Genomic DNA, 72,089 nt, shown 5'->3' with positions numbered 1-72,089 from the left:
CACTGAGCGCCGAATGACTTCGTTGTCTGAATAAAGTCATCCGCTAAGGACCGTGTGTTTCCTTTCCCCCTCAAAGTATTGTTCTATGCTGGCTGGCTAACGGATGACAGCCACTCCAATTCGACATTATATTGAAGGTAAGTCGGGGGAGGGGGGGGATTTTTAGCAACCGACGACTATTCAGTTACGAAACAGAGAGAGACTGCTAAGAGAAAGAGAGAGAGAGAGAGAGAGAGAGAGAGAGTGGAGGGAGGGAGAGAGAGAGACAGAGAGAGAGAGAAAGAGGAAGTGTGAGAGAGAGAGTGTGTTCGAATGTCTAGTTTAACAGAAAATTATGCATCAAACCGGATTATGCGTCTGCTGCCCCATTCCCGACGGTCTTCAACCCGGTGTACGATCATCTCGCATATTTGACCGCCTCTTGCTTGCACGCTCTAACGGATGATTCTAACCCGACAATAGCACTTCTTTGCATCAAGTATGACTCCTTTGTCACTAAGACTCCCGTACCGAAGCTGAATACAAGCTGTATTTGTAAAAACAAGCGCATTTCTACATTTGAAACCCACCGAGCAGCCATTTCCGGTGCTTCGTCACCACGATTTCTGGTTTTAACATTCAAATACGGGAAAACACAAATCTTTCTTCAACATATTATGCATTTCGAAACAAAGTTAGTCATCGCAGATGCAGTAGCTCACCTTTAATCCAGACAAAAATCAACAACTTTGTGGTAAAACGGGAAAATGCAGGCCGAATCGAGTGTTTACCACTGTTCACCAGCTTACCACTGTATAGCCGGTTATCCCCCGTGTAGATTGCCAAATTTAAAGTCTTAGGTATGACCCGGCCGGGGTTCGAACCCACGACCTCCCGATCACGGGGCGGACGCCTTACCACTAGGCCAACCGTGCCGGTAGGGCTCGAGATACAGCAGTTTTGTCGAAGTGCAAACGGAAAAAGAACAGCACCGGAGTGCTATGTAAACTATAAGTTGTTCCTTAAAAGAAGTGAACAAACAGACACATTTTCAGACACCTTTGGTGGGTCCCCCCCCCCCCCCCCCCGAATTATGTTTCGGATATATCAACGTTACAGCATTGGAGCAAACGATTGGAAGTTTTTGTGATTTCTTATTAAAAAAAATCAATAAAATCTACCGCTGCTTGACAAGGCTCGGCTGTGTGTTATATTCATTATGTTCATTGTTTAAATGCTCATGTAATAAGTTGATCTTAGTAGTGTACTTATGTTCGATTATGCTTTATGGTCGTGTGTTTGTGTTATTAGAAATGCGATGTGGTGCCAAAAGAAACATGTCCACGTGTATGTAAAATGAAGATGGACATTAAAGTTGTCTTATCTTATCTTATCTGAAAAAAACGAGTAAGAACAAATCTGTATGAACCCCAAATAATGCAACCCACCGAAAGACCAATAACTTTTACATCTATTGACCGAATTACTTCATACTTGGTGTGCATTAACTTCACCTTATGCACGACTAGTCCACAAAATGGCAAGGTTGTAGATTGAATAGATTTTTGTGCTCTTTCGAAAAAAAAGTTCCGATTTCGAGGATCGCCTGAACAGTACGAGATTTGAAGTTGAGCGGTAACCAATCATCAAGCCCTCCAGATTGTTATTTTGGGGGGTTATTTAGAGGACCTAGTATACCATAACCATCATCAGACAATCAATGACTTTAATACAACAATTTCAGGCAGAATCAAGGATCAATGACATAGATTGCCCTGACCCTCGCTGTAACTGCTGTCTTGAGATCACCGATGATCTGGGGAAGAAGGGGGTGTTTAGTATACTCGGACATTGACATAATCTAGAAGGTGAAAGTCTGGAGGGTTTAAATCAAGTAGATAAAATGGCTATCGCTCAACGTCAACTTCCCAGATAACCTCAACGTCCGTCCGTCCTTGGACACAAAAATCTAACGTTGAAGTTATATCGGAAGTTTTTTTAAGCTAGAGCTTTGAAACTTTGTACACATATGTTCAAACGTCTTTTTTTTCCCCACGCCGCAAAGCGGTTCCGTTGAATGATAGCTTGCATGTAAGCCTAACTGTAACCTTGGATAAATGAGTGTGTGCGTGTGCGTGTGTTAGTGTGTGTGTGTGTGTGCAAAACTGTTTAATGAGGTATTGCTATTTATTTTAATGAACCGGTGTTTCTTGGTTTAGACGTTATGGCTAGACTAGGTAACGCATTTCCATTCAGTAGTTTTTTTCACGAACAATAAAGTAATCTGGCCTTGTTTTGTTTGGTCTAAACTTGGCCAACAAATGATTGCAACAAATTTCAAACCCAAATTAAAGCATTAATCCCCGTGTCATTTTATTAACACTTTATATGCCAGAGAAGGCCGTTCACTTAACCTTCAGGATCATCATTTGGATTAAATATTTCTTTTACAGGGATCACGTGACCGCCGCTCAAGTAAGCGTACCCTCAAAATCGACCAGACAAAAACGGAAGAGCCGAATGAAAAATCGACAAAAAATCACAATAGGCAAAACGTTGCAACTTTTACATACGAGAAGAAAGTCAAACCAATGATCTACCCTGAACAGATTATTTTATTTAGCTACCTTGCGTATTTCGCGTGCTATGATATTCCTACTGATGCAGGTGTCGATCGCAAGAGCAGTCAAAGACTTTTTGCGTCATTTTTTAGGGGTATCACGACAAAAAAGTCTGCACTTTAGCAATGACTTGGTGGATTTCTTTGAAACTTTCAGAATATTTTACCAACATACAGCTATCTTATAAACAATTTGTGGCTTATCCTTGATTTCAAACATGATCAACTGGTGTCAGCAGCCACACATTATTTCTTTTAAAGTTAGTATTAAATAATGGCAATTTATCTTCCATGATATCTGCTCCCGACATCATATCTTTCTTTCTTTCTTTATTTGGTGTTTAACGTCGTTTTCAACCACGAAGGTTATATCGCGACGAGTCCCGACATCATATAGAATGGTTAGAAGGAAGACATGTCGCATAGGAGTGGCAGTTAAAACAGTACACAAATGATACTGATTAAATATTTACAGACAGAAACAACAACACAATTCACAAACAGTTTTGTTGATGTTGTTTTTTTACAGCCGAGGGGGGGGGGGGGGGGGGGTCCGGAACCCCTGTAACCACCTATTGTCCAGTCAGATGGGTTTTGGACCTTGAACAATTTGCTTTAAAGATGGATCTTTTTAATTCTGAACTCTAATGGTATCTATTATGTTTTCCAATATAGTTTACCATTGTAGCTTGGGGCAAATTTTTTTTTTTTTTTTTTTTTTTTTTTTTTTGCCAAGCACATCATTGTGGGGCTTTTATCGAATAACATGCATCCGTCCACTCACAATATATTTTCATTCATCCTTCAACATTTACCACTCAAAAAGTCTATAGTATTAACATTCATAATACAAATGAAAGGCATCTACGGATGTATAGATGCATAATTGACCTCACTCATTTGGAATACATTCTGACAATTCATTATAAAGACATCTTTCTGTACCGATAGAGAGAGAGAGAGAGAGAGAGAGAGAGAGAGAGAGAGAGAGAGAGAAAGAGAGAGAGAGAGTGAAAGGGGGGGGGGTCATGAGGGGGGTAATGATGGTGGAGGTAACATTTACAATTGTTTTTATTTAAAAAAATTTACTAAATATTTGTTTTGGAACTTTTTAATCAAAAATAAATATTTCTGATCTGCAGTTGCTTTTCGAATATAACTAAGAGAGGCATTGAAGCCTTGGTTTTCTTATAAATACTTATGCACATTTTAGCAACCAAAATCAGACAATTTAATTCTTAATAAGAATAAAAAATAACACCCAAACACCAAAATGAAATAAATATTTCGGAGTGAAAACTCCTTCTTCAGTAATCATGTAATGGAATCAAAACAAACGATGACGTAAAAACAGAAAGGAAATTACGTAAGAATACAAATGACGTCATTCTAAAAATAGATAAAACACGTGCAAATTTGCTATTGTTCTCTCTCTCTCTCTCTCTCTCTCTCTCTCTCTCTCTCTCTCTCTCTCTCTCTCTCTCTCTCTCTCTAAAGTAAGCAGTAAAGGTAAAACGTCATATGTTTGCAAGCACATACGTACTTGAGCACACTCACTCCCACACGCACACACACACATACTTCCAGGTGTTGAATGCGATCCAGGGAGCTAACATGTTACAAGGCTGATAAGTTTATAAACAAAAAAATATTAAGTTTGTTAAGTTTTTCAACAGAGTTGCATGCATTTTTAGATTTTTAACTCCAAACATGATTTCATGCACAGTTAACTTTATCTGTTTATCCAAGTGTACCCAAATATAAAATTCAATTTGTTTCCAAAACTCAAGCACCACTGGGCAAAAGAAAAAAAAGTGTTCTATATAGTCAATGCTATTACTACAGTGTGAACAAATATTGTCTTCCACAACTTTCATTTTACATAACATAATATTTGTGGGGTAAATATTGTGAAGTAATTTCCATTGTAATACTCGTAGCCTTGTCTCTTTAACCGATTCAAAACTCATCATCCAATCTTTCTTGTCAATTTCATAATTAAATTTCCTCCTCCAAAATCCAATTGCACCGGTTCAACAAGATTCATGCTTATTAATTCGTTTCCACGATAAGAGGGGATATCCATCAAATCAATTTCTTCCCCTCCGTGCATCATCTTATTAATAACATTTACAACAACAGCACTAACCATGTTATATTCCAAAATTCTCTGTGGGGATTTTCCTAAAACATCACAAATGAACTGATAGGAAACAAACTCTTTTCTATGTAAAACATCATATACGCTAACAAGACCCGTTCTTGCCCAATCTTCAAAATACAGTACATTTCCAGCATAAACAAAATATTGGTTATTCCATAAAAGCGGATTAAATAAGTTATCATCAATACATACATTGTTATTAAGCCAGGTTTTCAAGACAATTTTCCAAAATTTGGATTTGACAAGTTCGCTCCCTTTTAATCTTCGAAAACAGCAACATCCCAAACCAAGGGCAATATATACGATCTTCTCATCACCGACGGGCAAAACAGCCTTGACTACCGATCTCTACAATACGTTCACCATCAGTGGGAACGCGCAGCCTCTACTATCAAAGCTACTGTGATCATAACCCTCAGAATTTGTGAGGTACACATACAACGAAATCCTCAATCACTGAGAGGTACTTCAACTTAATCTGCCTCACATTAGGAGAGCAACAGCCAAACCAAGGGCAATATATACGATCTTCTCACCACCGACGGGCAAAACAGCCTTAATTACCGATCTCTACAATACGTTTACCCTCATTGGAAACGCTCAGCCTCTACTATCAAAGCTACTGTGATCATAACACTCAGATCTTGTGAGGTACACTACAAATCATACATAAATGATTATTTGTTTGTGTAGGAACAAAATAATGAGATGGGTTGAACAAACAACTACGTCACTCCCCATATCTACCTGTACCATTAGTACACATACAAATACGGAATAAACCCGTTAAAGGAACAGTGACATTTATAATCACTGAGCCTCATATAAGCCTCAATCACTGAGAGGACATTTGGGTAATCAACCACCAGTACATGCAAGTACACCCCAACAAGAGAAAGGAATAATAGTCATCTATAAATGATTATTCTCAATCAAGAAACAAGATGATGTGGATATGGGTTTGACCCAATAAACATGCCAGAACTGGGCCATTGCTGGCGTTTTGATGGCAATGCCAGTTGCCAGAACTACTGCCATCAAAGGCCCACTTATGGCCCAATGCTGGCATATTACCCGTATGCACATTGGCAAATTGATGGGCCATCACTGGCAAGCCAGCACTTTGCCAGCAAAAACCCATCATTTATTTGCTGGCTTTTTGATGGCTTGCCATCATTTTGCCAGCAATTTGCCAGCAATTTTCCAGCAAAAACCCATCATTTATTTGATGGCTTTTTGATGGCTTGCCATCATTTTGCCAGAATTTTGCCAGCAAAAACCCATCATTTATTTGATGGCTTTTTGATGGCTTGCCATCATTTTGCCAGAATTTTGCCAGAATTTTGCCAGCAAAAACCCATCATTTATTTGATGGCTTATTGATGGCTTGCCATCAAAAACCCAGCATTTTGCCAGCATTTTGCCAGCATTTTGCCAGCATTTTGCAGGTTTTTAGTTCCATATAAAAAAAACTTTTTTCCATATATTCACCCGTTAATGGCCCTTTACCTGCTGAAATTACCGGGCCAGTTGTGGCCCGGCAAAATGCCATATTTCTGTCTTTACCATTGCCAGCAAAATGCCAATAAGTTGCAGGAAATATACCAATACCACTGATTCGGATAGAATGACGGCTCTATTCATGTACTCGATCTGCACAGTCTTGTTAGCCCATAGATGGTTGTTAGAAGTCTATAAATATGCTTTGTTTTGTCATTTTTTACTGTGAATGTAATAACAATAACAAAACACAGCACATCAATGGACTTTTCAACCCATGATGGCGGCAAGACGTGCGCAAATAAAGCAAAGGGCAATGCTGTCAAGCTGTACATTAGCAATATGCATATGCGTAATTATCAAATTCATCAGTAAAATGCAATTGAAATGCTAATCACATTTGTCGTGTAACTTATCTGGCAAGTAAAGGCAGTGGTTTTGACAGAATATCGTCATCAACGCAGTTATAGCGGGCACAACAACAATACAGTAATATATATTAAAAACAAAACAAATGTAAAGCTTCCAAACAGCAACGACTCATTACCGAAACATTACAGAAACGTACGCTTTGTTTTCAGTTGCTCACTGTTTTATTTTATTTGTACAGCGTTCTAAATTTCACACTCGAGACATGATGACCAAAGGCAGGAATGTTTCTTGTTCACTTCCCAGTAAACCTCCGTAGGATTGTCTTGATTCTGTCATTTCTCTGTTCGCATCCGCAACGTTGAGATAACGCTTCTTTTCTTTGTCCTGACGTCGTAGCCTACGGTAAGCCATTGAAACTCTCAAGTCCTCCTGCCGTTCACCTCTTGAAACATGAAAGCAAACGAGTTTTGTTGGTTTTAATTCATTATTCCATATCACACACACACACACACACACACACACACACACACACACACACACACACACACACACACACACACAACCAAACAACCAAACAAACGCAAGCATACACGCAGGCATGCAAGCAAACAGCACACGCACGCACGCACGCGCGCGCGCTCACACACACACACGCGCACACACACACACACACGCTCACACACACACACACACACACACACACACACACACACATACACACACAGAGGCATTCTCACAGAGAGGACGACTTCTTGTAATCTATCATATTTTCTGAACTGACTAAAATGCCAAGCAGAAGTAAGGGGTCAACAGGAATATGTATTTTGATCTAACCTGCGAAGCTTACGTTGTCTCGGACAGCTCTCTTGCGTTTCTCTCAGGAACTGAGACCCAGGCGAGCTGCATCTTATCCAGTTGGGCAGTCAGACACTTGCACAAATCTTTGTCCTGGAGTGAATAGACACATACTCAATGTCAACATTCACAAGATTTGGTTACAAGTAAGCTTATGGTAATGCCTATGGTGCTTTTCTTTTGACAGAGACAAAACAAACTCAATCACACAAAGAAAGGAAAAAGGCACACACACACACACACACACACACACACACACACACACACACACACACACACACAACCGCGCGCGCGGGCGCACACACACACACACACACACACACACACACACACACACAACCGCGCGCGCGGGCGCACACACACACACCCACACACACACACGCGCGCGTGCGCGCGCAGATTCTTTCTTACAGAGAGGACGACTTCTTAAAGTCTATTATATTTTGCGAACTGACTCAAACGTCCAGCAGAAGAAAGTTGAAAAAAAGACCGACAACGGAGGAAAAGAACAAGAAGATACTAGATCTAACGCCGTTGCGACGACCTGCTCACACAACTGTTTGTGAAACTCACCACGCTTGCTTCTAGCCGGAGGAGATCGGACGCGTACTGAAATCGAAGAAGGTGCTTTGGAAATTCCTTGAAGTTGAATGCAAAACAAATAACCGGACATCTGCAGAACCACCGCGGGCCGGATTTAGTTGACAATGCGTCATCATCACGAGTGACGTCAAGATATTTCGACATTTGTTTGTACATTACGTCACTCCAAGTGAGAAAGTCATACCGCTGTGCTGTCGCAGATCTTCTTGCCAGCAATTATCCAGCAATGTCACACGCTTTCCTTCTTTGCCACTACTAAAGCAAACGTGTGCAAGATTGTATGTTACGCGCTTTGGAGCATGTGCAAGAACGGATTCAAACTCGAAATCGTCCCCCAAAAAACCCCAAAATGCACACACGACTTTTATTTCTCCTGCTGTTATCGTTTCTTCTCTTTACAAATTCTTCAACGCTCAGAATACTGAAAACGGCATCCCAGACGACAGTACTGTTTCCATACGCGAATTTAGCTGCCCTTGGAAAGTGGCTGGCTCAGGAGGCCTGTTAGTCTGACACTATAAGGACAGAGTTGTGAACATAGATGACAAAGATCCCGGAAAGAACAAACATGTCGCGGATGCAGACACAGAAAGACGTCATGAAGATTGCGATGCTTCAAAAGATACAGACTGTGACGATGACTGTGACGTCATTCACATATTCCGAGACGTCATTTATAGTTGTTCGGTCACTTTCGTCAAAAAGTAGATCTCTCCACAATGGCTGCTCCTGTGTTTAGGTTTATAAAGCGTGAGTACGCAAAACGTGTTTGTTCTCTCCTCTGTTGAAGCTGTGAGACATAATCGCCATTACGAGCTAGTCGTGTGACAGAGAGTTTTCTTGCACACTCGACTGCTGCTGTTTCACTCCGGCTAAAGCCGTCGTGAAACATCCACAATCTCGTGTGCAAGAAAACTCTCTGTCACACGACTAGCTCGTAATAGCGGGTATTGGCCCACTGCTGGCGTGCCAGCAAAAACCCACATATTATTGCCAGCAAATCGCCACCTATGGCCCAATGCTGGCAAACAAGCACTGGGCCATTAATGGCGTGCCAACAGTGGGCCAATTAAGGCATTTTACTGGCCGACAATATTACTGGAATGCCAGAGATGGGCCAGTGATGGCAAGCCATAACTGGGTCTTTGTTGGCAAACCATAATTGGCCCAGTGTTGGTTTTTTTTTTTATGGCCAGCTTTACCAAACTTGCCAGCAAAAAGCCAGCAGTGGCCCAGTTCTGGCATGTTTATTGGGTGAATAGTTGTCCCCTGACGAGGCTACCTTTCAGTTTCCCCCCAAAAAACTCTATAAAATCACATTTTCAAAGAAGTTGTCCTGACAGCTTGAAACTGTAAATCTTGCCGAATAGTACCATCTTTGGGAGAGGTACTTAGGGATCTCTGGACTGCCTACTGCATTTGCTGGGTTTGGCAGACCCTTGATTTTTACCCCCTATGTCTAATGGGAGCTTGAATTAGCACTATAAATGTCATATTTCTAGTAACTTTGTGTAATAAATGTAAAATAGGGTAAATTTGTGTTTGCGTCATACTTCAATTCGGTCGCCATTTTCAAGAGCCCAAAAAATAAATGTTTGCCCCATCCTACTTTGGTACACTTTTGGGATGTAAAAGTCACACCCTTAAGCAACCCAAAACAGTTGAGTTTGCATTTAAAGCAATTTGTTCACGGTTTGGCCATTTCTCACCCGAATCTGACTCGATCACTAATCCGCCCCTGAGCATCTGCAAGCATGCTTAGCATCACAGGAGCTTGTACTAAAGCGCCGGTCGATTGTTATTTACTCTGTCATCCTTACTGTATCGTTACTACTACTATTCCTGTGTCGTCGCAGGGTTTTACCTCCCAACGTACCTCTGAGAAACATTTGACACAAAATACCCATTGTTAATTGAATGCAAATCGATTATTTCTGCCAAGCACGACCTCACAAAACCTTTTTAGATATTCAGCAGAAAAGCAAATTGACAACGCGAGAAAACAAATGTGAAAGAGACACACCGACGTGTTGCAACAACAATACTCACGAAGCTGAATTGAGAATTTGAGAACGATACATGTGGGAAAATCAAGGTGCAGGCTCGACCAAAGACGCTTGCACTTCACACACACACACACTCATACACATACGCACGCACACACATACATATTCCCGCATATTTACTTTCTCAGACACACAGACTGCCTGAAAGTCATTCACTCAATTGCAAACAAACACACTTTTGCACATACACTCATACATTGTCACTAATGTATTATCCCATACACCTGTACTAATACAGCGTTATGCTGACAAACCCTGCCGAAGCAGCGTAATTGTGTTCAGCTAAGTCCACGTGGATCTTGAATGTATTATGCGTGCGTGTGGCTGTGTCCAGGTTTTGACAAGTCAGTCTGCTGTCGTACCTAGGGTAACATCGCTGGGTGTGAAAGACACAGACTCGGACCCTTGGACCGAGAACCTTGGTGAGCAAACTCGTTTTGTTATTGAATGTATAGGTCATTCTTCAGCGTATGCCATCGTTTGTAAGCCGCTTTACATTTTATAACTGTTTATTATTGTTCAGTACCTTGAAAGATTTTCTAGGTTTTGCTGATGTCATACCTGTTGTCACTGGCAGTATGGACAGTATGCTTACGTGTGCGTAAGAATAGGAATAGCTGCTCGAGTGAATTGTCTTTATTGTATTTGTTGGGGCATAGTCTTTTTTGTTCTTTAGCTTACATTAGGATCTTGATGCGATGACGTAGGCATCCGTGGGGTTTGCCGCTACTTCTTGGGAGACCGCTGCTGTGCTTGTGTTCAGACTGCCCTGTAGTCAACTTGAACTTGTCAAGTTCTGGACGTCGTCTTGATGTGATGACGCACGCAGCCGTGGGGTAGCCGACTGTCACTACTTGGGAGATCGGTGCTGGGACTGATCATGCTGTTTACCTGCTCGTCCAGACCGCCCCTGAAGTCTACCTGTAGTTCTGTGCGTCATCCTACTAGTGGAGCGGACAGCAACAGTTTGGGGATGAATTTAAGGCACCGGTTCTGTATACTCAATCCGTCGCGATATAACCTTGAATGGTTGAAAACGACGTTAAACACCAAATAAAGAAAGAATGTATACTCAATAACTGTTTATTTTCTGAAAGCTTAATGTTTATAGATTCCAATGGGACCGATCGATAAGTGTTCTATAACAATAACGGCAGTGTTTTGCACCCTTATTCCATGAATTGCAAGGGGAAAAATTGGCAAATAAAAATGTAGCCTCTTTTCTATCAATCGATGCTTTTCGTATGATATATTGTGCTAAAATGGAGAAAATCACCACAGATTCTAAAACTAAGGGAATTTGTGTAAAAAGTACTTGTCTGTATTTGACAGTTTGAACATAACTTGTCTTAATTATTGCAAATGTATGGTTCTAGGAATACCCATGCTATCATTCTACGTAGTTAAATTTACAAAAAGTGCAGAGAGTATATTTTAGTGTAATTAAGCTTTTTCAAACGAATTTTTCTGACAATAAAATAATTCCTGAAATATGGCGACAGATCTTCTTGAAAAAACAGTTAACATTGATATTGATATCACACAGGATGCACGCAAGTAGGAGAATATAATTGAAAAATGAAGACATATTGTATAGATACAAACTTGACTAAATGTAAAAATGGAGGAGTAAATAAAGGTAATCAACAAAAACAAAATAAGACAAAAACAATCAAGAAAACTTAATTTCCATATTGAACACGATCTGTGTCAATGAAACAAAACCACAAAATAATCAAACAATATCGAGAATTAGATGGGCCCCAAGTAATATATATACATACATATAACAAAATCAAGGAAAAGAAAAGCCAAACAAAGAATGTCAAGTGGCAGCCCAAATTTTCGACCTGTTGCGCCTTCCTTGAATACACTATATATATATATATAGGCTTATATATCAGGTCAAAACCAATCGTCTGTGATGTTAACTTAACATCAACAGCTTTATATACATCATTATACAGACAAACGAGTTGATATACACATGGAACAAAACCGGACTAAACTGGTGTCAACAAATGTTTACTTCTTCAAATAAGCTTTGTACACACCTTTTCATAACTTTACCCACACAACTAAGAAGTGAAATTGGTCGGAAATTTAAAAATAATTCATTTTCACCTTTTTACATTTAGTCAAGTTTTGACTAAATGTTTTAGAGGGGGGAATCGAGACGAGGGTCGTGGTGTATGTGTGTGTGTGTGAGTGTGTGTGTGTGTGTGTGTGTGTGTCTGTATGTGCGTGTGTGTGTGTAGAGCGATTCAGACTAAACTACTGGACCGATCTTTATGAAATTTGACATGAGAGTTCCTGGGTATGATATCCCCAGACATTTTTTTTCATTTTTTGGATAAATGTTTTTGATGACGTCATATCCGGCTTTTTGTAAAAGTTGAGGCGGCACTGTTACGCTCTCATTTTTCAACCAAATTGGTTGAAATTTTGGTCAAGTAATCTTCGACGAAGGCCGGACTTCGGTATTGCATTTCAGCTTGGTGGCTTAAAAATTAATTAATGACTTTGGTCATTAAAAATCTGAAAATTGTAAAAAAAATTTTTTTTAATAAAACGATCCAAATTTACGTTCATCTTATTCTCCATCATTTTCTGATTCCAAAAACATATAAATATGTTATATTTGGATTAAAAACAAGCTCTGAAAATTAAAAATATAAAAATTATGATCAAAATTAAATTTTTGTAATCAATTTAAAACCTCGCGCCCCCTAATTGGCGTAGAGGCGCGTCCCCCGGGTGGTGGATGGGGGAGCCTTCTCTACTAACTTCTGAGAGAAGGTCGCATCACTCTCAATGCCGTGAACCTAATTAGGATCTTTTTCTTGTTTCTTCTCTATTTCTGCCTCCCCAAAGTCCTTTTACTTTCCTTTTCTCACACTACGTTGCAAGCCCCTGGAGCAATTTTTTGATTAGTGCTTTTGTGAACAAGAAACACTTAACAAGTGGCTCTATCCCATCTCCCCCCTTTCCCCTATCCCATCTCCCCCCTTTCCCTCGTCGCGATATAACGTTCGTGGTTGAAAACGACGTTAAACACCAAATAAAGAAAGAAAGAATCAATTTAAAAACACTTTCATCTTATTCCTTGTCGGTTCCTGATTCCAAAAACATATAGATATGATATGTTTGGATTAAAAACACGCTCAGAAAGTTAAAACGAAGAGAGGTACAGAAAAACGTGCTATCGTTCTCAGCGCAACTACTACCCCGCTCTTCTTGTCAATTTCACTGCCTTTGCCATGAGCGGTGGCCTGACGATGCTACGAGTATACGGTCTTGCTGAAAAATTGCATTGCGTTCCGTTTCATTCTGTGAGTTCGACAGCTACTTGACTAAATGTTGTATTTTCGCCTTACGCGACTTGTTTATATATCGAAATAACATTTGCTGTCTTCCATATTACATTTACTTTGGCTTCTACAAGAGATCTATTACAGTGAGCGGTATTGCAATTATATCTGCACATGCAACCAGAACTCTATTTGACACAGAATCAGGACCCGAGGCTTTGCGTACATCAAGGTTATTCAACATAGTATGTATTTGTGCAGCATCAATAATCAGATGACCAATGGTGGTATTCTGTGCTCTAACTTTATCGTCATCATCCAATACAAATTGTTTAACAACACATTCATTGAATACTGTTGCTTTTTCCACATTGGAATAATAAACACGGCTTTTATTTTCAATGGGACGAAATTCATTTGAAGACATACCTTTGTGTGACAGAAAAGACTTTACCAATTTTCACCAATCTTTATTATCAAAACAATCTTGTGAACTCACACGATTATTCAATTCTTTTTCCTCAAAGGAATAATATCAGTTAGTAGTTTATTACGTGTTCTTCGAAAGAGATCATCAATCCAAACGGAATTCAATCATGTTGCTAATGTGTGTATCTTTTTCTTTTTATCAATCAACCGTTTAATATCCTCAGTCATCCACGGTGTATCTGCTTTTCTCACACGTATTTCTTATTGGCCTACACAGCGTAACCCTATCCATCATGGTATCAGAACATGTTTCGTCAATCGAACTGTGTGTGAGTGAGAGTGAGTGAGTGAGTGAGTGAGTGAGTGAGTGTGTGTGAGTGTGTGTGTGTGTGTGTGTGTGTGTGTGTGTGTGTGTGTGTGTGTGTGTGTGTGTGTGTGTGTGTGTTTACCTGTAGTTGTGTATGTGTACAGGTGTGTGCGAACTCCCGGAGACAAGCGATCGCTCTGTGTTGAAGTGAAATATACATGTATGTGTTCTTGAATTCAGAAGAAATTGAGAAATAGGATGCAATCGTTTTTAAGTCTGTTGGTGAAAATACATACATACATACATACACACACACACACACACACACACACACACACACACACACACACACACACATACACACATACACACACACACATACACATATACATACATACATACATACATACATACCCGCAAACACACATACATACCCGCAAACACACATACATACATACACACATACATACATACATACCCACAAACACACACACACATACACCGCAACCCTCGTCTCGATTCCCTGTCTATGTTAAAAACAATTGGCCAAAACTTGTAAAAAAATCCCATTTTGAATTTCAGGCTTAGGGGAGCATTTGTTTGGAATTGCCCTTTGACATAAATTTTGTTTGTTGACAAATCCGGTCATTTTGTTCGAAAATCCTGCGGATTATACCGTATACTGGCTTTTGAGGTCAGTGTAGACATGATGATCCCTGGTGTTTTCGTACATCTGCGGTCTGTCGTAGTTGTCCACGAGCTGGTCATCCAAAATCTCAATACATGTAGGATTACATGTAGGATCAGTGGAGCTGGCCGCGGGTTCCAGGTCTTGCTGTGTAGAAGTAGCATCCGCGATTTCGTAATTGTCGTCCGTTTCACTGGATGAACATAGCGTCGCACCGTTCTCAGTGGATCCAACATCCGCGATTTCGTAATTGTCGTCCGTTTCACTGGATGAACATAGCGTCGCACCGTTCTCAGTGGATGATCCAACCAACAACTGCAGTGGTATCCCCGCGTTTTCTGCAGTCGTGTCTCTCAGTACCAATGTGCCTAAGAAATGGTAGAAAACAAATGTAAGGATTGCTCTTTGTGACGAATGGAATTCGTGTATCGACTCCCTCTCTCATATTAATCGAGACTTCACTAGTTGCGTACACAAAACGAGGTTAAATGACCGAGACTACGTCATGACGACACTGTATACATATGACGTCAACGCTCGCGCCATTAGTCCAAACCAGCGTACAAGACAAGAATTTGTTTATCTTCATGGAAAGAAATTTAAAGAAGAGAGCAAAAGGAAACAGCGTGCATTGGTATTAATTCGTGAATATGAACTGTACATATATTCAGTTGAGGTTGCTAGGATGCAATGCTCTGACCGTTTCATTGACTCCAAGATGGCAGCAATCAACGAAGCCACGTAGATTGCACTAGCATATGTTTCACCTTCCGTGGACGGATTTCCACATTTTTGCGATCTCCAAAGGTCCACTAACCGCAGGTAAAACACGCTAATACATTTTAACATTATTGATTCACAGGAAAACACAGGTATTGTTCATTTTCCATGTGTTTGTGTCAGTCTGTGAACTCTTGTTTCTGTGTTTGTTTTAGAGAAACAAATTGAATGATATCGATGGAAATCATACTTGATAATAACAGATATTGCACGTGTGTGTTGCAGAAGGTGCAAGTGTACAGGGGTGTACAATGCTTGTGTAAATGATGTCGTGTGAACACTGTGGGAAGGGCAACGTCAGCGGTAACCACGGAAGGAACCACCAACGTCCCCAAGTGTCACCCAGATCGAGTTTATTGTGATGAGTAGACTACTTTATATTTTGTGAACATTAACACACCTTCATGTCTTCATTTGTGTAAACCGAAATACATTTTCAACGAGAAGAAGAAGTACGTTCCGCTCTTCGATGCTAAACGTCGACGCAACAAGAAGAAGAAAGACAATGTTGTTACGTGTGTGTGAAATCACACCAGCGAAATCATAATCTATAAAACTTTCATTTGAAGATTCTAAGAGAAAGGGATTGATGTCTGCAAGAATGATCATGTGCATGTTTTTGAAAGTACAGAATTATTAAATTTCTTATTACTTCTTTGCACTTGTCTCTGTTAAACACTGATCAGCCCTAGAACGAGAAGCAGACGTCACACTCTTGCTTTCAGGTTAGATAATACGTCCCCCATTTACCTGACCCAGGATTTAGCTTGGCTGTAGCAGAACGGCCGCAGACTAAAGAAAACGTATGTTTACGCTTTCCTGTCAACTGATTACTGGGACATTCAGATATCTAGTTTCAAAAGAGTTAATAAAAAAAAGTATTACCCATATTTTTTTTACCGGACACCCCCTAGCTGTGACCTTGACCTTTGATGGACCATATTTTGAGTCCCCCTCTTCTCTTCCGCTGTGACATTGAAAATGGTCAACGACCAATCACACCTTGATTTTGTTTGCACTGTACATGTATCAGCCCCTTACAGATATAATATCGAAGGGGCCATTTGGAAAGTTTTCTGACGATTTGGACCTTAAAAAGTTCAAGGGACATTCGCTGTACTGTAATTAAGAAACACCTGCAGTGATTTGCTCAAACCTGCTCCGAAACTATGCCAAATAATTAAATGAATTTTAATCAGCGAGCTGTTTCAATCGCCCAGCTCTCCTATTAGGAGTCAGGACTTCCGGTCGTCATTATTGTTTATTTAGTTTTCATAGATACCCATTCGTCAAAACAGACCAAGACCGTTGGATTGAGGAAGTCAAATCTACAGTCTAGCTTACGCAAGCAAATTCCGTGGCACACATAGTTAAAACGCTTCTCTAACCTGAAACCAAGAGCAATCTCCGCCGGTACTAAGCCAAAGTTTGGATTCTTTTGGCGTTACAGATACAGATACAGAAACAAACGTAATGTCGGTTGGAGATGATGAAGGTCTGCAATGCCTACCAAACACAGCATTCAGATTTGCACATAGAACGCCTAAACACTAATTATAAGACCTTCCTCGTGTATATTGTCATCTATTTAACTCCCACAACGAACTATGTGGCTGTCAGCTCAATTTCAAATCTGCATATCTAAGAATAGCGCATGAAATACTCAGGGTCGAAAAGTTAGGTCGAAATCTATAACTCGCTCGAAGAACGTCACAATGAGTCGGGGATGCCCACTCAAAACACAGCCGTTTTCAATTTTGAGTAACTCAGCGCTCAAACGTTTATTTTAAGGTATTCCTGGTGTTTGGTCACATAATTACAACCCCCAAACCTGAACTTGGGGGAAATGTGAGTAAGTTTTCGTGTTAGGTTTTTTTTTTTTTTTTTTTTTTCTTTTTTTTCTTTCTTTTTTTTTTTCTTTTTCTTTTTCTTTTTTTTTTTTTTTTTTTTTTTTGGTTGATTCTTTTGCCTCCGAAGACGTCTTTTGACAAGAACACATATTGTGTCATGTCGTATGGTTGTTGTAGGTGACCCCCCCCCCCCCTCCATTCCTGTTTTTTTTTTCTTTTTCGTTTTTTTTCTTTTTTTTTTTTCTTTTTATAATTATACTGTTCATTAGGTAATAAAGTTGCTCAGATCAGCTGCACATCCGTTAATACTGATACAAAATGTAAAAAAACCAAAAAAACAATCGAACAAGAGAGAGACAGACAGACATACAGGCAGACAGGGACAGTCAGAGAGAGGGAGAGAGAGGTTTTCGTGTTAGATATATTCCCTTTAAAGGATGTGATGTTTCAAATATTTAGAAAATGACAATGTTTTCTTCATTCTTACCCAAGTTTTACATTTGACGACGTTCAACCAGCTTTTCTCCACGCCTAAAGACATAGATAATAAAACGCCATTCTGCCGTTCATACAAACTCATAGTACTGATTCATATGACTCATCTGTTACTAAGGCGAATAAAAATAAAAAAAAACTAGTATGAAAAAAAGAGACTGGTTCATACCAAAATCTCCCTGCCCTGTAGGTCTCTGTATCATTCCACTCACTAGAACGTCAGCTTCTTCTCTAAACAGTGTAGACCTCAGAAATCTGTAAGAAAAATTAACAGTATAGATAATAAATTACGTTCCTATCATCACAAGTCCAAAGAACAGCCACCAGTGTTTTTATCATTCTAATACCTCAAACATCAAATCAAATCACAACAAACAACAAACAACAACAACAGCAACAACAACCAGGAGCAGCGGCATAAACAAGAAAGAGACACATATGGATACACAGACAGACAGACAGACAGACAGATACACGCACGCACGCACAGACGCACGCACGGACACACACACACACATACACACACACGCACGCACACACGCACACACGCACACACACACACACACACACACACACACGCGCGCGCATCACACTTACGACAGAGCAAACCGAACTTGCAAATATATAATTATTCTACTTGAGGCACTGGAAAATATTCATACAGCAATAAGTACATCCCTCTCTGTGGCATTTGTATTTAACTGTTGGATTATTTTCGGCCAGTCAGTTGCAGGTTTCAGCTTTTCATGTCGTATAACTTACGATATGAGAAACAAAGGAATATAGGCGCTCTAAATGCACACGAGGGCTGTTCCATTATTATTCAGAATCCAGGCTCCTGGTAATAATTATGGTGTTAAATACAAAATCATGCCGTCAAATAGTGGACTATCGTAAGGCTTGACACACAAAAATGAAGTTCTAGAGTTATTTCGTTACCATATTATCGACCCGGGAAGTTACTGACCGCGCAATGTATGAGATTGCTCCACAAAGGTCAAAACTCGCGATTTTCGAGCCATGATAAACAATAGCTACACAATAAGTGTTAAAAGAGGCCGATTTGCATTAACGTTTGGTGAAATGTTTTGAGATGAACGCTTTTTGTGGAGCCGTGTTGTAAAACTGGTACATCAATTTCAAACCAGGTAGATGAAGCCTTGAAAATGATACACACCCTGGTCTACTAATTTCATCCGTTATCCCCGAAAACGTTAGCGCTGTTTAACAGATAATAAGAAAAGACCCCTGATTTATAATTAAGGAGATGCAATATGCCCTTGGCATTAAAAGCTCTGCTTTTGGAAGGATCTCACACAAACATGTAATGACCCCAAAGCGATATGCCGGTTTGGTACCACATGAACCCAGTGACGGGAAGTAGATGGGTAGGGCAGAGTGGTGCCTGACAATACTTGAAACCATCAGCATTTTTAGTCCTAATCAGTACGAAATATCGTCAGAGGTGACAAAACCTTTGTTTATCTGTTCTACCCTGAAACCAAACAACTGTCGTCTGTGCGGGTGTTTCCAGGTGACCCAACCCCTGCCTTTGCGACAAAAGATTTCTTGGCACCAAAGGGAGCACTGCTGTTGTCGCATCCACCCTATTTTTTTTACATCTCCCCATGCTAGTTCAGCATATTTTCGAATTTCCCGAAACAGCCGCGGAAACACGGTTTGAGAGCCCTGAAGACTCGGTCCGAGCCTTCACGCGGGCCATATTAGGTATAGCTGATGTCACATGGTCCCAGGCCATAATGAAGTTGTTTGAGAAGATGTCTGGGGAAGGATTGGTCTAGAAAATGGCCTTGTAAGATTGTTGGTATTTGTTTCCGTTTCTGAAATTCTAAATAATTATGGAACAGCCAACGTACATGTGCGAAAAAGAGCATGTGCACTAATACGGAACCAATCTCCTGGCACCTGAGACAATAAACATGCATTAGAATGAGCAAGCGACTTTCATCTGTGTGTTGCTGTTTTTTTAAGATACCACTGTACCTCATTTTGATTCAGATTAAAACTAATAATCATGATTGTATTGGGCAACTAAAAACTGAGTGGCAGCATGAAATAGTCGGAGATGCTGCGTTTTGGCAGAATATAGTGTCTCACAGTTACAGAACAATTAAAACAACAATTTCATGTTCACAGAAAGTGGTTACTACTCTACATCAGAGAGGTTTCCTTCAAATGCAAACAAAATGTCACTGAGTCAGGTGTCTTAACGCAAATCTAGATTCAAGCGTTCACTGCGAAGTGGTGTGTGTGTGTGTGTGTGTGTGTGTGTGTGTGTTAGTGTGTGTGTGTTAGTGTGTGTGTGTTAGTGTGCGTGCGCGTGGGTACGTGTGTACGTGCGCGTGGGTACGTGTGTGTGCGCGCGCGCGCATGTGTGTGTGTGCACTATTTTCGAAGAATTCCGTCTTTTGGTAGCTTTGACGTAACTTCAAAAGTGGATACGCTTAGTTATAACAGCAACAGGGTTACCACTCCGGAATACTTGCGTTTTCGTGATCAACAGTCAACTAGTGTACTTACATCACTAATATGGCAATGATGACATCTACAGCAGCTACCACGCCGAGTACTGCTCTTACTATTGCCCCCGCGTCTAATCCATCTTCTGCAAGCCAAAAAAGAAAGTTCTGTCACCATCCGTAACTCTTATACTATCCGGCACTTTTTAGTTTCTATCTTTCTCTCACACACACACACACACACATACACACACACACACACACACACACACACATACACACACATACACACACACACACACATACACACACACACACACACAACCTATCGCGCACACATCACATCTATTCTCAAGGATATTACCTTCAGAAGGCCCACTGCTGGTTGTCGGCTGCTCACTGTTGGAATTAGGTGTCTGCTCTGTGGCCTGAGTGAGTATTGAAAATATCACAAATCTAACAAACAAAATGACCTTTGGTGGGACAAACACTGTTGAAAAACATTATCTGATAAACAAAGGGAAGTAAGCGTTCTAAACGCATGTGCAATAGAGTAAGCGAGAGTTATGCGAAACCAATCACATGGCACCCGAGAGAACAACATGCATTGAATAATCATGTTTACGAGGAACAAAGTAAAAAATAATTACAAAAATGAAAATAAACTTTAAAACAATCTGAGTGCGATGAAAAGGTGCTGGTTCTGTTCAACAACAAGCTGAACGTCAAGGTCCCCCGATGACATGGAGGCAGTGCATCGCTTTGGTAGGCTTCAGCGAGACAGGCCCACTCCGCGAGGTACCATTGTATGCTTTGTCTCACGCAGACAACGCAGTACCTCTTCCATAAAGGCAAAGAAGATACTTTTTGAGAAAAAGCATGGACACAGAATGGGAAAGTGATGATGAAGAAAGAAAAAGGAAAAGTTGTCTGTATCAGATCCCTATCTGAACTCAACGACCCCACCAAATGCTGTTTTTATATGTTATACTCTTACTTTCTCCCAAGCGCAAGACAAATTCTTCCATGAAAATTGAAGCCAATAAAATTTGAGTTGAGTTGAGTTGAGTAAAAAGACAGGCGGAATAGTGCAGGCCTACTTCTGGGCGTTACACTGAAGAAACTTTGCGGTATTTCCGAATTCAACCTTAGTTCAAATGAGTGCACATTTATGTGGCGAAGTTATTTCCCTTGTTCTCCCATTCTGCCGTTGTTATGAATGTGTGGTTTATTTTTGTGTTCATTGGACTGAATGCCAAACAGGCTTTGTGCCACAAATCATGTTATCCAGTTTATATGGATTTTTAAAATTTTTATTATTCACAATGTGTAAACAGAACGGTTTTCAAATATGTACATTTAATTGTAACGATATAAATGAAAGTAAAAAAGGAAAGATGTTTTTGGTTTTAAGGTAAAAAAAAGCTATATTTATTTTCTACAGGAAACACATTTGACATATCAAGATGACCAATAGATATGCAAGAGCATGCTGGGGATACTCAGTTTGATTGTCTGGATGTGCCTCTAATAAAAACTATGTTGCAGCTGTGTTTAATAATAACTTTGAACATAAAGTGCACAATGTTGTCTGTGATAAAGATGGATGTTGTATTATAATGGATGTTCCGAGCAAACACACAACGTGAATACGACGTTGCGAAAATCTGAATTTTTGGTGTCTTTAACAACATTGCAAAATTTATGTAAAATTAACGTGAATCCACCCAAAGACACAACGTAAAAGCAACGTTGCGTTATTGTGATTTTTTGGTTTCACAACAACGTCGGTACATAACGTGAATTTTACCTAAATAGCACGTTGCATTTTGGTGTCTTAACAACGTTGCGAAATGTACGTGAAGTTTGCGTGGATCCAACCAAGAACGCAACGTAAAAGCAACGTTGCGTTATTGCGATTTTTGTATGCGTTAACAACGTTGGTATACGACGTACATTTTACGTGAAATTATGAAAATCATAATGCCTCCTGCGATGATTGTAATATCACTGTTCACTTAACAAAAACAAAAAAAATCTGAATCAATATTCATGGACTGCCGGTCGCATTTGCAAAAAAAAATAGATTAAGAAAAAAAAGTCCGCCCAACGTTGTAGACACGTTGCAATCACGTAAAAAAACGTCGAAACTTTATCAATTATTTTTATTTTGTCATCTGCATATAGTTTCGTTATATTCTATTCAAGTAATGTTTGGTCAAATATAGAGGCTCAATAATTGTGTAAGACGAAAAGAGTATAAATTAATGCATATTCTTTCAAGGAATTTGTGGAGTTAAATGGATTTGCGAGTGCAAAACTTCCCCCGAAGAAAAAACAAGAAGGGCAAAGCCCATACGACTCACATGCTTGACCTTGACCTTTACATGACCTTGACCTTCAGGGTCAAGGTCAAATAACTAAACCTAGCAATGGCATCATACACTAAGAACTGCTTTACACATTTTCCCTACCAAAATACATGTGACCTTGACCCAAGGTCAAGGTCATCCAAGGTCATGCAACACAAAGCTGTTAATTCAAGACATAGGAAGTACAATGGTGCTTATTGGCTCTTTCTACCATGAGGTATGGTCACCTTTAGTGGTTCACTACCTTTTTTTGGTCACATTTCATAAGGGTCAAAGTGACCTTGACCTTGATCATATGTGACCAAATGTGTCTCATGATGAAAGCATAACATGTGCCCCACATAATTTTTAAGTTTGAAACAGTTATCTTCCATAGTTCAGGGTCAAGGTCACTTCAAAATATGTATACAATCCAACTTTGAAGAGCTCCTGTGACCTTGACCTTGAAGCAAGGTAAACCAAACTGGTATCAAAAGATGGGGCTTACTTTGCCCTATATATCATATATAGGTGAGGTATTGAATCTCAAAAACTTCAGAGAAAATGGGGAAAATGTGAAAAATAGCTGTTTTTTAGGCAACATTTATGGCCCCTGCGACCTTGACCTTGAAGCAAGGTCAAGATGCTATGTATGTTTTTTGGGGCCTTGTCATCATACACCATCTTGCCAAATTTGGTACTGATAGTCTGAATAGTGTCCAAGAAATATCCAACGGGGATCGCGGCTAGTGCGCTTACGACCGTTGGCTTCTTACTTGCCACTATATAATTTCCTTTTGCTATTTGATCTAACAGTTCTTGTTCTACCACGTCGCGATGATCGTACGCTGATTTATGATTGCTTTGTTCTGCTGCTAACACACATGTTTTATGTTTTTCTGTTACCCGAAAACCGTGCTGTATACCGTCTAACAAAAATTCTCTGTCACAATCGCCCTCTAGCACTGAGTGCCACATTTGAGATTTTGCACTAATAGATGCATGATTTCCCAAAAACGCACAGTCATGAGGATCTAATTGAGGGAACGGGCTGGAATAGGTGGGGCCTACCGTTGTGTTGTCAGTTCGCTGCGCTGTATCCTAGGCACTGGTGTTTGCTGTCGCCTGGTGGTCTTTGCCGGGGTGCTCCTTTCCACACGTGTCACACACGTGTTCGAACCTGCAGCGGGACCCGTAGAGGCATGTGCCTTTGTTTGTGTACTGCAGGCACACCTCCTTCCCACTGGGTCCCACAGGTCGTCGAATACCGCCGCTTCCCGTCGTGGCCTTGCCGCTTTTGTTGCCAGGAACTTGTTGGGCACGCTCACAGAGAATCACTGTGGACAGGTGGGGGTTGGGGGTTCCCCAAGCAAACCCGCTGGTAGACTGGCGCTTCCTGTACTCGTCATCGTAAAGGAGCACCGACTGCCAGGAGAATCTTGCGCCGAGCTCGCCCACCATCTCTGTATAACAGAGGTAAGCTTCGTGGTCGAAGTCCACGGTGTTCATGAGTTTTGCCATTATTTTAGCATTTGCCACGATCCAGTGGCAGGGGGATACTTTCTCCAACTTTGGTTTGTTGGCCAGCTTGAGCGTGACACCTCCCCCGAGTGTCACCTCTTCCTCCACCGCCATAGAAGCCGGTACGAAGTCAACAATTCGTAAATAAGTCTCACCTGGTGAAGCAGACTGTATGGCCATGTTGCCAAGAAGACCCTGGAGCGGTGCCACTTGGTCGGCAGCACGCAATGGCCCTCCCCCGTACTTCTGTTGCAGGTCTGCCACTGCCGCTTTTAATTCCACTATATATGTGGCCTCGTTTTAACTTAAGGCTTTCCAGGTCCTTTTTTCCTGCATATTTTTAAGGCACTGAGGCTTGTGAACTCCTCTTTTTCCAGAACCTCAAGTACAGGTTGGGGCAGATTTTTTGCCCAAGAAGTAAAATTGAACTTTATATTTTGCAGAACTGAAAATCGCTGAACTTGCTTGCTGGCCGCTGCGCTGCTACTAATGACTTCGGTCCTCGCTCTCTCTCGGACTCCCTTATCTGTTACCATTGTTTCATTCCAGACTGCTCTCCTTCACTCATCACCTCCCCCCTGCCCTCCAACCCTCTTTCATTCCCCGCATTCGTTCCCACGGGACTCTGCTATCACTTCCTCCTGCATTACCTCCACTGACACCTCCCCCCCTCCTTTTGCTGCATATCTGTCTCGTTTAAATAGAGTTTATGGTCGCTGACCGCTCCCTCTAAACTCACACTTAAAGTTTTCCGGACGGACGTCCGGACGGACGGACGGACGGACGACTCGGGTGAGTACATAGACTCACTTTTGCTTCGCATGTGAGTCAAAAACCGTGACTAACCGGTGACCGGCAGTGTTCTCTAGTGCTGGGACTGTCGACTGTGTGTATCCCCAGTTTGGTTTTCAACTTGGATGAACACTTTCAGGACTAAAATATCCATCGTAATCAACTCGAATGTAAGTTGTTTTCACCTGTTCCACATGAGACGTTATCATTATTGTACTCCATGTAAGCATACATGCACAGATTACTTGATAGTCGAGACAACGATTGGAAACGGACCGGCGAAAGATGGCGGGTCTTTTGCATGTCACATTGTCTGCTCTAAGTCAGTTCAGTTCAAGGAATACACATTCTCTTAGGGTCAACTTTCGAGTCAGTATAGCGAAACAATGAGTCGCGAGCAGTGGTGGGCAAAGAAAACAAAACACGTTTCACAATAGATGGACGCCGCCTTTAGCAAGCTGTTTAATCAGACGAGCTTAGTGAGATTGAGAGCGGCCATTGAAAACTCAAGCACTTAATTGGGCATTTTACGATCTTGAGGGAGGACGTCGTATCAAGACTAGCTGCTTCAATTTCAAGTGAATCTACCCGGCGGACAATGAGACGAGGGACGGGGGGGGGGGGGGGGGGGGGGGGGGGGGGGGGGGGGGGGGAGGGTTGCTGCACACTTCGGACTTATTTTTCGCCAATGAAACAACGTACACTAACGTTTTTGTTACGAGTGTCTGGCAAAGAAGAGAAAATAAACTAATATTTACACAAATATTCGGCTGATTGATGCAGCAATTTTTGTTTCAAGAAAGTGTGAGAGCACCAGCGTTTGGCAGACCACGAGCATGGTATATCTACAATTATTGCCCGTTTGCCTTACGCCTGAGACCAGGTTTGTCGAAAATATCTCGCCAGCTACAAACATTTTTAAAAATGAAGAAGAAGAAAATATGTTCCCATAAAGTATACTAACAGGAGTTTACGTGTGTAGGCTATAGGCACATTGGTATTAATTAGGTCTTCATAATTTCCTGTACCAGATGATAAAATGTGGCCCCTGGATCGTTTTGCAAAATAGATGTTTAACTCGTCCGTTTCATGGCGTAATGTTTGTGTGGAGAATAGCGACTACATGAATATTTTTGGGTCTTTTCTCCATATGCAATTTTCTTCTTAAAGTTTATAGAGTGAAGAAGAAGAGAAAGCGTAGAGAGCAGAATATATTATCTAAGTTAGTATTGAAACTGTTTGGAATTAAGATTCACACTCTAAAATCATATTTGTTCTTTCCCTTAGTAAATGTTGGAGATAGGTATGATACAGTACTTTTTCATTGTTTAATTGGTTTTGACACATGGCGCCGGCTTGACTGACGGGATATGAACCCTAGGTCACTAACTCGCTACGGCTGTGTTTTTGCACGTGCCGCCAGCGAAACCGAGCATTGTTTCGACATCCAACTCTCAACCTCTCCCCCCCTCCCCCCAACCCTCCTTTCCAGCTTGATCTGATTCTTTACTTCTATGTTGAATAATACTTGGTACACACAGACAAACACACACACACACACACACATACACACACACTCTCTCTCTTTTTCTTTCTCTCTCTCTCTCTCTCTCTTTCGTCTTTTATGTAGCTTTTACATGTACATTATTCTTTCTTTTATCCATGTATTCAATATAAATATGTAGTCTGTTTAGTAGAATGTAGATTTTATGTTTATTATCTACATATGAGAAGCCTGTTCATTATACACTGTGTTTGATTGTGGTTAACTTGTAACTGCATACATTTTTGGTGTGACAGGACTATTTTGCGAGGTGTAATAGTCAGAGGTTTTGCACTTTGTTCACAGTGTTGATAACCAATGAGTGTTTGGTATCTGTTTTGTGTTGTTTGTAATAGTATTTTTGTCCTTATGTTAACTCACCCATCACCCCCCCCCCCTCCCCCTTCCCCCCATTTCCCATAGTAAAGAAATGTATGTAATCACTTTGCACTTGTAGTGTTTTATTATTATTATTATTATTACTATTATCATTATTATTATTATTATTATTATTATTATTATTATTATTGTTGAATTGTTTCTTGTATTGTTTTTGCTCTCCCTCACCCCTCAACTCCCTTTTCTCTACATAGTCTGATTTCTTTTTGTTTTAGTTCCTTTTATTTGGTGTTGAATGAAATGTGTTTTTATTGTGTTTTTTAATTTTCCATGTACCCTCACGGGGTTTTTATCGGAATAAAACTTGACTTGACTTGACTTGGTATCAAATGATGCGTCGTAGAATCTCCATTTTATTGATGTATATCTTTATAGCGTTTTTGATGTAGGTTTCTTAGTACAGGAGTTTTTGTGTATGTTTGAGGGTTTTTTAACTGTAGCTTCTATGGAGGCTGATAGCAGCCTCGAAACTCTCCCCCCTCCCTCCCCATTTTGGTATGTGATCCCAGAGCGACGTTTTCATTGGTTCCTTGGTTGTGACGTCAGGGACAGTCATAGAAGGTATATAAGCTGTTAGTTTTCAAGGTTCGGCGGGAGTCTGAGCAACCAACCTGACTTTGTGTCTAAACGGTATACTGGACTTCCCACCACTTAGGGTTACAGCATTGCTTCTTTGGGAATGGTTGTGGATGAGTCCCAACCTGAGTACTGAGAAGTATTTGTTGTCATCTCTAAACTGTCCTCCGGGGTCTGAGCAACCAACCTGACTTTGTGTCTAAACGGTATACCGGACTCCGCCCTGTGGACTGAACTGACAGGGTTAACAAAAAACGTTCCGCAGTCCCAGGTTACCACACGGCGAGTAAAGTGGCGTCGCTTTACTCTTTTACTTTATTTTTATCCAGGCCCCGAACCTCTGCCCAAATTTTCAGCCATTTTAGGACATAGGATATTGCTTTCAGTAGCGTATTTTGCTAAAGGTACCTACGGGTCATGCCCAAATTTTCAGCCATTTTTGGACTTAGAATATTTCTGTAAGGAGTAGGAAAATTACAGGAATAGAGTGAACCAATGTACAGATATATTTTCTGAAAAGAACCAACGCCTTGTATTGAGTTGTTTTTATGATTTGTTTTGATTCAATACAATTTTGAACTTTACCTGCCTCTTCTTGAGTTTATATTCTGTGTGTCTGTTTGTCCTGTCGTGTGATTGCCATCCTGACAAATGACCTTCAAACACGTATAACATCTAAGACACAGACACAGACAGTTAGAGTTAATGTGAAGCTAAGACCGCTCGGCTTTACAATTGTGTCATCCAGGTAGGACTGTGTCCGGGTTTGCCCGCATCGAACAATTGTTGTTGAAAGGGTTGTCTCAAATGCTGAAAGCTTTCCTGCCTCATAGATACAGTGTTCTATTTATGTTGCTCCAGCGTGTGCGAGAGAGAGAGAGAGAGAGAGAGAGAGAGAGAGAGAGAGAGAGAGAGAGATAGAGAGAGAGAGTGTGTGTGTGTGTGTGTGTGCGTGTGTGTGTGTGTGTGTGTGTTTGTGTGTGTGTGTGTGCATACATCTACATATATGCGTTCACAAATACATGCAAATAGACGCAGAAAGTCAAATACATATACTGGCTGACTGTTATAAAAACTGACAGATGGAGCACACACACACACACACACACACACACACACACACACACACACACACAGCTTGTTGCTGTTTCTGTGAACTTTGTATACATGTCATGATTGTAACCCTTGTTAAAATAAACTTATGTTTAAACCAATTAGTAATTTGATTTTCTGGATCAGGGAGTTCCTGTGCGATCGACCACAACGGGTCAGCCTCAGTACTCGATTGTTCGGTCACTTTGTGCTATCTGACGACATTGTTTTAATCACAGGGGCCCCTCAAGGTTGTGTTCTCTCTCCTGTACTTGTTTTTATTTACACAAACAACATGTTTCTAAATGATCCAGTTCTAGCCCTTATTAAATATGCAGACGATATGGCCCTCGTTGGGCGTCTGAAGAACGAAGAAACACTGTCAAAGTATTTTCTGAATGAATGGTTCAAGTCCAGTTTCTTGCAGTTGAATGTTGGCAAAACAAAAGAAATGATTTTTGGAGGAAAGAGTCTTGTTTGTTGTCCCAAAAAATGTAAGAATAAACGATAAGGAAGTTGAACTTGTGGACACATTCAAATATCTGGGGTTTCAATTGACAATTGACTTTTAGGGATCATGTTCATGCTGTTTATAAGAAAGCTCTGCAGCGACTTTTTCTTCTCAGGAAGCTTAAATATTTTAATGTCAATCAAAGTGTTATGAAATTTGTGTACCGCAGTTTGATTGAAAGCATTCTTACTTTTAACATTGTGACATGGTATGGTACCATAAATGTAAAATCCAAGGCTAAACTGCACCGCATTGTTGCGACGGCCAGCAAACTTGTAGGGCAACCCCAACGACAGCTGACCAGTCTCTACCAAGCTGCCATTAAGCGGAAAGCTATCAACATTGTCCGTGATCCGATCCATCCTCTCAACCCTTGTTTTGAAATTCTCCCTTCAGGTAAACCCTTTAAGGTCCCTTTGGCACGCAACAACCAGTTTAAAAAGTCATTCCTTCCTTCCGCAATCACCATTTTAAATTCTTCTCGCATAACGTAGAGGCTGGTCAGCAGGAAAAAAAATGTGTGTGTTTGTGTGTGTGTGTGTGTGTGTGTGTGTGTGTGTGTGTGTGTGTGTGTGTGTGTGTGTGTGTGATTGCGTCTGTGAGGAGTGTACATTATTGCTCGAGTGAGGGCGTTTTGCAGTTTACAAATCCTAATCTGTGCATGTGATATTTGTAATGTGATTGATCTGCTGTGAAACCCAACTCCTGTGATGGGAGAGGGTACATTTACATAGTCAGGGTGTGTCAACTGATTCCGTTCATACACCAGATGTGTCCGTTCATCCGCAGGATGTTTTCGTTCATACAGCCTCATTTTTGACACTTGCTTGGGGAAAAACGTGGCGGTAAGTCGTGTGGGCAGCGCTTTTTTGTGATATTGCAAGAATAAGGTAGCTAATTGGTTGGGCTATGTGCACGATAAGTACCAAGGTGCTAGTAATCCTCATGATCACACACGCGGGACGAACGTGGCAGAATTGCCTGATTTGTTTTAACATTTTCTTGTTTTTCTCGCTCTATTATCGAATCTGATCCCTGTTTTGCACATGATCACCACAACCATTGCCTGTTACGACATTTCGCTTGAACAGAAGTTTATAGAAACCCATGGCTTTTGTACAATCACTTGTCTTTTGAAAACATGCAGATTCCGTTCATACATCATGTTTCCGTTCGTACAAAAGTGCATGTTTCCGTTCGCACGAACAGCGTTTCCGTTCATACACATTAGTTAGATCAGAGTGAAACAGGCCCCCGCTACAAGTTATGTGTGTTCCAATGGTCGTCAGATAGCACAACCCAAGTACGAATGCGTGTGATATTGGACCTATGTAAACCATAAGATGAATTGAATTTGCAAAAAAAACGTTTGTGTCCGTTCGTACTGATTTTGACGACAAAATGTGTCCGTTCGTACCACTTTCATCAAATTGTACGCGTTTTATGACGTTCGTGATTTTGGTAGAAAGCTTGAGGAATTAGCATTTTAATACCCATAATTCGACTTATGTATTATCCATAATTCATGTTGTTCATGAGTGCAACAACACGCGACTGTGGCTTTTCTGGTGCAATACCATCCCTGTTTAAAATCTTACTGAAGAGCAAACATGTTGATAAGTGTGTCTTCGTCCAGTTTCCTTACACAATTTCATTTCAAAGATCTGAACTTATGTGAAACCTGTTCAAAATATGTACTCTTTATTTCTTGAAATTTCAGATGTGCCACTTAGAAAAAAGCAGATGCTGTGTGCTAGAATCGTTATAATCAGGTGATAGGTCAACACACTTTGAAATGCAATTTTACAAAACAAAACTAACACTTGTTTTAGTGAATGAATACGAAAGGTAGGGTTACCTGTTTGCATAACTTTTTGTTTGTTCGTTTGTTAGTCTGTTTATTTGTTTGTTTGTTTGTTTGTATGTGCGTTTGTGTGAGTCAAAAACAATTAGGCTTAAGTTGTCTTCCCAGATGTAGCTGGTTTTGCTTCCCCTCAGTGTTGACGCTGAAGTTATCATTGGAACTGGAAGAGACTCAGAGCCAAGTAAGCTTTGTTTGTTTTTATCAATTCATGATCTTCTTACTAAATCATTATCATGTTTTTTCTCTCGTCGTATTCGTCATAATTATTTGAAGCGACAATCGGCAGCCCAAAAAGGATGCAAAGGAAGGGTTCAAGATTTTAGAAAACTATACTTTAAATTGAGTTCAGAGCATCGATGACATACCTGTTTCATCTAATACGAGTTGTCAAAAAATATTGTCAGTGTTTTTTTGTTGTTGCATCAATTCAATGGTACATTTTTGAGAATAAAAAAATGATTCAGCATGGACATCATCGATGCCCTGAAAAATGTATAACAATCAGTATCAAGTCATCTCCTTAATCTTCTTGATTTAAGAGTCGATTGATTGAATGCACGCAGCTTGTCAACATATGTCTAGATCTTGTTTGTTTAAGATAATTAGGTAGACAACATGTGAAGAGACGTTCATTTCTTATTTTTTGTTATGTTTGGAGGATATTATTATTATGCAATGAACGGCTTATTTTTATAAAGGTTTCAAATAGTCTCCCTTGAACAGACACTTTTGTACACAATTTGTTTTCACAGTCATTTCTTTAAGGCTATATCAAGGAAAACAACCTCCCAAGAATTATTGAAATCAGTCTGACATATGTACAGTTTTATTAAAAGAAAAAATGTATTTTATGAAAAGGGATCAACAAATATATTGAAACGATCTTGGGACTAGTATGGATTTGCATCCTGTTGCTGAATGAAGATATGTTGGCATTTTATCGGTTAATACACACAGGGGCCCAGGGTTTCTGTTGTCTAAAAGATCTTCTAGGATTCTTCCTGTTGTACTTTGGGAGCTGCTACCCCACAGAGAGGAGTGTGCGTTAAAGTCTCCCATAAGTGCAAAGGGAGCTGGTAGTTGATCAACAAGATATTTAAGGTCTTGCTTTGTGTAACATTTAGATGGTGACAGATTGTCACGGTTTGGTGACATTGATTGGGGAAGAAACTCTTGGTAGGGCGCCTTTCCGAAATTGCGATGCAAAGCGCCTGTGCTTATCGCAACTGGATGATTTTTGTGCTGACTAGCTTGGCACGAGAAATTCGTTTTACCTCCACGACTGTGGTGCGAGGTGTAATATTGTGTACAGGATTTTCACGTGCGGGATTTTGCTGTCTTGGCAAAGTCAGCTAAAACTGCGCTATACTTCTGACGATAGCGATTGGTTGCTGGAGTCACGTGATGTTTTTGACCAGCTTTGGGGACATTGTAACGGCCCATTTGGCACAGGCTTCAATAAGAGAAGGTCGTTTCTTGTCTAAGAGTTGATGGTGTTCAACACGTGGTGATATATTTTTTTGTCAACGTGCCTGCTCTGCACTGCACAGGAGGGCTCTTGGAACAACGGAGAAGTGACCGCCTTTTCGCTGCAAGATATTTTTTCTGACGACGAGGTCGTCAGGTGTTACTTGACTGGGTGTTGGAGGATTTCAACGCAGAGGAAGACTCAGTACAAGGGTGGTGGCTACTAATTCGCCGACGGACGATAAACCATACACGGAAGCGGGTTCGCTTAAAGGCGAAGATCGGGAGGAATTTTTCTGCCAGGACGAAGATTTGATTAATGGCCTCCAGACGCGCAACTGACACGCACATCCTCTATCCAGCAAGTGTCTGGAACTGTTTAGATAAACAGTAGTATGGTGGCCGTATCTCTGATTACTGGACCGAGAAAAAAGGGGAAGTCACTGTTTCGTTCACGTTCGTGTCTTCGTGTGCCAGAACTCTGTCTGTGTGTGTGTGTGTGTGTGTGTGTGTGTGTGTGTGTGTGTGTGTGTGTGTGTGTGTGTGTGTGTGTGTGTGAATACGAATACGAATACGAATACGAATAAACTTTATTGTCATGAAACGTAGTGTTTATAAGACACGGGAAGCTAACCAAATGATTACATTGGTTTTTTTGTGTTTTTTTGGAAGCAATTATATACAAATTCTCCCAATTTAGTTTGTACTTTGTCTACTTGCAAAAGTTGACTTGGTACATCATATGAATATATAGGTAGATTAATTTCACTCATGAAAGATTTTCGTAATTGGTTGTTTTCTATGCAGTTATCTAGAAAATGTATTTCATCTTCTATTACTCCACATGTTTCACATAATTTATTTTCCCTAGGTGTATTGCTGTATCTACCAGTTTCAATTTTCAGGTCGTGGGCACTTATTCTCAGTTTACACAACGATTGTTTATATTTTCTTTGTTTTATGCATAACAGATATGGTTCCGTTTTATAATTTGTTACTATTTTTTGATAAAAATTTAACTTTGGTGAACTTCTTATTTGACCTTTCCAGAATTGTATATATTGGAGTTCCAATTTTTGACATATAACATATTTTAACCTTTTGACATTAAAAGTGGATTGATTTTTTCACACATGATCTAATCCAATGACTTGTAACAATTGTTTTACAAATGATATCCATGGATATGTTTCACTGCCTTTGGTGTACATAAGATTATATATTTTGTTCAGATGAGATGTTTTTGGAAGATCCAATATGTGTAACCAGTACGCAATGATATTACATATTATTGTAATGCTAACTGGGAATCTTCCTAATTCTCCTAGTACTGGTACTACCATAGTTTTCTTATGTACCCCAAGAATTTGTTTACAGAATTCTGAATGAACTTTTTCATGTTGATATTTACAAGTCATGCATTCTTTAAAAATGTTGGATAAATTTAATTGTTCGTTTGTATTAATCTGGTGTGGAAACCAGATTTCTGCACCATATGTTGATATTGGTGAAATTAAACTATCATACAATTGTAACATAACTTTTATGTTGATATCAGTTTTACGGAACGTTCGACGTAAAGCATGAAGTGCTTTGTTTGCTTGTTTGCTCAGATGATCTTGTGCTCTATTTAGATTGCCGTTTTTATGTAGTACAACTCCCAAATATTTATATTCTTCAGCTGTTTGAATAATGTCTTCTCCACAATGAAAATATATTGGCACCTTTGGATCTATTTTTGAAAATACTATTACTTTGGTTTTGTCTCTGTTGATCTGTAATCCCATTTTTGGCAATATTCATATAAGTAATCTAGTTTCCGCTGTAGGCCTTTCTTTGTAGATGAAAATATAACTAAATCATCAGCATATAAAAGACATGAAATTCGATCATTAGAATGAGTTTCAATTTTGGGGGAATCATTATCCAACAAGTTTTGTGTAATATCATTTATGAATATGTTGAATAAAGTTGGGCTTAATGTGCCCTGATGTACTCCGTTTTGGCTCACGTAAGTGTAGCCTATGCGATGATAAACTTTGTCTGTCTGTGCGTGCGTGCGTGCGTGTGTGTGTGTGTGATAGAAACTTTAACATTTCCGAGTCTATGGATTACGTCAGTCTCGGTCAAAAGTGTTTGACGTGTGTGATAGAAACTATTTGAAGACGTCACATTATGACGTAAGAGGGTTAGACGTCACGCAAAGGAATTACTGAAAGTCTCGGTCATTGTTATTGTGAGCGGGCCGAGACTACTTGGCAGATCCAGGGTCTCGCTTTCTTGCACAGTTTCACCTATGCTTACTGTGTGTGTGTGTGTGTGTGTGTGTGTGTGTGTGTGTGTGTGTGTGTGTGTGTGTGTGTGTGTGTGTGTGTGTGTATGTGTGACGGAGTGATTGAGTTTGTGTTACTGTTTGTCGATTTCTTACGTGAGCCTTGAAGGCTTCGCCTCTTGTTTCACAATTAGTTCCCTACTGTATCCATCAGAGGATTTTACACAAACTGTGGCATCAGAATACATATTGTTGATAATGTGAAAACATTTTCCTGTTATTCCTATTCGATTTAATTTTACTAGCAATGCATCATGCCATACATTATCAAATGCTTTTTGAAAGTCAACAAAACACCCATACAACCTGCCATTTCTTAATTTTAGGGCTTGATCTACAAGTTTCTTAATAATGAATATTTGATCTGTTGTTCTATTGTTTTGTCTGAAACCAGCTTGCTCTGGAATCAATTTATTTTCCCTTCCTAAAAAAGCGTTTACTCCTATATTGATGATAGTGCTGAAAACTTTCCCCAGTGTACTAGCTAATGTTATTCCACGATAATTGTTTGTATCTGTTGGACAACCGCCTTTGTATAATGTAATATTTACACCATTTTTCCAATTTGTTGGATATACGCCTGTCATAAATACGATATTAAATTTTTTTTTATAAGTGCTATCAAATTTGGAAGACTCGCTTTAATCATTTCATTAGTGATTCCATCTTTTCCTGGAGATTTTTGTATTCTTTTGATGATAACATGCATCTTTAATTTCTTTGTCTGAAATTGTTCTATCCAATATTGATACAGAATTGTAGGGACACATTTTTTATATCGTTTAGTTCCTGATTTATCTTTTCTCTCTGTTCTTGCATCCCCTGGGTTTCTGTCCCAATTAGTTTTTTCAAGATGAGACATTTATTTTGAAGCATTTATATGGTAAGTTTTAGTACTCTCACCCATTGTTTGTAAATCCTTTAAGATTTTCCATGCAGTGTTTGGATCTTTATTAAAATCATCATTTAATTTATTTACCAATACATCTTTAAATTTGCGTTTCTTTGACTTTATCAAACTATTGTAAATTTTGCGTTTTGCAAAGTATTTTTGTTGTAAATACTTATTAAATGGTTGTCTATTTAAAGCGTTAAGTCAAGATGCTGTACATGTTTTATCAGAGTATGGTGTGCAGTGTGATGGTGTTTGCATCAGTGTGTTGGGGAGGGAATGCCACTGCAAGGGACACTGGCAGGCTGAACAGGCTGATAAAGAAAGCGAGTTCTACTGTCGGCCAGAGCCTTGACACCCTTGAAGTCCTTGTTGAAAGAAGGCTTGCCAGTAAGTCCAGAGCTATTCTGTTCGACCTAGGGCATCCCCTCCACGACGCACTGATGGATCTCCGCATCACACGGAACGCTCGGTTTCTCATGCCTAGGTGTCGAACGGAGCGTTTTCGGCGTTCTTTTGTTCCTGCAGCTGTGAGATATTTTAACAGCAACCGAGCCATTGTCCTGGCCACAGACTATCAGTGATGCCTTTTAAATGTACCTCTTAGTGATAGATTTAATATGATTTGATGACTGTTTGACCTTTGATCATAACTAGTGCTGTGATAATGAGCATTAGCACTGTTGTGATGGTGTTGACACTATACTTGCCCAATTGAGTCTAACTACCTGATGGCTAATCTACTGTGATACCTGTGATAACTGATGATGATTACTGTGATTGGTTTTATGTGTTTGGTTGGTCTCTTCTTTTGGTAGTGCAATAGCGTTAATTATGGATTGTTGTTATCATCATTTACATAAAAACTTATTCCCGCAGTGGGGCACTGCGGTTATGAAATTAAAGGCCCCTCCTGTTTTTGAAACCGCAGGAGCTTTCTAGTTTGCTGTTAGGTAGATTTTTGGTTCCTCTTTCCTGTCATGCTCTCTTTTTCTTCATGAATTCTTTTCTTTTTTCTGCCTTCTTGCTCATTCACCTGTATTTTTTCCAAAAATCTCTTCTCTTGCCGCTTGTCTCGCGATTCATGTATAGTTTAATCTGTTAGTGTTCTGATGTAAGTCCAGCAGTAGATAGGTTAAGCCTATTTTAACATACTGGAAACTGGTAATCTTCCAGTAGGTATTAATTTAGTTTTACTAAAGCCTGCTGGGACACAAGTAATGGGTTAGTGCATTTGTAAACAGGAATCGCTTGACAAGTGGCCCCCTTCATCCCCCCCTTCCTCGTCCTGATATGGCTCTGCGTAGTCGGCTGGACGTTAAGCAACAAATAAACAAACAAACAAACAAAATCTGTTAATCCAAACAATGATATAATTACTGTGATGTTCTTAACTACACTTTAACATGGAATGTATGTATGTATGTATGTATGTATGTATGTATGTATGTATGTATGTATGTATGTATGTATGTAGGTATGTATGTAGGTATGTATGCATGTGTGTTGGTGTGTCGGTGTGTCAAGTGTGCAAGTAAAAAGGGTATTGTAGTTGTACATATATTACTTTAGATATTTTTTTGTTATCATGGGTTTTATAAATTTTCTTCTCTTCTTCTTTTATAATTATTAATTAATGACCTATATGTGCTGATGACCAATTTAATTTCCTTTGTTGGATCAATAAAATGTTATGAGTTATGAGTTATGAGTTATGAGTTGATTTTATATCTTTTTTGTATTTCTGACAATCTTTATCAAATCATTTTGTATTCGCTTTTTTCCTATTCTTTTGTATTTTAATATTTCTGTTGAGGCTTATATCTGCAGCTGATTTATAATCCCTGTCATTTCGTTGACCATCAAATTTATTTCATTAGAAGGCAGTGATTCGTTTATACTATTGTTGTTTATATTTTTTCCAAATCCTTTATCCATGGTAGATTAGTTGCTTTTATGAATTTTACTTCTGATAAATCATCCCATCTGTATTCTGTTTTTGTTTCATTGTCACTTGGTAATGAATTTAAAGAATTGGAATTTTCAGACAAGATTTTGCTTTTCTTCATGTGTGTGTGTGTGTGTGTGTGTGTGTGTGTGTGTGTGTGTGTGAGTGTGTGTGTGTGTGTGTGTCGTCACCAGAAAAAAAGACATCAACTATTGTGTCACATGTATGCTATGTGTGATATTAACTGTATCATTGTATTGACTCAGCTTGAGTCAAATATACAGTCATTTGTATAAGTCGCTTTAAAAAAAAAATATATATACATGCTGTAAATATTGTTTGAAATGCTACTGGTTTTCTTGAATTACAATACTTACTGTAACTTTGTATGATGTTGTTCATGTCTGAATTTATGGGTCTTTTGCTTCATGATGACGAAAGTTGGTGCATTGTGCACATAGGCTTGAACGAATTTTGTAATATCATTGTTAAATGATATAAAGACATCTCTGCAAATTCATATAAACTCATTTTAAATGCGTTGTGTTAGCAGGTAAGTTAGGTGAAAACATCCACTATCTTCTGTGGAAGTCTTCAGTATATTCTACCGTGTGAATTTGAGGAGCAGGTTCCTTCATAATGGCAGCGTTTTTTTTCAATTGGTGAAAGAGCAAAAGAGAGAGAGAGAGAGAGAGAGAGAGAGAGAGAGAGAGAGAGAGAGAGAGATAGAGAGAGAGAGATAGAGAGAGAGATAGAGAGAGAGAGAGAGAGAGAGAGATGTTGATGTGTTTATTTTAGTGATGAAATAAAACAAGTTTATGGATTGTCAAACATCTTTTATTATTATCTGAGTGTATGTTTGTTTGGATGCCTTTTTTACAATTTACTTTGAAGGATTGGTAATTGCATCCCTATTATATGAAGAAGAAAAAAAAAGAAACAAAAACAGTCGATCCTATGCAATGTTCTAAGCAACGCGAAGAAAAATGTCACTCCGACAAAACAGTTACATAACAAACATTTCAACACTGCTTAGGCAAAAAAAAAAAAGTCTGTTTACGGTAACATAGGCAAAAAAAAAATAGGGTCGGTAGGTCGGGATTTAAAAAAAAAAAATTTTCTTTTTTAAAAAACAACAACATATTTTTCAGTTATTTTGCCCAAAAACAGACTTTTAATTTTTTTTTAATTTTTTTTTTCCAAATGCCAAAAAAAAGTCTAGGGTCGCGCGAAAAAATTGGGTCGGTCGGGATACCGTAAACAGACTATTTTTTTTGTTGGCCTTATGATATTAAACAAACAAACTGTAAACACTTCAAAAATACATTAAAATTAATCCTTCTGTACAGTACGTGAACACATCTCAATTTTCTGTTGAAATGTTTTATTTCAACAGAGATTTGATGTGTGGCTTAAATTTCCTATTCCCAGTATTCTAGCACAGTATTCAGTGTAAGGGAGATAAGAGATGGTAACTGCCCTGTTTGTTTTCTTTTCAATCTCGACTAGTCTCCCTTACTCAATTTATGCGAAACTATTGCGTGACTATTTTGACATTCTCTATTATACTGTTCAAAAAAAGAAACGCATAGTTGCTACTTGCCAAATTTGTTTTATTTTTCGAAAAAATTAACAGAAAATCCAATATTTAGATTATTTGTTTGAAATTTGGTATGGACACAGTTGAATGCACACACAGTTCATTTGCATCTTCAAATCAATCAGTCAATCAATACGATTGGGTGCCGAGGCTGTCAAGTCAGTAGGGGGTGTGACTGCCTTGAGCAGCAACAACTGCCCGGCACCTTCTGGGCATGGACTGGATCAGATGCCGGATATCTTGCTGTGGGATGGTGTCCCACTCCTCCTGAAGTGCCTGCAATAGATCGCGGTGATTTGCCGGCGCTTCTTCTCGCCTGCGCACACGTCTGTCCAATTCACCCCAGAGGTGTTCTATCGGGTTCATGTCTGGCGACATGGATGGCCAGGGAAGCACCTGGACATGGTGGTCGGTGAGGAACTGGGTGGTGAGTCGTGCTGTGTGCGGGCGAGCGTTGTCCTGCTGGAATATGGCATCCTGGTCAGCCAGAAGAGGAAGGGCGTGTGGGCCAGAATTTCCTCCACGTATCGCTGGGCAGTTATGCGCCCTTGGACGTGCACCAGGGTGCTCCTTCCAGCGGTATTGATCGCCCCCCACACCATGACGCCTCCACCACCATGAACGGGTGCCTCATCCACACAGTTGGGCGCGTAACGTTCGTTTACTCTCCGGTAGACCCTCCTCCGACCATCATGTCGCTGGAGCAGGAAGTAGGACTCGTCGCTGAACCACACGTGTCTCCAGTGATTCCGGACGGTGCAGCGAAGGTGCTGGTTGCCCCACTGCACTCGGTTCTGGCGATGGCGGCGGGTGAGGACAGCTCCTCTGTGAGGTCTGCGAGCTCTCAAACCAGCTTCATGCAGGCGGTTCCGCACGGTCTGGTCCGATAATCGGTGTGGCCCGGGGAGAGCCTGGACAGAAGATGAGGCCGACAGGAAACGATTCCGGAGGTGGCGGAGCCGTATGAAGCGGTCGTGAGCAGCAGTTGTCGCCCTTGGTCTTCCCGCTCGTGGCAAGTCAGCAACGGAGCCAGTGGCTTGAAACCTGACCCACAGTCTACTGATGGTGCTCTGGGACACGTGGAAGTGCCTGGCGATTGCACTTTGACTTTGGCCTGCTTCTAAACGACCCAATGCAATTTGGCGGTCTTCTCTGCTCAATCGGGCCATCTTTCGTCGCTGAATTGTCGTCTGATTTCTTTGTGGCGAACAATCCGCTTTTATGGGTTTTGGAAGACATGGTGAGAGCTCAATATTCCCCGAGTTTCACGAGATTACACTGAAGCATGACGAATGGTCATGCCAAATGAGCAATTGTGACATTGTAGCCACTGATAACGCATGCGTCACGTGCAGAGCTCACTTGTGGCAATGGACGAAAGGTCGACGACCAGATAAACATTTTCTGCAGTTTGGTGGATATCCTTGTAGCCATATAACTAAATTAACCAAATATTACAAGCTATGCGTTTCTTTTTTTGAACAGTATAATATCTTGTTTTATTACGCAGTCTAAATTCCACAATGCAGATACTGTAAAGTACTATACATAAGTATAGAAAACATCTTCTTGCAGCCATTTAATTAAAATAATAGGACATACAGAGCTAGCTGAAACGAACCGGTGTTTGGCGTCAGTAACAGCCATTTTAATATTGGGAAAACTGCGTCCTAATCTTGCCTTCGGCATTTGAGGGGACTCGCTGTTTTAAATCAGGGCAGCCTGTATGGGTTTCCCCCCATAATGTTCTTGGTTCTAAACTGACATTGTTGCAAGATCTGTTGTTTTGGTCTTTTTCTCTTGGCGTTTAAATAAATTTACTAAAAGCTTTTGATTGTGTTTTACACTCATTTTTAAAGTCTGCCTCTTGTCGTTCTCACCCCAAAACATTCTTTTTTCGAAATTAAACTCGATTATTGTCTGTTTTACATTTGGCGCCCAATGTGGGGCAGAGGTAGCCTATTTGGCGACTTGAAAGATTAAAAAAAAAAAAAAGGAAGAAGAGATTATGAAGATGGGCTTGTTAGAAAGTTGTTAAAAGTGAATTGAATAAATAAACAGCTACATTTTTACACCCCCGGTATAGGGGTGTGTATAGGTTTCACTCGATGTGTTTGTTTGTGTGTTTGTGTGTTTGTTTGTGTGTTTGTGTTCGCATATAGATCTCAAGAATGAACGGACCGATCGTCACCAAACTTGGTGAACAGGTTCTATGCATTCCTGAGACGGTCCTTACAAAAATTGGGACCAGTCAAACACACGGTTAGGGAGTTATTGGTGGATTAAGATTCTACAAGAACTTATATAGAAACATATTCATGGTCAAAGGGAAATAACCTTCTCAGTTGGTGGCAGTGAGAATGGGTGCAATGAGAATGGTTATTTCCCTTTGACCAACGGGGGTGTTTTTCCTACCTGCGATGAATTTCTTGTTTATTTTATTTTTAAATTTTAAATTTTGGTGGGTAAATTGCAACAATGTCAGAGGAGCCGAGAGCAGCCGAGGTGGCGACACTGACTGAGGGGCTAGCTCAGCTCGAAGAGCGACTGAAGCAGCAAGAGGCGTCAGCTCAGACGAATGCTGCAAACTTAACCTCGTACTACGAGGACCTGTTGGTCAAGGAAAAGGAGGCCCGGCTACAGGATGCAGGGGACGTCGCCTCTGAAGGTCGGCTTCCTGGTCGTCACCACACAGGGAGTTCCACACAGCCTCCCCCACAGCCGTGACGGTACACGTGCGCGCTCCCAAGCTTGGGGTCTTCAGCGGTCTGAAGCCCTCTGGTGGTCAAGAGCTGCCTTTCTTAGAGTGGAAGGAAAAGGTAGAGGCGTACCTGCAGGAGAGTCCAGACGAACGGGACTGTTTAAGTCGGGTGCGCGGTAGCGGTCTCTACTTTGGACGCAATCCATGGCAACGTCGCATCTGTGGACCATCTGTACTCTGATTTTGTTCGAATGACTCCAACACGAGAAGAGGGATTGGGAGACTTTTTCTCCCATCTGTGGGAACACTTCAACAGACTGAATGGGACCTCCCTCTATTCTGACGAAGAGGTGAGTCAGAAGGTCTATCACCAGTTCTTGACCACAACCACAGCATTCCATCCGCTGATCGCTCTGGAGTTACGAAACAGGCACGGATCACCCGGAATCGCAACACCTAACCTGGCGGATGTTTTGCGACATGTCCGCGAACGTCAAATGGACACCCCTGACGTAAAGAAGACAGGCGAAAGCAGAGAGGCCAAGGCCTCTCAGGTCCAGGCAACAGCTCCTGTCCTAGACTACGACAAGCTTGCTGGGATGGTGGCAGAGAAGCTGAAGGCCCAAACACCTCGACCATCAGTCACTTGCTACAACTGTGGGCAGGATAGCTTAGGCGATAAGGAATTTAATGCTGCAAATTTGAGGCAAAGCAAACCCTGTGGTTCAGAAGACGGGTTCCACAGTAAAGTTCAATATTAGCGTCAGAAACATTATTTGGGAGCGCTGTGGTGGCCGTTGTGGCCAGTCAAAGTAGTTGGTTGCTCAGTTTTGACTAACATGATTGGCCATAGTAAGGAACTTACTGCTCCACCGGTGTCGAACATTGCTGTGACCGTGCTGAAATAATTGACCGGACACATTTTGCGAATCTCGACGTTTATTGCCAACAAGAATCTGTAATGGTTGAAGTATCATGAATTATGACCAACTTGGCTACTAAGCAGTAATTACACGCAATACATCAAAGAGGGGTTCTTATTGACGTTCAAAGCAGCTGTGCCAAAGCCAAAGACAAAAGCTAAGAAAGTGGCATAACAAACTGCGTGAGCGACATTGTGGTTTTTTTGCATAACATAGAGTGATTTCTTTAACCATTTAACCGATTCCTTCACATTCAAAAATATAAAACTAAGTATCAAAAAAGTCGAAAATCTCAAAACAGTTCATCTGCACCGGGGGTGCAAAAAAGAAACGCACCGGACATGTCACCGGATGTTTACCATCGCGCCAGCCTGTGAATTGCTGAAGAGCACGCCTTCGTCTGAAGACTGTAAGTTAATTACTGGGTTTTATTATAGAAATGTATTCATGTATGACATTAAAAGAATGTACAAGTCCTTATTAAATGAATGTATTCTTTATCCTGATATGGTCGGATGGATTAAATGTGATCGATGCATGCCGTCGTTGCTTTGATCGCAACTTGTGTACGATAGCAGGATAGCACGTGTACTTTTTCAAAGAGAAAAGGCCATTCAGATATAAAGATTCAGGCATGGAATAATGTATCTGCTTTGTAAGCTTAATTCTGGAATATACCACTAATGGTACGTGTTCAATGTCTGAAAAATGGACTCTATGTGTTTCTGCACTGCTAGATCTGCGCAGTCTGTGGAAAAAAGTATGGGAAGCCATTTGTGTCAAAACAAGCTCGAATGTAACATTTCTCTATTGTTTTTTGTTTTTACAAATTCGGCGAATTTTCTCAAATAAAACCGTTTTAGTCGTAAATGACTATCAGAATATGTCTGCAAATGCTTATGTGTGGATGTGCGCGCATGCGTACCAGAGAGAGAGAGAGAGAGAGAGAGAGAGAGAGAGAGAGAGAGAGAGAGAGAGAGAGAGAGAGAGAGAGAGAGAGAGAGAGAGAGTTATCTACTGTCACATTGTTTTTCACAACATAGGAACAGGTGCTTTAATTGTCTATGTTGTCACTTTTGGATTGCAGAGACGCCATGTGAAACTCTACAAATAAACAGGAACTAAGCAAAACATGTCACGAAAGTATCAACGCCTTGATCATTTCAGTAAATATGGAGAACCTGCTAACAAAAAGGTGGTTATTGACTGGAAGTTATGTGCGTTGTGTCAAATTAGTTCAAAAGAGCCACTCATTTGCCCAGCTAAGAAGGACGGTGTAGGTTACAAATATGTGGCTGAAAACCTTACACAATTTCAAAGTCTTGGAGAGTTACCGATCCCTGTATCACTGGAACTATTGGACGAAGGACATGGACTGGAGAATGCTTTTAAAGCGCATAGTGCTTCGTGGCATAAGTCTTGCAGAACGAAAGTAAGTAGCACTGTTCTCACACGGAAAAGAAAACAGGATGAAGTATCGGTGAGTCCTGCTAAAACTCGGAAGTCGACTGTTTCTTCTGACTGTATCAACAATGTGTGCTTTTTCTGCGATGAACCATCCGGAAGTGCAGGGTTTCATAGCGTGTCAACAATTCCAGTGGATACCAAAGTCCGTAACCATGCTAAAATTATCAATGACCAGCTTGTCCTTAGGAAGCTTGCGCCTGGTGATATGGTAGCAACTGAAGCAAAATACCACAAGAAATGTATGAATGCCTTTTTTAGGCGAGAACCAAAGTTACATCTGGACAATGTGGAGGCAGATGCGGACCAGAGGATCAAAGATGCTTTTGCAGAACTTGTTGCATACATTGAAGACTTCCGAGACAAGCAACAAAAAAGCACCCGTTTTCACAATGTCACACATGTGCCAGCTGTACATCTCACGTTTAGCAGATCTTGGTTTGAAAGATTCCTATGTGCATACAACAAGACTTCGAGAAAAGCTCCTATCAGCTGTACCTGATCTTGTTTCAACCACGCAGGGTAAAGAGGCTGTCCTTGCATTTGATAGGGACATAGGAGATGCTCTTAAATCAGCATGTAACACTGGTTCTGATATTCTTCAGCTTTCCAAAGCTGCTCAGATAGTGAGGAAAGAAATACTCAAGTCACAACAGGTCTTTCAAGGCAGCTTCAAAGACAGATGCCAAGAAGAATCAGTCCCATCGTCTTTAAACACGCTGGTTAGCTTCATATTGAAAGGACCATCTGTTGTTGAGCAGCACCAACCCGACAGTGACCCTCAGCAACAAGCTGTCTTGACAATTTCTCAATTGATTGCATTCAACTGTAAAAAATCTTCAAAGACAGGAGCTGTTCACAGGCGAAATCGGGAAAGGGAGACTCCGTTGCCTATATACATCAGCCTAAAAATACACGCTGACACTAGAAACAAAGATCTGGTGGAAACAATGCACACTCTTGGAATCGGAATTTCGTATGCCCGGGTGCTTTGTATTTCTACAGAGGTAGCTAGCAAGGTATGTGCTAAGTTTGAAGAAGAAGCAGTTGTTGTACCAACAAAGATGCTGAAAAACGTCTTCACGATAGGAGCTGGGGATAACATTGACCACAACCCTTCTTCAAATACAGCTACACACTCTTTACACGGCACCAGTATTTCGTTGATGCAACACAGAGTGAGTGAATGCGAGGGTGAAGAACAAGCAGTCCCTCTCATTGGTGAGAAAAGCAACCAACCTCGAAGTATTCCTCTGCTTCCTGCTGCATACACCAACGTCATGCCTGTACCTTGCACATCAAAAGAAAACTTTGTACCAGACGTCCAAGGACCTTGCAGACCCTGCGTCAGCAAAGAAATCGACGGCAAGGAATCAGAATATGAGTGGCTGCGGCATGTTCATGCCTTTCTTGAGAGCAATTCAGCGAAAGAAAATGAAAACATTTCGTGGGCAGCATACCATGCATCACAGCTCAGAACTGATGACAGGCCTATGTCAAGGATAGGACTGATGCCCCTTCTGTCTGACAATGCACATTCAGTAGCTTTGATCCGCCATGTCATGGATCTCATCAAATGCGCAACTCAACACCTCAATCCATCACAGACCCCCATCTTAACCATGGACCAACCACTATTCGCAATCGCAAAAGAGATACAGTGGCAATGGCCGGCAGAGTATGGTGGGCAGAACTATATCATCATGCTTGGTGGTCTCCATATTGAAATGGTTGCCTTCAAAACCATCGGCGATGGGTTGAAGGGTTCAGGGTGGGTCAGTGGGATGGCAGACGCTGGTGTTCTTCTACCAGGTATTGCAGAGTCGTGTGTCAAAGTTGCTCATCTGAAGAGAACTCGACACATCCATCAGATCACCGCAGTGGTTCTGCACATACTTCAGCAGCGAGCGTACATGAAGTTCAGACACCTGTCAGATCAAGTCATTACCTTTGAGGAGTGGCAGACAAACACTGCTGAAGAACAACCACAGTTCAAATACTGGTCACTGGTGTTGGAATTTGAACTCTGCATTCTGCAGCTGGTACAGTCAATCCGAATCGGAAACTTTCAGATGTATGTGCAATGTTTGACAGCACTCATCCCCTGGTTCTTTGCGCTTGACCATGTCAACTACTCACGCTGGTTGTCTGTCCATATCCGTGACCTCACAGCCCTTGAGACGACTCACCCGGATGTGTTCCGCCATTTCTGTGCTGGAGCATTCGTGGTCAGGAAAACAAAACGCAGGTTCTCTTCAATAGCCCTGGACCATGCCCATGAGCAGTGCAATGCCCAGATCAAAGGAGATGGTGGAGCGATAGGCCTTACGAACAATCCAAGTGCACTGAGACGCTGGATGATCGCCGGACCGGAGATATCAAGGATCGTGAAAGAATTCGAAGATCAAGTTTGTAGGAAAGACAATACCTGCAAGGATCACCATGAGCAGCAACCAAGTGTCCAAACCTCATTTGCCTCCCAGGTGAATGCACTAGTCAGCAAATTTGAGGAAATAGGGAACCCTTTTGAAGAAGACAGCAAATACCTGTTTGCTCTGGACACAAGAGACATCATGAGTACTGAACATGTTGACGCCATGCTGAAGGTCACGACAGTGGGAAAAGCGCTGTACGATACCTTTGTTGAAGAACGCTTTGTTCAACGGACAAAGTCAATTGCTGCACCGATCAACAAGATCAACCTTCCACTGTTCTCAAACCATAAAGCGAAGCCAAAACCAAGATTGAAAGGAAGTCTGGCAGCACTCAAAAATGACTGTGCTTTATTTTCAAGGCTATACATTGCCTGTCAGACAAGAGATGGGAACCTGGACGAGTTCTTCAAGCATGAAAACCAGCCATGGCCACCCTCACTGTCAACACTTGGTGACATCAGAGCAGGTACAAAGACTGATCTGCTCGTCTGCTTGACAGATCATCCTGCAAAGACAACAGAAGACAACCCTGCCCACTGCCTGGGTGAAACAGATGCTGCAAGTTCTACCACTGGGAGTCAAAACGAAGCACAAGATTCATCCGAGATTCCTGCTGAAGTTCTGGATGACACAATTGGCACATTACTTCAAGACCCCCCAGATGAACTTGACGAGGTGTTGAGTGAAGCCGTCATTGTTCCTCTACCTGACAGTACTCCAAACGTGGATGCCAAGGTTCTTGACGGAGCAGCAATTGTCCAGATGCTGTTACCAAAAGGTGCAAAGACTTTTGAAGACTATGTTGACAGCATTTTCCTGCCATATGTTGTGAGAAACTCTGAAGGAACATCACGGATAGACATTGTTTTTGATGTATACAGCAGCAACAGCATCAAAGCAGCAACAAGAGAAAGGCGAGGGTGTGGCTTACGTCGAAGAGTGTTGCCTAAAACTTCCCTGCCGGCAAATTGGCAAAGTTTCCTTCGAGTTGATGACAACAAAACTGAATTATTTCAGTTTATTGCACAAAGACTTTGTGACAAAGCAGAGCTGAAGAATCAGATCCTCGTGTGCACGTTTGGAAACAAGGTTCTGTGTTGTTCAAACTCGCTGAAAGAAACTGCTCATCTGCAACCATGCTCACACGACGAGGCTGACACCAGAGTCTTTCTGCATGTTTCTGATTGCGTGAGAGATGGGTTTGACACTGTTCTTATCAGAACCACAGATACAGACGTTCTCGTACTTGCTGTGTCTGCAGTCAACGTGTTACCACTGAGAGAACTCTGGGTAGCCCTGGGGGTAGGGAAGCACTTTAAGTACATTGCAGCCCATGAAATAGCAGCCAATTTAGGACCAGAAAAATCCAGAGCGTTGCCAGCGTTTCATGCCTTCACGGGTTGTGACACGGTTTCTTTCTTTGCTGGCAGAGGGAAGAAAACTGCATGGAACACATGGAGACTGTACCATGAGGCCACAGAAGCCTTTCTCATGATGGTGGACATGCCTGCTGTTCCAAGTGACAAACTCATGAAAATACTGGAAAGGTTCGTCATCATCATGTACGAACGCACAAGTTCAGAACAGACTGTCAACAAGGCCAGACAAAGTATGTTCACCAAAGGGAAGAGAACTCTGGAAAACATACCACCCACATCTGCTGCTCTTCAACAGCACACAAGAAGGGCTGTTTACCAGGGTGGCTTCATCTGGGGTCAGTGTCTGCTGAAAGAGCCTGATCTACCAAGTCCAGCTCAGTGGGGGTGGCAGAAGGATGCAGGTCAGACCTGGCGACCGTTGTGGACCACCCTGCCGCAAGCCCAAGAAACTTGCTATGAACTCATACACTGTGGCTGCAAACAAGGATGTAGAGGCCGCTGCAAATGCTCAAAGGCAAACCTGCAGTGCACAGCGCTGTGTTTCTGTGGTGGGGACTGCAAACGTGATTAGCCGCGTATGAACAACACGCAGACCTCTTAGTAGTATTTACTTCAAGGTAAGATTTATGTCAAGCACAATCTCATCGGTTCTTATTTTCCTCTTGTTATTTCATCGTAGTTTTGGTTTGTATTGCATTTGTTTTTGCCGGGAAATTCTTACTCATGATAAGTGGCGCCGGTGAAGAAAATGTACGTGGGCGGAATGGGTTACCTTGTTTAACGCTCTATTGTGGCTATCATGGGCCCCGTACAAGGTGTTTCTGACGCTAAATTTGCAGGCTAATGTGTCCACAAGGTGTATGCAAAAAATCATGCTTTGCCTCAAATTTGCAGTATCAGCCTGATATTCGACCCTTATCGCCCTAACTAGGAGGGGCATTTGTCGAGAAACTGCCAGCAGCAACGACAGACATTACGATGCTATCGTTGTAACGATACAGGCCACACCGCCCGTTCCTGCCGCAGCTTTCCTCAAACCGGCTCTTCCCCTAACCAGCCAACCCAGTATCGACCCAACCAGGGTCCTAGGGTCCTTTAAACGAGTAGAGGTCGGCGATGACGGGCCCCCGCTGATGAGAATGCCCAGCGCCTTTCCGACGCCATTCGCATTTTGGAAGCTAGGTCTGATCGAAACTTTGTTAAACTGAGGATCCCTCTGTCATTAACCCTCAAGCCCGGAGAGCGGATGGAGCTTAGAGGCCCTGTACCTAGCTCGAATGTAAGTGTTTTTCCTCGTTCTGCCGAGTTCCTCCCATCCGGACTAATCGTGCAGTCAGTTCAACTGTGTGACTCCTCCCTCAGGTGCATGATAGAGAACAGCTCTCGTCACAGTCTTTGCCTAGACCACACAGTGGTGCTGGCTGAGGTCACTCCTCCGACGAACCCCTGGATTTTCAAGCCCTCGTTGGACCGTGCACTGAGGAGAGGATAACAATTGGCGGCATGGGGACTATCGCCCTCATTGATACGGGCTCTCAGCTATAAATTTGTTGCGAAACCTTTTTTAAACTACACATGTGTGGCGAACTGAAGCAGATACCGGACGATTTCCGTATTTTGGGTGCGGGTGATCAAGAAGTACCCTACCTCGGATACATCAAGGCCAGCGTGAGTTTACCTTCCGAGATTGTCGGTGTTAGTGACTCTGTGGAAACCCTTTTTTTTAGTGTGCCCCGACACCAGGTACAACAAACGTGTGCCCATTCTAATAGGTACAAACACCTTAGAGCTACTGTACAACAAGTGTAAGCTTAAAGCTGGCGTAAACTTTGCCCACGTACTCACCATGAAGACTGAGGTTGCTTTTGCCTATTCGGACATGTTGGGTGACCAGGATGGCTGTATTGGTTCCGCCACACTCATGGGTAACCCTTTCTCCAGGTGAAGTTGTTTCTGTAGTGTGTATGGCTAGGGTACCCATTCCAAGGACCCGAGACTCAGTCATGCTAACAGAGAGTAAGACGCTGAAGAAAGAGTTGAGTGTGTTTGCCAGCAAGATCCCAACCAGCTGTCTTCCTCGTGTGTCTGTGTGTGTCAGAAACGACTCCGAAAGTGATATCACAATCAAACGCGCTGAAAAGGTGGCTGATATTTTTGTCTTCGACACACAGTATGACATCAGTGATCTCCAAAACGTCATTTCTCGTGACCAAGACGATAGTGAGCCTCAAAGCAAAAGTGAGGATGCAAACACGGGTGAATGTAGTGATATTCAGTTTAAGTTCGGTGACACAGCTCCCCCCGAGTGGTGCGAACGATTCAATCGGAGGCTTCAAGGATATTCAGATGTTTTTGTGAAACATAGTTTTGACAAGGGCAAGACCCGTGAACCCTAAAGATTTTAGGCGTCATATTCAGGGCCTTCTTGAGGCCAAGGTCATACGTCCTTCCAATTCCCCTTTTGCTTCTGGCGTTGTTCTCTGCCGAAAGAAAAATGGAGATTTGAGGGTTACGTGCGACTATCGGCTGATTAACGCGCGTACCGTTAAGGACAGCTATTGTGTCCCAAAGATCGATGACTTATTTTTGACACTAAGTGGTTCAAAATGGTACAGTTCTTGTGATCTTTGCAAAGCATATTTTCAGCTCCCCATTTCTGAGAGATCCAAAAAAGTCACAGCTTTTGCTACACCTTTTGGTGTTTATGAATGGAACAGGTTAAGTCAGGGCCTTTGTAACGCCCCTGCGGCTTTTCAACGTGTCATGGAAGGCTGCTTTTGTGACATGAACCTTACTGAGTTGATCATTTTTCTGGATGATTTATTAATCCATGGAACCACGTTACAGGAACTCGAAGAAAGAACAGTCAAGGTTTTAGAGAGATTGAGAAAGTTCAAATTAAAACTGGACCCCTCAAAGTGTACTTTTGGGGCGACTGAGGTGAAACATTTAGGTCACATAATTTCGGAAAACTCAATACTCCCAGATCCAGATAAAACCTCCGCTTTTACTACTTGGCCAAAGCCCACGACAATAAAAGAAGTCAAGTCCTTTGTCGGTTTCTGTAACGTGTATCGAAAGTTCATAGACCAATATCATACCATGGCCAAACCGTTAAATGAGCTCACTGTAGGTTATGTCACGGCTAAATGTCGTTCTCGTTCCCGCCAGAACGGGGCTACACTGTCTCTCTCATCAGACATAACACATCTTTGGAATGAATGTCATGATAAAGCTTTTGATGATTTAAAATGTGCTCTAACCAGTGATTTGATGTTGGGAACTGCAGACAAAGAGAAAACATTTTACTTACATGTGGATGCAAGTGGTTTTGCATTGGGGGCAGTACTTTACCAATGTGACTCAAAGGGAGAGATGCGGGTGATTGCGTATGCCAGTAGAGGGTTAAATAAGTCGGAACAACATTACCCGGCGCACAAAAGAGAGTTCCTAGCTTTGAAATGGGCAATGTCTGATAAGTTTAGAGACTTTCTTTTGGGCTCAAAATCTGTGGTGGTGACAGATAACAACCGTCTTTGCTATGTGTTAAAAAATGCTAAACTTGACGCAACTTGTCATGGGTGGTTGGCATCTCTTTCTCTTTTTGATTTTGAATTGAGATACAAGAGAGGGTCGACACATACTGATGCTGATGCTTTGTCGAGGCGTCCGCATGAAAAACTAGCTGATGATGAGGAATTTAAACGTACAATGGAGAAGGTTTCTTTTTTGGTGGAGAAGGCAAGACAATTTGATGGGTTTACCTCTGTAACCAATGATTCTGTCAAGGCCATTGTTCTCTCTCAGTCGGCAAACTGCCATTTCCCCGGGATAAATAAGCTCTTGGTTGAGGATGATTGTTTGCCCGCTGTTGAACAAATACTAAAAGAGCCGTCTCTGATACCCGATGATGTCTTAGAGCCTAAAGATGACTTATTGAATGAGGTTGTTTCTGAAGGAAATTGGCGTGAGCTTCAATTGGCTGATAAAAACCTTAGATGAGTAATTCTGTGTCTAGAAAAAGGAAAAAAGTTGTCTGCGGATCAGCTTGTAAATTCCGAGTTAAAAGGGTTTTCGAGGGAATGGAGGCATTGTGGTTTTGAAAAGGCAAACTAATTATGGGGGTTCAGAACAGTTTCAATTAGTGGTTCCAGAAAGCTACAGACAAATAGCTTTGAAGGGTGTGCATGATGATCTTTTCCACACCCATTTTGATGATGCAATTCTTCATTTGCGTCAACGGTTTTTTTGGCCCTACATGGCAAATCATCTTGAAGAGAAGATAAAGAAGTGTATGAGATGTATAAAAAAGGGGGCAAAATGCCAAAAGGCACCGATGAATTCCATAATCACTACGTACCCTCTAGAATTGCTCTCCATCGATTACCTTACTATTGAGGTCAAAGGTGTGAAGCAAGACATACTGATGGTGTTGGATCATTTCACCAAGTTTGCTTTTGCTTTTTTGACAAAAGATCAGACTGCTAAGACTGTCGCAAGCACTCTGTGGAAGAACTTCTTCATGATTTACGGTTTTCCAACTAGAATTTTGTCGGATCAGGGGCGAGACTTCGAGTCTAAATTGATTAAAGAGCTATGTAACGTAGCGGGTATAACCAAATGTCGTACCACTCCATACAGGCCCAGCGGCAATCCAGTTGAGAGAACAAACCGGAGTTTGATTGGAATGCTCAGAGGGTTAGAAAATGAACAGAAGAGTGACTGGCGCAAGAGTTTGCCAGCAGTGGTACATGCGTACAACTGTTGCATCAGTCAAGCTACTGGCTTCAGTCCTTATTTTCTTTTCTTTGGCCGACATCCCAGGCTGCCGATAGACGTAGCATTTGGGATCGACATTGGAAAAACGCAAAAGGTGCCTACCAGTCAATATGTCAAACAGTTAAAGTCACAGCTTGAGAAAGCGTACAAAAAAGCTAGTGAAAACATGGAGAAGAGTAGAGATAGAAACAAAAGACGATATGATGTTATTGTTGTCTGAGTGGCTTCGGAAATGATTAACAAGTCGGGATAGGCGAAATTACCACATTTAGTCAAGCTGTCGAGCTCACGGAATGAAACTTAACGCACTGTATTTTTTCACCAAGCCAGTACAGCTTCGTCAATCCCCGCGAGAAGGAAATCGCTCACCTCCCACGTGCAAAACGCAGTGAAATTAACACGCCAGAATAGCGCGGTAGCGTATTGTGCTAAGGCCAAAAAAAAAATAGGTCTGTTTACGGTAACCCGACCGACCCTAGTTTTTTCGCGCGACCCTAGACTTTTTTTGGCATTTGGGAAAAAAAAAATCTTTTTTTTTGGCAAAATAACGTAAAAATATGGTTTTTTGGAGAAAAAACCAAGTCGCGTAAGGCGAAAATACAATATTTTGTCAAGTAGCTGTCGAACTTACAGAATGAAACTGAACGCAATGCCATTTTTCAGCAAGACCGTATACTCGTAGCATCGTCAGTCCACCGCTCATGGCACAGGCAGTGAAATTGACAAGAAGAGCGGGGTAGTAGTTGCGCTAAGAAGGATAGCACGCTTTTCTGTACCTCTCCTTGTTTTAACTTTCTGAGCGTGTTTTTAATCCAAACATATCATATCTATATGTTTTTGGAATCAGGAACCGACAAGGAATAAGATGAAAGTGTTTTTAAATTGATTTGGACAATTTAATTTTGATAATAATGTTTATATATTTAATTTTCAGAGCTTGTTTTTAATCCGAATATAACATATTTATATGTTTTTAGAATCAGCAAATGATGGAGAATAAGATAAACGTAAATTTGGATCGTTTTATAAATTTTTATTTTTTTTTACAATTTTCAGATTTTTAATGACCAAAGTCATTAATTAATTTTTAAGCCACCAAGCTGAAGTGCAATACCGAAGTCCGGGCTTCGTCGAAGATTACTTGACCAAAATTTCAACCAATTTGGTTGAAAAATGAGGGCGTGACAGTGCCGCCTCAACTTTCACGAAAAGCCGGATATGACGTCATCAAAGACATTTATCAAAAAAATGAAAAAAACGTTCGGGGATTTCATACCCAGGAACTCTCATGTCAAATTTCATAAAGATCGGTCCAGTAGTTTAGTCTGAATCGCTCTACACACACACACAGACACACACACACACACGCACATACACCACGACCCTCGTTTCGATTCCCCCTCGATGTTAAAATATTTAGTCAAAACTTGACTAAATATAAAAATTTTTAAAAAAAATCCCGACCTACCGACCCTATTTTTTGGCCTATGTTACCGTAAAGAGACCTATTATTTTTTTGGCCTTAGCAGGAAAGCGCGCTTTTCTGTATTCTTGTTAACTTTCTGAGCTTGTTTTGAATGCAACCTATCATATATATATGTTTTTAGAATCAGGAAATGATAAAGAATAAGATGAAGTCATTTTTGGATCGATTTCTTAAATTTTAATCGTAAGACTAATTAATCTATTTTCGTTAATCCCCCCGCGGGTTAGGGGGAAGAATTTACCCGATGCTCCCCAGCATGTCGTAAGAGGCGACTAGAGAGAATATTACATGGCTTGCTGTGTCGTACCAGATTTACACGAGTTGGTTTTTTTTTAAATATTGAACTGCGAGCGAAAGCGAGCTGTTCACTTTTTGAAAAAGCAACGAGTGTAAATCTGGTACGAGACAGCAAGCCATGTAGTATTCTGTTTATCCTACATACTGTACTTACGTGTATTTGACTGAAAGACGCTTGTTTTGGAACCTCGATCTCTTCTAAAGCCTCGTGCAATCTATTACGTCAAAGTAAAGAAACGTCACTCTGAAAGTGTGGCGTGACGTGTTAGTTCTAAAAATTCATCGAGGGTAATTAGCGAGCGCAATTTTTTTTTCTATAATGACGTTTGTCTCGGTGACTTTGGCATCATAAGCAGTGGAAAAACAGGTCCCTGCCAGACTTGCTTGACATGACCTCATTTACATGATATACACACGTGTGATTTGAACGATTATTATCTCACGAGTGTCTCTCTCACGTATGTAGGATAAAACGGATTATGTCACACGCTTTCCTTCTTTGCCACTACTAAAGCAAACGTGTGCAAGATTGTATGTTACACGCTTTGGAGCATGTGCAAGAATGGATTCAAACTCGAAATCGTCCCTCCAAAAACCCCAAAATGCACACACGACTTTTATTTCTCCTGCTGTTATCGTTTCTTCTCTTTACAAATTCTTCAACGCTGAGAATACTGAAAACAGCATCCCAGACGACAGTACTGTTTCCATACGCGAATTTAGCTGCCCTTGGAAAGTGGCTCGCTCAGGAGGCCTGTTAGTCTGAATCTAGAAGGACAGAGTTATGAACATAGATGACAAAGATCCCGGAAAGAACAAACATTTTGCGGATGCAGACACAGAAAGACGTCATGAAGATTGCAATGCTTCAAAAGATACAGGCTGTGACGATGACTGTGACGTCATTCACATATACCGAGACGTCATTTATAGTTGTTCGGTCACTTTCGTCAAAAAGTAGATCTCTCCACAATGGCTGCTCCTGTGTTTAGGTTTATCAAGCGTGAGTACGCAAAATGTGTTTGTTCTCTCCTCTGTTGAAGCTGTGAGACATAATCGCCATTACGAGCTAGTCGTGTGACAGAGAGTTTTCTTGCACACTCGACTGCTACTGTTTCACTCCGGCTAAAGCCGTCGTGAAACATCTACAGTCTCGTGTGCAAGAAAACTCTCTGTCACACGACTAGCTCGTAATAGCGGGTACTGTTTCTCCTTTTACCCTTGTTAAGTGTTTCTTGTGTAGAATATAGTCAATGTTTGTAAAGATTTTAGTCAAGCAGTATGTAAGAAATGTTAAGTCCTTTGTACTGGAAACTTGCATTCTCCCAGTAAGGTAATATATTGTACTACGTTGCAAGCCCCATGAGCAAATTTTTTATTAGTGCTTTTGTGAACAAGAAACAATTGACAAGTGGCTCTATCCCATCTCCCCCCTTTCCCCGTCGTGATATAACCTTCGTGGTTGAAAACGACGTTAAACACCAAATAAAGAAAGATTTTCGTTAATTGTGATCACATTTTAAAGGTCCTTGTCTACATTTTTATACCGAAATCGCCATTTGACCATTAAAATACAGAGTCTATTATCTACAAATATCAACAATACACCCCCTTTCGATCAGGAAAGACGAAGCCAGTGTAGCCGTTTGAAAATTCATTGTAGTATTCCAGCGTAGTACTCATAGTAGGATATCCTTATTTGGAAAATGCCAAGCGCAAAACTCCTCTCAAATCCCGTGCATTTCGTGCGTTTAAAAAAAAGCGTGGACAGCGCTCCAGTGTCAAACTGTTGCTGCACTTGTTTGGGCGTGGCTATAAGCATAGTGACATGAATTTGATTGGTCAGTATTTTTAGGCAAAGCACATGTTCTCAGCAAACAGAAAACAAAATATTGGAAGCGTGAGTCACGCTACCCAAAAATAAAATCTTTTTTTACATATATTTTTTTCTATAACTTTTTTCCCCATGGTTCATTCATCATCTGACATAACTTTTTAGCAAAATCTAACCATAAGATTATTGAAAAAAAGCAAAAATGTAGACGACCACCTTTAAGAGTAAACATAACATATATATATATTTTTAGATTTAGAATGTGATGAAGAATACGATGCAATCAATTTTAAAAAAAACCGCGGGTTAGGGGGAGTCCCATATTGGTTGGGACGAGAAAGAATTTACCCGATGCTCCCCAGCATGTCGTAAGAGGCGACTAACGGATTCTGGTTCTCCTTTTACCCTTGTTAAGTGTTTCTTGTATAGAATATAGTCAATGTTTGTAAAGATTTTAGTCAAGCAGTATGTAAGAAATGTTAAGTCCTTCGTACTGAAAACTTGCATTCTCCCAGTAAGGTCATATATTGTACTACGTTGCAAGCCCCATGAGCAAATTTTTTATTAGTGCTTTTGTGAACAAGAAACAATTGACAAGTGGCTCTATCCCATCTCCCCCCTTTCCCCGTCGCGATATAACCTTCGTGGTTGAAAACGACGTTAAACACCAAATAAAGAAAGATTTTCGTTAATTGTGATCACATTTTAAGAGTAAACATGACATATGTATATATTTTTAGATTCAGAATGTGTTGAACAATACGATGCAATCAAATTTTTTAAAAAACCCGCGATATAACCTTCGTGGTTGAAAACGATGTTAAACACCAAATAAAGATAAAACGAATCAATTTTAAATCTGTTTGCGAAAAATCGATTTTAATGACAACTTTTATGAGCAAACTCATTAATTAACTGTTAAGCCTCCAAGCTAAAATGCAATACCAAAGTCCTGGCTTCGTCGAAGAATACTTGACCAAAATTTCAACCAATTTGGTTGAATAATGAGAGCGTGACAGTGCCGCCTCAACTTTCACGAAAAGCCGGATATGACGTCATCGAAGACATTTATCCAAAAAAAATCAAAAACAATCTGGAGATACCATACTCAGGATCTCTCATGTCAAGTTTCATGAAGATCGGTCTAGTAGTTTTGTCTGAATCGCTCTACACACACACACACACACACACACACACACACACACACACACACACACACACACACACACACACACGCATACACCACGACCCTCGTCTCGATTCCCTCCTCTACGTTAAAACATTTAGTCAAAACTTGACTAAATGTAAAAACCAGATACATTAAAATCTTTGTTTGGTTTTAACAAAGTTTCCTGTAATGCTGCACCAGCAGGACGACATTTGTGTAATAATAAACACAGCTCTTTATTGTTGGCTTGAGCTCCTCTAAAGTTCCTTTGTATGATGTTTGCCATTTTTAAATCGGATTATGTGGTATCTACTTCCATTGTCTCCTCAAGCGGTTGTATATCCCGTGACTACCCTCCGCCTCTCCAACCTCCGTTTGCTCCTTGAGCCAGAGGTCCAAAGCGATATGGTCTGAACACGTATCCGGACTTGACCAGCCAATTGATTGAAGCGGGTAAGCCTCCTTCAACCTCTTGTCTTAGACCAAGAAATGGGCCAAAATGATGTGTTGGTCTACCTAGTTTACAGAGCCGCAGCTAAGTCGATACCTCAATCATCAGGTCATAAGCCCAGATCAATACAGGTCGCAGCGCACGGCAAACACGCCGGTTCTAAAGAAGACCACAGAGAAATAGTAGAGTGTGATAAAAGAGTGTTTAGAAAAGAGAAATATAGGTGAAGGATCGACTGAGTCATTAGACATAAGAATTTATCTAGAAATCTGCAGGTGTTCTAGGGAGAGTTTTGTGGAAATGAAATACAGGTGAAAGTGCCGGAAGGCAGAACTAAGACACGAGAAGAGAGGAAAAAGGGTGAGGTAGCTTAGTTTAAACAATCCCGCCGCGTGAAGACGACCCCTGCATTTGTATACATTAAATGTCTTATCCCCCAAAAAAACCACTTTATAGATTTATTTGGATTAAACAAAAATGTATTCAAGGACGGAGAAAAGTGCATTCAAAAGGCGTGTTTGTACGAGCATGGGTCGTTTGACAAAAGCATGTGACATACGGTGACAGAAGGAGTCTTGGAGGCACGTCTGTGATGATGGAAGTACCAAAAAGATCATTCATACTTACTTTAGTGCTGGTGGGTCCTGTGACGAACGTTGACGCATTCTCACGTGCCACTGTAATAGTTGCTGTTGTTGTGGACACCTGTGGTGTGGGGTATCCATTATCTGTCACGCTGATTGTGCACTGTTGACACAAACACAAGTATAAATAGAGATTACACAGTGTTCTATTCATAACTTACGTGAGGAATTCCGAGAGACTTTCTTTATTTAGTGGGGCACTTACGGGGGTCGAGGCTTGCCGAGACCCCCTCAGTGCCCCACTAACCAAAGAAAGTCGCGAGGGATTCCCAACGTTAGTTGCAAAATAACATTGTATAATTTCTTTAGTACACGTTTAATGCGTTAAGACGTGTGTTTTTATGTTTTTGGACTCATCGCTGCGTCTATTTAGGGGAAGGGCTGCTAATATGGACCATATTTTGTTTCATGCTGGTAACTAGCTTGTTTTCTTGCGAAGAAGTTTCATTTTGTGTTTGGTAGTCCTTCTGTCTTATGTTAACCGTTAGGCCTAATTAGAGTGAAATAGCTTTGATAGACATTCAGCAAAAATTAGATACAGAAAAAAATCACAAATGGTCCATATTAGGAGCCTGGGCGCCTAATATGGACCAGTGAAGCGGCCTTCACGAATCACTGTAAAAAGCCCCCTATATTTCAAAATAACATGATACAACTTAGTGTGCAAGTCAGACTAATTAAAATATGCTTTAGATTTATCTGTTTCGGGTTGATGAGAGCATTATTTGAAGCACACCAGGAAACTAAACAAGCTTTATATCAAAAACAGAGTAAAAATAAGTGAAGTTATCAACTTCTACGAAAAGAAGACTATTTGTTACATTTTTTTAAATCTCGAGGGCTAGTTATAGGTCATTTCCAGCAAGCTTCTTAAAGACACAGTAAGCCTCCCGTAAACCATCACAGATACTGTCAGGCTTTTACACACAGTACAAACACCCTTTAATTTAAACACTCACACCTTGAGAACATCCTAGGTGCCCTCCGGAAAGAGCGAGCAATTTTCAACGAATTTATTTTTGCGTGGTTTATCTTACCCCTGAGCCATCGTGAACCCGTGTGATCCAGTTTCCCTTTTTCACAATGTAGTCGTCAGTTAGTAATTTGAATGCGACTCGCTGTGAGCTTATCTGCAATAGCACATTATTATGTACCTCTTGACTATGATACGCACAAAACAAACGGCTGTGGTTCACAAGAACTCTCGCGATGGCTTTTGACTGTTCAGAGGAACTGGCGATAGGCATAAACCGTCGTCTGCTACGAGAACCACGACCATGCATGACCCTGCTTCCGGGCGTTTCTTTTTTCAAACTTTCAAAACTTCGAATTGTACTGATCTTGTCTTGATGAAAAAAGAATTCTTTCCATGATTTAAGAATATTTGTGTAACAAGAATTCTTTTATGATTTAACAATGTTTGTGTAACAAGCTGTCAATTTATTGTTTAGATTTTAAAAGTTAGGTCTAGCGCCAAAACGCACCACGGTCCGATTTTTCTCTGAGACAATCTGCAAAATTAATTCTTTAAAAATTGCTCGCTCTTTACGTAGGGCACCTAGGATTTTCCCGTTTGGTGAGCGTTCAAATGGAAGGGTGTTTGTACTGTGTGTAAAAGCCTGACAGTATCTGTGATGGTTTACGGGAGGCGCACTGTGCATTTAATGATGTCTGTTCTGTGTATTGCTAACAGCCAAGTCTCGCATAAAGAGCTTAAGGCGGTGTGGCAGGAATGCTTAGAGAGGAATCCAGACTGAAAAGGATGAAACAGATTCATTTGTTCTATATATGACAGTAGGTGTTTTTTTATGTGCTTTTTAAGGGTTTTAAATAGAACAGGTAAGAGAGAGAGAGGGAGACGCTTTGGCACTTTATTGTCATTAGCTAATAAAAGCCTTATAGACAAGGTAAAACAACAACAATTTCTGCATCATTCATGAAAGGGGTAAAAAGAAGAATGAACAAAACAGCAATAACAACAAAAACATAGCAAACCGGTTTATGAGCACGAACAAAGAAAGAAACAAACACGATAACCATAGGTAAACAAGTTCTCAAAACTAAGGGTAACAAGTCGCGTAAGGCGAAATTACTACATTTAGTCAAGCTGTCGAACTCACGGAATGAAACTGAACGCACTGTATTTTTTCACCAAGACAGTACAGCTTCGTCAATCCCCGCGAGAAGGAAATCGCTCACCTCCCACGTGCAAAACACAGTGATAGGCACACGCCAGAATAGCGCGGTAGCGTATTGTGCTAAGCAGGAAAGCGCGCTTTTCTGTATTCGTGTTAACTTTCTGAGCTTGTTTTGAATACAACCTATCATATCTATATGTTTTTGGAATCAGGAAACGATAAAGAATAAGATGAAATCATTTTTGGATCGATTTCTTAAATTTTAATCGTAAGACTAATTAATCTATTTTCGTTAATTGTGATCACATTTTAAGAGTAAACATGACATATGTATATATTCTTAGATTCAGAATGTGATGAAGAATACGATGCAATCAATTTTAAATCTGTTTGCGAAAAATCGATTTTAATGACAACTTTAATGAGCAAACTCATTAATTAATTTGTAAGCCTCCAAGCTGAAATGCAATACCAAAGTCCGGGCGTCGTCGAAGATTACTTGACCAAAATTTCAACCAATTTGGTTTAAAAATGAGAGCGTGACAGTGCCGCCTCAACTTTCACGAAAAGCCGGATATGACGTCATCAAAGACATTTATCAAAAAAATGAAAAAAACCGTCTGGGGATATCATACCCAGGAACTCCCATGTAAAATGTCATGAAGATCGGTCTAGTAGTTTTCTCTAAATCGCTCTACACACACACACACACACATACACCACGTACACCCTCGTCTCGATTTCCCCCTCTACGTTAAAACATTTAGTCAAAACTTGACTAAATGTAAAAAGCAAGGTATAGTATGTACAGTCCCCGGCCAAAGAAACGCAACTCATTCGCGCCCACTGTTGCGAGTGATTTTTCGTCATTTTCAAATTGTGAACCAGATTAGGTAAATCAAAAAGAAAAACAGATTCGTAGAGGATATTTTATTGGCTCTATGACCGGCACGGTTGGCCTAGTGGTAAGGCGTCCGCCCCGTGATCGGGAGGTCGTGGGTTCGAACCGGCCGGGTCATACCTAAGACTTTAAAATTGGCAATCTAGTGGCTGCTCCGCCTGGCGTCTGGCATTATGGGGTTAGTGCTAGGACTGGTTGGTCCGGTGTCAGAATAATGTGACTGGGTGAGACATGAAGCCTGTGCTGCGACTTCTGTCTTGTGTGTGGCGCACGTTATAGGTCAAAGCAGCACCGCCCTGATATGGCCCTTCGAGGTCGGCTGGGCGTTAAGCAAACAAACAAACTGGCTCTATGAAAAATACATAGTATTTAATCGTCTTTATTTTCTACTTGTTCATAAATTGTGTTATACAGGGTTGGGGTCAAGCGAGTCGGGATTACAGGCACTCGTGTCTCTTCAACATGCTTCAAAAATCGTAAAAATGCATATTTTTTAACAAGGTAAAGACATTTTTGGAGGAAATTCATTTCTCAACAACACCATTTAATTAAATTTATTCACCAAAACTCTAACAAATGAGCAAAGATCACTTAGACAGTGTTAAAAAGGGTTGTTTGGCAAAAGCTCATTCGCACGGAATCGACGTGATGAGTTCTTTAAAAAAAACAATTGCTATATAGCCAATGTCAAAAGGTGCTGTGGGTACGCTAGGTATTTTATAAGTTCTGTAACTATTTACTGAATGTACACTCAGATGGAACTTTTGGTTTTTCTGAGAGATTAATGAATAAAGATGATCGCAGAGAAAAACCAAAGACTAACTATAAACAGTTAAAATTCTGCTCCTCATTCATTACGCAAATTAGTGCTTTTTAGGGACGTATTTTGACAAGGTGTTTGAGTACTCTCGATAGTTTTAGAAAAAATGCTAATAAGCTTTTTTCTGGGCAGTTGGATTTAAACCAAATGATTGCATGAACCCCAATACATAGTTCAGTGTGTTTTTCTTCCCATTTGTCCGCTTTTTAAAGAAATTATTAAAGTTTGAAAATTGCGTGTCTAGCGTGACTCTTTGCGTCACAAAAACTCAAACTTTAAAAAAGCTTCCAAAAAATGTTGTTGTTCAACTAGATACACAAAAGAACCAGTTTTGAACAAAAACTGTCGGTGAAAAGGAAAAACAATGAAAATAACCACTATATTTTGAAGTTTGGTACCATTTCTGGCTAATTTAAGCTTTGTCGTCACAATGTCACACTAGACACTTTTTCTTTTATCCAATTTCCTTTTTTTTCCACAAAATTTTTAATTTCTTTCTTTTTTTTTTGCTAGCAGTCAGAAGCAAATCAAATGACTGCTTCATAATCACAGTTTTTGAAAAGAAGAAATAAAAAGGAATTGTCATTATTGTGTGACAGAACAATTTGTCGTCACAGGTCACACTAGACACACGACGTCATTTGTCCATCCAAACAAAATTTATGTAATTAAAACCACTGTTTTAGAAGATTGATTACGTGCTTTAATTATCGACAAATGCTTGTTCTTCATCACTCTCTTGAGATGACCAGGAAGAAATAATAATGGGCCAGAATTCCCAATCATCTAGGCCGTTTTCTGAACTTCGCGCACGGCGCGCTAGTGTTAAGACCGCGGCCCAAAAAACACAGTCCGGTGCCCAGCGATGCTCGGAATACAAGAAAAGGATGAAAAAAAACCGACCAGGAGTATGCTGCCTACCTGGATAGACAGAACGTGTTGAGCAAGGCTTGGAGGGAACACGGGACCGATCAGTTCATTTGTGATGTTTTATGAAAATCCCCACAGAGAATTTTGAATTATTATTATTATTATTATTGTGATCATTTTTATGCGCCTAATCTAGATATAGCCCTAGGCGCTTACATATTAATTTCTGCCGTTTGAAATGGAATGTTCTACAGACAGACAGACAAACAGACATTTTTTACACACAATATATAACGCATTCACATCGGCCAGTAAAGCTCAGTAGCCTATTAGGCGAGCATTCACCTTTCACGGCCTTTATTCCAAGTCAAACGGGTAAATATAACATGGTTCGTGCTGTTGTTGTAAATGTTATTAATAAGATGATGCACGGAAAGGAAGAAATTGATTTGATGGATATCCCCTCTTATCGTGGTAAGAAAGTACACAACGCACAACAGTTTAGAAAAGAATTAGTAAGCATAAAAGTTGTTGAACCGTGTGCAATTGGATTTTGGAGGAGGAAATTTAATTATGAAATTGACAAGAAAGATTGGCTGATGAGTTTTGAATCGGTTAAAGAGACAAGGCTACGAGTATTACAATGGAAATTACTTCACAATATTTACCCCACAAATATTATGTTATGTAAAATGAAAGTTGTGGAAGACAATATTTGTTCACACTGTAGTAATAGCATTGACTATATAGAACACTTTTTTTCTTTGGCCCAGTGGTGCTTGAGTTTTGGAAACAAATTGAATTTTATATTTGGGTACAGTTGGATAAACAGATAAAGTTAACTGTGCATGAAATCATGTTTGGAGTTAAAAATCGAAAAATGCATGCAACTCTGTTGAAAGAATTAAACTGTATAATTTTGGTTGCTAAAATGTGCATAAGTATTTATAAGAAAACCAAGGCTTCAATGCCTCTTTTTGTTATCTTCGAAAGGCAACTGCAGATCAGAAATATTTATTTTTGATTAAAAAGTTCCAAGACAAATATTTAGTAATTTTTTTTTTAATAAAAACAATTGTAAATGTTACCTCCACCATCATTACCCCCCTGACCCCCCCCCCCCCTTTCACTCTCTCTCTTTCCCTCTATCTCTCTCTCTCTCTCCTCTCTCTCTCTCTCTCTCTCTCTCTCTCTCTCTCTCTCTCAGTACAGAAAGATGTCTTTATAATGAATTGTCAGAATGTATTCCAAATAAGTGTGGTCAATTGTGTATCTATCCATCCGTAGATGCCTTTCATTTGTTTCATGGATTTTAATACTATAGACTTTTTGAGTGGTAAATGTTGAAGGATGAAAGAAAATATATTGTGAGTGGACGGATGCATGTTATTCATTAAAAGCCCCGCAATGATGTGCTTGGCAACAAATATAAAAAAAAAGAAATAAAAAAAAAGACTCCAACATTACAAACCTTAAAGGCACAGTAAGCCTCCCGTAAACCATCACAGATACTGTCAGGCTTTTACACACAGTACAAACACCCTTCCATGTGAACGCTCACTAAACGGGAACATCCCAGGTGCCCTACGTAAAGAGCGAGCAATTTTTACAGAATTAATTTTGCGGATTGTCTGTCAGACAATCGGACCGTGGTGCGTTTTGGCGCTAGACCTAACTTTTAAAATCAAAATAATAAATTGACAGCTTGTTACACAAACATTCTTAAAGCCATATGTACTCGATGACTATACACGCTAATTGCTTTACCAACAGCTGGAGACAGACTAAATTAAGTTCCCTGCAAAATATTGTGGTCTAGGACCCCTTAAATGTTGAGATATTTGAATTTTGATTTTGATCTGGATCGTCCTATTTATAGATTTGGCAACACATGTAACGTTGATGCAAGGGAGAGAACACCGCGGCTTTGTTGACATCCTCACTTTTTCAGAGGCTAGAACAAGCTGTAATGCATGTATTATGGTCCGCGCATGGTGACGTATCGTCATTATATGGTCTTATGGTGCGTTTGACATCGATTGTGGGCAAACTACACTTTGTAAACACGGGAGTGCGTTAGTATGCCTTTAAATCATAAAAGAATTCTTTTTTCATCAAGACAAGATCAGTACAATTCGAAGTTTTGAAAGTTTTAAAAGAGAAAAGCCCGGAAGCAGGGTCACCCAAGGTCGTGGTTCTTGTAGCAGACGACGGTTTATTCCTATCACCAGTTCCTCTGAACAGTCAAAAGCCATCGCTAGAGTTCTTGTGAACTACAGCCGTTTGTTTCGTGCATAGTCAGATAAGCTCACATCGAGTCGCATTCAAATTACTAACTGACGACCACATTGTGAAAAAGGGAAACTGGATCACACGGTTCACGATGGCTCAAACCACGCAAAAATAAATTCTTTGAAAATTGCTCGCTCTTTACGGAGGGCACCTAGGATGTTCTCAAGCGGTGAGTGTTTAAATGAAAGGGTGTTTGTACTGTGTGTAAAAGCCCGACAGTATCTGTGATGGTTTACGGGAGGCTTACTGTGCCTTTAACATTTGACCAGAGTCAACTAGTCTTGCGTCATGTCAGGGCGTTTTCTTGTCCTGGGAATATATTTCATGACCCCACTGTGACCTTGAAATGTGACGCAGGTCTTCCATATTTGTATCATCTATGGAGGACATCAAACCCTGGAAATGTGGAAGTTTCAAAGATGTAGCCCCAAAAACATAAAAAACAATGATACTTTTTACTTTTTGTTCACCTTAGACGGCCTGCTATGACCTTGATATTTGACAAGGGAGAACCAAACTCGCATCATATTTGGATATCATCAAAACATAGAAGTATGGGAAGTTTAAACGCTTTCGCTACAAAGCATTTTGAGAAAATTCCAAATTATTCCCTTTTTGACCCGAAGACAACCCCACCGTGACCTTGACATTTGACAAAGGTCACCCATATTTATATCATGTGTGTAGGCTATCAAACTCTGGAAATTTGTGAAGTTTCAAAGATGTAGCCCCAAAAACATAAAAAAAAATGATACATTTTTTTCTCCTCATTAAGACAGACCTGCTATGGCCTTGCTATTTCACAAGAGTAAACCAAATTGAGCATCAGGATTGGATATTATCTCAACAAAGAAGTGTGTGACGTTTAAAAGCTGTTGCTTTAAAACTTTTCGAGAAAATACCAATTTATCACTTTCTGACCCAATACGACCCCGCCGTGACCTTGAAATGTGACGAAGGTCAACTACTCTCTCACCATGTCTGGAGGTCATACAATCATACAAGTATGTGAAGTTTCAAAGCTTTGACTTCAACAATATCTGAGAAAACCTCAAATTAAAGAACTTTTGTATGGAGCACATACCGTTTGTGACTGTGATAGCAATAAATGAATTCATGTTGCTAACATACACATTTTATGCGCTTTTACCTTGATTATATTTAATCTACACCCCAATACTCATATGCGAGCTCAGTAGAAATGAAAGTTCTAGAAAAAAAATGGAAAAAATCAGGTTTATGTCCTTACATGCCACAAGAGACACTCGTCAAGCCTCAACTTAACACAGCCGTTGTGAAAGATTTTCCCTTTTCTCCTTTAGAAACCATATACTGAATGTGTTAAGCAACTCAAAACACCAGTCATTTTACTTTGGATGTACTTTGATTTTCGAAGCTGTCAGACATCACCTTTTGACAAGTGTCTGGTCTACACGATCAGGCTATAAGTTATAACTAGAAAAAAAAGTGCGTTTTTTTGTTTTTGTTTTTTGAACATCAAACGATTAGCGATAGTGATTCGTATGAATACTATGAAGCCAAACGCATATTTACACACATGCACACAAATACACACGAACATATGCATACACACACACACAGACACACACATCCATACATACAGATAAACAAACAGACAGACAAACGAACAAAGTCGCGATGTGCAGGAGCGCTACGCAGAGCTAAAATGGACGCCAACTGTCACTTTGGTGATCGCTGTCCCAAGCAGTTTGTCAGTCACTATTTCTCCAAAGTTATATTTCTCACATTTAAAACAACGGACACAGAGGCAAAGACACACGCAAACACAAACACTCATGCACGCACGCACACAGAGGCGCGGACACACATGCACACGCCGGCCCGCCCGCCTGAAGGCACAACCACAACACACACACATGTAGGCACACATTCACACACACACACACACACACACACACATATATATATATATATATATATATATATATATATATATATATATATATATATATATATATATATATATATATATATATATATATATATCCCATGACCTCCCTTCTTTGTCTCTGTTACTTCAGTATGGGTATATATGTTGTATTTTTATAGCTCAATAAATACATCATGGACTCAAAAAAATATATGATAGTGCAGATTCCGATTTGGGCGAAGAACTACTTTGCTCCCGACCTTTGACCTCGCGCCGAACAATGTGACACATTTGTATGAAGTTCCAAAATCGTATTGCACGGCTCAGAAAACCATATCAGTTGCACGCAAAAATGAATCTCAGAACTGATCTGATGTATGAGATGCAATAAGCAAACGTTTCTTTCATTATGAAAGCAATGCAGGTGGGAAAAAACGAACATTCAACTTACAAGATAACCAGATGCTAGCGAACCAAAACAAAAACACGAGTACCCTCCCCTTGCTTCGTTAGCAGACGACTTTTGAGAATCTGTCAGACCGTCCTTACCTGGCACGGTTGGGCTTCGCTATCATCAGCTAATCGAGTGTGGAAGAAAACTCTGTCACACGACCAAGTCGGAATAGCATTTATGTCTCACAGATTCAACAGAGGAGAGAACAAACACGTTTTGTGTACTCAAGCTTGACAAACCTAAACACAGGAGCAGCCATTGTGGAGAGATCTACTTTTTGACGGAAGTGACCGAACAACTGTGAATGACGTCTCGGTATATGTGAATGACGTCACAGTCATCGTCACAGTCTGTATCTTTTGAAGCATCGCATTCTTCATGACGTCTTTCTGTGTCTGCATCCGCGAAATGTTTGTTCATTCCGGAATCTTTGTCATCTATGTTCAGAACTCTGTCCTTATAGTGTCAGACTAACAGGCCTCCTGAGCGAGCCACTTTCCAAGGGAAGGTAAATTCGCCTATGGAAACAGTACTGTCGCCTGGGATGCCGTTTTCAGTATTCTGAGCGTTGAAGAATTTGTAAAGAGAAGAAACGATAACAGCAGGAGAAATAAAAGTCGTGTGTGCATTTTATGATTTTTGGAGGGACGATTTTGAGTTTGAATCCGTTCTTGCCATGCTCCTAAAGCGTGTAACATACAATCTTGCACACGTTTGCTTTAGTAGTGGCAAAGAAGGAAAGCGTGTGACATTGAACTATGTTTAGACAGTTGTAACGACGTAGAGCTCTCAGAATCTTACAAACGTTTTTGATGGCATTTTAAATGCGGGCTTGCGATTCAAATTTAAGATTATGCTAGTGCTACTCTAACATTGGGTGAAAGTTCCAAAATGCTACTCTTTGGGCTTCACAGGGGTTGGCAGCTATGAAACAGGGTCTTGAAAAAATCTTGTTTGGGATCGTAAAAGGAAGGGCGTCCTCTAAGGGGTAGGTGGGTAACGAAGGTGAGTCGTGTGCAAGTATTTGCTTTTCTTGTTTTTGTTGTTTGTTTGTTGTTGTCATTTTCTGGATATGTAATGAAAGACTGGTCCATTGATGATTTCCCCACGGAATACAAAACATATTCTAGTTATACCTTACGGGCGGGGATGTAGCTCAGTCGGTAGCGTGCTGGATTTGTATCCAGTTGGCCGCTGTCAGCGTGAGTTCGTCCCCACGTTCGGCGAGAGATTTATTTCTCAGAGTCAACTTTGTGTGCAGACTCTCCTCGGTGTCCAAACACCCCCGCGTGTACACGCAAGCACAAGACCAAGTGCGCACGAAAAAGATCCTGTAATCCATGTCAGAGTTCGGTGGGTTATAGAAACACGAAAATACCCAGCATGCTTCCTCCGAAAACGGCGTATGGCTGCCTAAATGGCGGGGTAAAAAACGGTTATACACGTAACATTCCACACGTGCAAAAAACACGAGTGCACGTGCGAGTTTCAGCCCACGAACGCAGAATAATAATAATAATACGATAATAATACGAATATTTATAACGCGCACATATCTCACCAACAGGCGACTCAAGGCGCGCATAGAAGAAGTTATACCTTACCATTTCTACTGGGTGGTTATTTAAATTTGGTTGCTTGGTGTTTTTTCGAACAATACACACCTCTTCAAGTTAACAGAGAAATAAGCAGAGGGGAGAATACTTTTTGGTGAACACCAAGCTACCTAACAAATAACCACCCAGCAACCAGTCCGAATCCTCGTTAGCTCATAGGTTGAAAAACCACACTGTGTGGTCACTACTTGGTGACTTACTTACTTACTTACTGCCTTTCACGCCTGGTGGCGTGTAGGGCAGCGACAAAGGACCATACTTGGTGACTGAAAAGTTCTAAATGCTCAAATGTTCGAAAGAGGAAAGAGCTCAAACATACTGCATTTACACTATCCATTTCAGGTTTCAACACACAGAATCCAATATAAGATCCATAAGTTTGGTTGTTTTCTAAATCAAAATCAACGTTGTTCCAGACACAAGGTCTCAAGGCAAGTAACTCTCATACTTTGTGTAGAAAATAGAGTTGTTCACATTTTGCATTTGAACAAATAAAAAGACAGTAATCTGGAGGTCAATTATATTTCACTTCATAAATAGAACTTTTTACCCGAGATACTTAAACATGAAAAGAACGCAAAAATATTTGCCTTATCGTCTTAGCAGAACAACAACTATGTACTTTATTTTATTTGAAATTAAATTAACTGCTATAAAGAGTTTGCAGAATTGCACAATTTTCACAGAACTTTTCAACCATGGATTGATCACGAGCTTGTGCAGGTAGACTGGCTGAGTGAATAATACTTGATATAAATAATTGTCAGTAAGTACTGGTGTCACATGACTGATGTGAACCAGTTGATTGGCTAATGGCGATGCGCTAAAACTGTTAGCGCACTCTTGGAGTGCGCTAACTTTTCCACAGAGCGTATTCTTACGCCCTTTACCTAAGCAAGACTGTGCTCTCATCCTCAGAATTAATTACTGACATGTAGCTTATATTTTCCACAATACCAAATGACCATAAATTCCCTGCTTCTCAATTAAAGCAGAAGTGGGTTTTTTTCTGACAGATTGCATGTGCCTGTGCCACAGTGCGACTGCCACTGATTTAAAAATACAAGCCGCTGTGTTTCATCTAATTCTCGCCGACTTGCATAGATTCTTCTCATCGTGTTAGTGGCATGTAGCTTATCATCCACATTACCAAATGATGAGTTAATATAAAATTCCCACCCGCTAGCAGAAAACACAAGTGTTATTCCGATAACGTACCAGCTAGACCAGTTTGGAAGACTGACTCGATCGACTCTGTCATACGTAGCCGCACTGACTACACTGAAATACGACTGCATCAGTTCAGTAAATGAATGGTTTCCGAATTATTATTTCAAGGCAAGAACAATCGTAATCGAAAACGTGTAGGGTTCAGAACGTTCTTACCATTATAAGACTTATTACCAGCGTGCCTCGTGCGTGCAGACTCAGTCAGTGCAGACTGCATGCAGTGGTTTGATTGCCCCAGCAGACGACATAAACCCCGCTCAGCAAATTAACATGTTGGGCAAATGTGAACGAAAAAAACGATGGGGATATAATACGTGTAGGGTTCAGAGCATTCTTACCGTTCATATTTAGTATCAGACTCCCCGATGAGTGAAGATACAACACGAGAAATATGCCACATTTGTTTTGAAAATGTGCGAACCGTCGAGTCCCGCGGCTTCGAGTCAATTCAAGGGGAGTCACTCCGCACAGTCAATCCGTCGAAGCTCGACTGGAGGTTTCGAATCGCAAATAATGAAGAGCACAGCCCTTTCTCCGAGGTCAAATGAGGTCTCTCTGAAAGATCATCACTGTTCAGATTAACGCTACACTGGAATTTACCAACAGAAATTAAAATGCGTGTGACGAAAGCACGACACACTTGAGACACCACACACAAAAGTAGATCTTTACTGTACACGACCTGACCACACAGTTATGCCTATTCAAATGCGCGTTGCAAAATGTGCGCTTGGAATCTTCTTTTTTCTATGGCGGTACTGACAATATCGTTATTGAAACAATCCCAGTGCACTAAGGGATTTATAGAGCAAATCTCGAAAATAATTATTGAACTCAGCGCTATGCGCTTCGTTCAATAATGAATTTTCTCGATTTGCTCTATAAATCCCTTAGTGCACTGGGATGTC

The 72,089-nt window shown here is 40.7% G+C and overlaps 1 protein-coding gene and 1 long non-coding RNA gene across 2 annotated transcripts; one reads left to right on the top strand and one right to left on the bottom strand.

Annotated features, from left to right (window-relative positions):
* Positions 1 to 14,876: 14,876 nt before the first annotated feature.
* Positions 14,877 to 65,932, bottom strand: LOC138967808 (uncharacterized). Its single transcript, XM_070340466.1, has 6 exons — positions 65,861 to 65,932; positions 58,932 to 59,051; positions 20,864 to 20,927; positions 20,561 to 20,645; positions 18,189 to 18,274; positions 14,877 to 15,262 (listed from the first exon to the last, which is right to left on the bottom strand). The coding sequence occupies exons 1-6, from the start codon at positions 65,930 to 65,932 to the stop codon at positions 14,877 to 14,879; spliced, it is 813 nt and encodes a 270-aa protein (XP_070196567.1).
* LOC138965899 (uncharacterized) lies at positions 15,303 to 16,329 on the top strand. The gene is made up of 2 exons (XR_011455555.1): positions 15,303 to 15,716; positions 15,900 to 16,329. It is a non-coding gene; the product is annotated as an uncharacterized lncRNA (long non-coding RNA).
* Positions 65,933 to 72,089: the final 6,157 nt, after the last annotated feature.

The sequence above is a fragment of the Littorina saxatilis genome, linkage group LG5 (assembly GCF_037325665.1).
Source record: "Littorina saxatilis isolate snail1 linkage group LG5, US_GU_Lsax_2.0, whole genome shotgun sequence".
Taxonomy (NCBI): Eukaryota; Metazoa; Mollusca; class Gastropoda; order Littorinimorpha; family Littorinidae; genus Littorina; species Littorina saxatilis.
This window is presented reverse-complemented; position numbering and strand designations above follow the sequence as displayed.

Bases quoted from the DNA above. Each gene is read 5' to 3' on its own strand.
- LOC138967808 (XM_070340466.1), bottom strand. From the start codon at position 65,932: ATGGCTTTTGACTGTTCAGAGGAACTGGTGATAGGAATAAACCGTCGT. The intron at 18,275-20,560 runs GTAAGTACACTA...TTTTTCTTACAG, and splicing joins ATCATTGCCATATTAGTGAT to ATTTCTGAGGTCTACACTGT. The intron at 15,263-18,188 runs GTATGAACCAGT...ACCATTTCTTAG, and splicing joins TACAGGGCAGGGAGATTTTG to GCACATTGGTACTGAGAGAC.